The sequence below is a fragment of the Panthera onca genome, chromosome B3, assembly GCF_046562875.1.
Source record: "Panthera onca isolate mPanOnc1 chromosome B3, mPanOnc1 haplotype 2, whole genome shotgun sequence".
Taxonomy (NCBI): domain Eukaryota; kingdom Metazoa; phylum Chordata; class Mammalia; order Carnivora; family Felidae; genus Panthera; species Panthera onca.
In genome coordinates, this window is record NC_138344.1 from 35,396,581 (window position 1) to 35,465,769 (window position 69,189).

General features: G+C 56.0%; 1 protein-coding gene across 8 annotated transcripts; it reads left to right on the forward strand.

Moving 5' to 3' along the window:
* The first annotated feature begins 6,336 nt into the window (after positions 1–6,336).
* TLE3 (TLE family member 3, transcriptional corepressor) lies at positions 6,337–55,156 on the forward strand. Of its 8 annotated transcripts, none has more exons than XM_078448820.2 (20): positions 6,337–7,481; positions 8,058–8,158; positions 8,685–8,748; positions 9,794–9,838; positions 28,531–28,593; positions 30,417–30,521; positions 38,525–38,729; positions 40,303–40,319; positions 43,998–44,117; positions 44,625–44,675; positions 45,332–45,484; positions 45,858–45,999; positions 46,552–46,751; positions 47,461–47,537; positions 48,135–48,384; positions 48,695–48,942; positions 49,752–49,899; positions 50,896–51,046; positions 51,908–51,984; positions 53,095–55,156. In XM_078448820.2, the coding sequence occupies exons 1-20, from the start codon at positions 7,458–7,460 to the stop codon at positions 53,200–53,202; spliced, it is 2,349 nt and encodes a 782-aa protein (XP_078304946.1). In that variant the 5' UTR covers positions 6,337–7,457; the 3' UTR covers positions 53,203–55,156. The 8 variants fall into 8 exon arrangements, with proteins under 8 accessions (XP_078304946.1, XP_078304948.1, XP_078304947.1 ...); XM_078448822.2 differs by having other exon boundaries at positions 46,552–46,736; XM_078448821.2 differs by having other exon boundaries at positions 6,340–7,481; positions 45,858–45,990.
* The last annotated feature ends 14,033 nt before the right edge of the window (positions 55,157–69,189 follow it).

Sequence of the window (69,189 nt, forward strand, 5' to 3'; positions counted from 1 at the left end):
TGCACACCTGCCCCCCCAACAAAGTTCCAGGTGGACATGGGGTGGGGGTGGAGGGACTCATTATAAATCATTGCCTGGCTTCCTCAGCTTTCTGGAGAGAGGTGGTGGCCTCCCCTGCCCCTTGGGCCACCAAGCAAATCAAACCATCCCCCGCATTCTCGAGAGTGTCCTGGCTGAACACCTTTGTCCCTATCTGGAATTGTCCCCCTTCTTCTCCATTTAGCCACACTAAGGGCCATGCTCTACACGCAGCTTCTCTGATGGTCAACTCCATCCTTCCAGCCAATAGTATCTCCCTGTGTAGACTCTATTTGGCTCCTGGGGCCTAGGCCCAGCCTTGGAAGTAAGTGGGAACTCTCTGGTCGTCTCTGTCCCCAAAGCAAGGGCTTCCCTTAGGTTTTGGTATCTCCAAAGGGGTCTTGCATAGGGTAGGCTTTCTGTAAATTCTCGCCACCATCGGGTGCCACTGTTCCCATTTTACAGATGTGATAACTGAGACCCTGAGAGTTTCAGGGTCTTGCCCAAGACCTTGCACATCCTCAGGCCTCCCGTTGCGTTGGCTGGGGCTGCCACACGGGGAGCCTTCAGAGACAGATTTCACTGGAGCCTGAAACAGAAGTGGGGGGTGAAAGCAGAGGTGTTAGGGAAGCAAGTTCTTAGCTCCCTTCTTTAGGGACCAAAACCTCCTCATCAGGTGGCAAAACACAAAAAGGATCCAAGGAAGCAGAAAGCACCCCGGTGCAGGCTGAGGGGGAGGGAAGGGTTTCTGTTAGAACTGTTTGCTCCTCCGGGCCCCCTCTACCCACTGGAACTTCTGTCCATCCTTCTGGACTGAGGTCAGGTTCCACCCTTCCAGGAAGTCCTCTGAGAAGCAACCTCTTCACAACTCCTGTTCTCCCTCAGAGCCAGACTGCATTATACATATACTTCATTGCTGTGGTTTGTCTTCTCAGAAATGCTACAGACTCCCTGGCTGTTATAGTCAGATTTCTCTGCCTGCATTCCCCCCCTCCCGCCCCAGCCCCCTGCACTGCACTCCCCCTCCTCCATCCCGCGCCTCCCCCCCCCCCCACTGCCCCTCCTCCTTCCTCCACATACACACACTTCAGGGGTCCTTGGGTAATAGGGAGATCCAAAGTCACCGGCGGGCTAAGGTAAAGAATGGGATTTCTAGAGAGGGAGGGAACCACCCGATGACCTCAGGAGGGCACTGGGGGAGCTCAGGGGAAGGGAGCTGGGTGTTGCCACCTGGGCGTGGTTACTGCCTGGCTTACTCCCCCCAAAGGGCTGGGATGTTAGCCCTTCCTGTCTCTGCAGCCTCCCAGAAATGAGTGGAATCACTCAAAGGTCCTACATCACCATCACGGCCACCATGGCTAACTGTTATTGATCACTTAATGTGCCAGGTTCGGTACTAAGTACATCGCACGCATTAGCCCCATCGATCCTCAAAATAATCCTCTGAGGCAGACAGGATGGTTATCTCCACTTTACAGATGAGGAAATGGAGGCTTAGCAAGATTAAACAAGTCCCCAAGGTCACAGAACCAGGACCAGCCAGAGAATCGGAAGAGGGGTTGGGAGAGCCTGGGAAGTCCCCTCGAGCTCCCTGAAATAAAATGGCTCCCCGATGAGCTCCATAGGGCCTCCCTCTGGGACTCCCTGGGGCCCTCTAGTTTCCTGTGTTGTGTCCCGAAGCCTGATCCGCATTCCCAGGAAAGCCACGCCAGTAGGGTGTGGTGGTGCATTGCCCAGGCTCAAGTCTGGCAGCCACTGAAGTGACCTTGGACAAGTCACGGTACTACGGTGTGTCAGTTGCCCCCCCTGGAAAATAGGAGGAAGGCTGAGAGCACCCACTTCATTCATTGTGAAAGGATTAAGCGTGTTAATATTTGTCAAGTGCTTAGAATGGTGTCTGGCCCAGCCTAAGCACTATGTAAGAGTTTGTTAAATAAATAAAAATTCTCTTTCCTCTTGCTCTATGGCAAGGTGCTTGCTTGTGGAAGAGGCCTGGGGGTGAGCGGTGGGAGGCTATGGGGGGGCGGGCAGAATTGCCTTAGCCGTGAAGCCACAAGCCAATAATCAGAGGGACCTTACAGAATCAACCAAAGAGATGGGTGAGGGAGATTTCTCTTCTCTTTGGGCAGTCCCAAGGAAAGGTCTCAAAAAAAAAAAAAAAAAAAAAAATCAAAGCCCAAGGAGGCTGTAGGGGAAGGGATTGACAGGGAGAGGTTCAAAACTCCACCCAAGGCACTGGGATCAGTTCCTCAAATGGGAGGCCGCAGCCTGGTGGCGGACCTGAGCCAGACCCTTTAATTTCTGAGAAAGGGAGAAAACATATATTAAAACTCTCCCTGAAGTATTTGACAATCATTTTGAAAGAACCAGAGCGGCGGCTCTTGGAGCTGGCATCCAGCTGCCCACCAACCACCCTGCACCCCAAATGAGGGGTTGAGAAGACTAGGTTCTGCAAATCCAGGCCGGGCTTTCTATCTTACCCGGGTGACTTTTTTTTTTTTTTTTTTTTTTTTTTTTTTTTTAATGTGCCAGGAATTCCTCTCCCACGTGGGGTGGACTCCGAGGTACTCAATTAAGCAGCCAATGAAAAGTCAGCTCTTCGGTAGCAAATGACCCTGACACTTCTTGTAACATAAACAGTTGAAACGTTTCCAATTAGAACTGGAGACAGAGACGTTTGAACTCTTTCTCTCCACTCCCCTCCTTCTTTAAAAATAATTGTCAAGAGCTTTGGACATGGTGTTGTATACGTGTTTTTTATTTTCTTTTCTCTTTCTCGAGCATCAAAGAAATGTATTTTTCTCCTTGTTTTTTTTTTTTTTTTCTAATTTGCGGGTGTCACGTGGGTGGGGGTCGAGCGGGGGTTTGCTTAAAGGGGTGCTGGCCTGGTTAGTTACCTCCCGCCCTTCTCCCAGTTCTGGGCTCCGGAGAGCTGGGCGTGACGCTGGGTGCGCAGCGAGTAGGAGCCGGAGGCGGGCGAGCTGGGCCAGTGACCTTACAGCCTGACCCGCAGAAAGAGCTGGTAATGAATGAAAGAGTGAATGAATAAGGAATGAATCAATGCCTCTCCTTCAGCAACTGCTTGCGCGGATCCTGCTCCCGCAAGCAAAGGAGGAGCTGAGGTTGGCTGTTGAGCTGGCTGTCCTGGATTCGAATGTCGACGCTTCTGCCCAGTTTGGGGCAAATTACCGAGTTTTCGAAGCCTCTCTTTTTTTTTTTTTTTACTCTATAAAATGGGGACTACCGGCCAGGCCGCTTCCCTAGGGCGTGAGGTGAAGAAGAGAATTCTCGCTTGGGTAGCAGTGTTCTGCCTCGTGCATAGTAAGCGCTCCAGCGCCCTAACCATTCTAGACTGCTTGGCGGGCCCTCCAGCTGGGCCCTGCAGAGGAGGCGGCGCTCTGCAAAACCCAGTCCATCAATGCAGCCGCGCGCATCTCCAGCGTGCCCGGCCCCGCGCGGGCGCTGGGGCTCACAGGTGAACCCCACGGGAGTCGGCCCTGTGGGAGCGTCCAGGCTCGCGGGGTCCCCGGGATCGCGGACGGCGGGGCAAGAGCGAAGAGCGATGCCTAGGACGGGGACGGAGCTGCAGTGCTCTACGGTCGCAATCTGTATAGACCTGACCTGGGGGCCCAGGCTAGTAGGTCGACTGCGGGCGGGCGCCGTTGGAGCCAGTCCGGAATGAGATCGGGAAAGGGAGGCCGGACAAGGCGCATCTTGAAGGCATTGTGTTTAATAAATCCGGGCGAGACGCACACCCGCTACTCCCCCACCCCTCCTCTCGGCTCCCAAATCGAGACCTGCTGTGGGATCCCCAGTTTACGGGGTCTTAAAACCCCCTTCACTTTGATTAGCAGCTTCAAAGAGCTCCTTTAAAGTTTGTCCCCCCCCCCCCGCCCCCACCTTCCCTTTTACAGGCCACCCCTCCCCCATCACTCCTAGACTTCTGGACGACAACAACAAAACAAGACGCAGTTTGGGGGCGGGGTGGGGGTGGAGGGAATCTTCAGGTTTCCTTCTAAACGTGGGCCGTAGAAATTACCTGTTTCAGGCGTGCGCAGGAGTCAGAGAACCGTGGAGTTTGGGCTTTTTTTTTTTCTTTCTTTTTCCTTTTTTTCTTTTTTTTCCCCCCTTTTCGGGGTGTGTGTGTGTGTGTGTGTGTGTGTGTGTGTGTGTGTTTTACCTTTTATTATTTAAATTGATACGTTTCATTACTAGGGAGAAAAATAAAATATTCCTTTGATACACAAAATCAAATTGATATTTAGCCTCTGCTTACTTTTTTATGCATGGCTCCTTTATACCACATGGTAGTGACAGATTGTTTGAGCTGGAAGGAAAAGCCATTCAAAGCTAATTAAGCAGCCATTCCAAGCACTATTTGCAAGCGGGAGGCTCAGAAGCCTCGGCATTTGTCAGCGCTCCCCCACCCCTCGTGGTTTTGACTGACAGCTCTGGACGCGGACTGACAGCTCCCGACCGTTTCACCAATCAGTGGCGGAGGGCCTCCTCGGCGGCTTCTGATTGGTTTTCCGGGCCTTGCTAGGGGGCGTGGCCGACGGTTCCCACGTGGGGGGCAGGAGCGATAAAGGGGCGGGGCGGGTTGGAAGCGGGTGCGCCCACCCGTGACGTAAGGGGGAGGGCAGAGAAGGGGGAGGGGAAAAGGAAGCTCCAAAGAGGAGCCATTTTGTGTCTAATGAATGCTGCGGCCAGATGCTCGCATCTGTCGACCCGGGCTTCTCTCTACCCCCCTCTTCGGTGCGCGCCGCACACGATTTATGTTTTTATTTAGGAAAATAAATAAATGAAGAGAGGAGCGCGGTTCAGGGCTGGCGGCCGGAGCGGCGCGGGGAGGTTCAACTCCTAGGCGAGCGCTCACGTGTAACTCCCTGCGCACCGGCCTCCGAGCGCCCGCTCGCTCTCAGCTCCTCATTAAGATGCAAAGAGCAAACTCCAGATCCTAATGAGGGGAAAATATAGATCCGGGGGCGCGCGGCCGGCTCGCGCGCGCCCGCCACCGGCCCCGGGGTGCGTGCGCTTTCGCGGAGATGCCGGGGAGGGACCCGCGGGCGCCCGTTGGGCCGGTCCACCCGGCGGGGCCCGCGGGGGTCCGGGGCGCGGCCGCTCCCCCACTGCCCGTCTGCCCTGACGTAACCCCGAGCAGCAGATCGAGGCTATCCGTTTGCGGGCGGACTGGCCCCGGAGTCGAGTGGCCTGTGCGACCGCGCGGGGAGTCCCGGAGGCGCGGCGGTTGGGGGTGCGCGAGGAGCGCGCGGGGGCAGGCGAGCGTCTGCGCCTCCCGGGGCGTCGAGGCTGGCTGCCGAGACACCCACGGGCCCGCACGCGAGCCCCTCCGCAGGCTTCCGCCGACGCCGCAACACAGCCTCGAGCAGGCCGGGCAAACCGGGTCGGAACGGGGAGCTCCCCGGCCACGGCAGGGCAGGGCCGCCTCCCCATCCCCTCCTCCGCTCCCCTGGCCCCAGCGCGCGGTGAGGAACCTCGGGAACTGGGCCGTTTGTCCGCCGGCAGCCGGCCCTTCCATCTGCGCTGCCCGCCAAGCCAGAGTTCCTCAGACTTCTAGCCGGCAGCCGCCGCACATCAAAGACGCTGTTTATTTGGCTTTCTGAAAAGAAGGACGAATGAACAAAGAAAAAAAAAAAAAAAAGCTGGGGGCCAGTGGAAGGGGGAGGGAGGGCAAGAGAAGGGGTAAAGAGAGGGACACCCTCAGTTCCCAGCAAATTTTTTAAGGTGGGAGGCAACTTTGGGACCCACCATTTTCTCAGTCCTAAATCCTGCGAAGTGAAAACATTAAAGTGACAAAGTGATTCTGTTTGTTTTATAGTATCTAATTGGGCTGCTTTGCAGACCTAATGAGATTCCAGGGAGGAATCGTTCGCCGCCACTGCAGAATAAACTGATACATTACTACCAGCCACAGGTTTCGAGGACCGTACGGCTTGTCTTTTTTTCTTTTGTTGTTATTCCTCGGGTTCCCCTGTTTCCCCCTCCCGCCAAATAATTATTTGCTAGTAGATCGTGGGAAAAAAAAAAAAAGAGGCGGGAGAAAAAAAAGTCTAGCAGCCCAGCACTATAATATATATCTATTTATTATATGTCTTTCGGTTAATTCCTGATCTGAGGAGCGCTGTTTTTCACTCCCATGCGAAAGTCACCAGCGGGTAGGGCCTGATTGCTACTTTTCATGCATAGTTTTAGACACAAGAGGGCATTGTGACGTCGCGCCCGGCGGCGCCCAGTCGCAGGCCGAGTCCGGTAGCCCCACGTGGGGGCCCTGCACTCCCATTGGCCAGCACCGGGCGAAGCTGCCACATTATTTTGTTACTTTTCAGTCCCTATTTGGAACTGCTCTCGCGGCAGTTCAGACCTCGTGCTCGTCCCCCTCGCCTGTCTGTGTGTGGTATCCGCAGGTCCCGGGCACTTTTTTGGGTGTGTGTGCGTGCGTGTGTGTGTGCGTGCGTGTGTGTGTGTGTTTGGGGTGTGTGTTTGGGGGGTTTTTCGGGCGCGGAGAGAAGAGCCAGGCCGAGGGGAAGGAAGGAAGCCGCAGAGCTCCCCGGTCTCGGGCTGCGCTCTCTCCTGCCTGTGCGCTCCGAGGCGGCGGTGGCGGCGCCGAGCGCTCCTCGCTGGGGACGCGGCGCTCAAGCTGGGAGCAGCGAGGACCCCTTTGCGGAGGCTTCCGGTGCCCGCTGGAGTTAGGATGCCAGGGCAGCTGATTTGCACCTACTGAGCCTGGAGTTTCCTCCTCGGCCCTGGGAAGGGCTTGCAGCGGCGGCGGCGGCGGCGGCGGCAGTAGCAGACGGAACAGCAGGCTCTCCTCTCCGAGGGGGGGCGTCTAAGCGCCCGCGCCGGGCTCCCGCCCTCACCCTCCGGCGCTCCTGCGGCCCCCAGCCGCCACCTGGGTGCTAGCCTCCTTCCTCTTCTCCCCGGGAGCCGCCTCTGGGATCGGACCCGCGCGCCCCGGATGCTGGGGCTGCCTCGGCGCGCCCCCCTCACGGCGCGACTCGCCGAGTGATCCGGAGGGGGTCCGCAGTCGCCCCAGGAGGAGACCCCGGCCTCGGGACCCCGCGCCGGAGCCACCGGGAAGACGACGATGTCCGCGCTGTCCCCGGCCCTGACGCGCTCCACGCAGCGGGGGGAAGGCGGCCGGCCGCAGACCGCCGAGCCCTAGGCGCACAAAGCCCGCGTCCGCCGCCCGGCCTCGGCGCCCGCCGACGACTTTGCCGCCTGCTCCGCAGCTCTTTGTCTCCACTTGGGGCGGGCGCCCGACTCTGGGATTTCGCTGCGAGAGCGGGCTGGGGGGGCCGGGGGCGAGCACTCGGTTTCCCGGCCGCCCCCCGCTCGGGCTTGGCTCCCCCCTCCCCCGCACCTCCCCGGCCCGAGCTCTCGGCGCTTCCACGCTCTCGGAATCACGACCCCTCCCTGCCATGTATCCGCAAGGCAGACATCCGGTGAGTAATTGCAACTCGGTTTATTTAAGCATCTATCATGGCAGGGTAAACGAGGCAGTTTATCTGGCACCTCCATTTTGCTTGTTGCTACCTTTATGGTGTGTGCGTGCGTGTGTGTGTGTGTGTGTGTGTGAGAGTGCGCGCGCGCGCGCGCTCACACAAAGGGGATGGGGATGGGGGGGCGCCGTGGAGAGAGGAGGTTAATTCCGCCCGAGTGGCGTTGGGGGGTTGCCTGTGTTCCAGCGGAACTGTTTGTTTTCACGCTGCCCCCCTCCTCCCCCGCTCCCTCTCCCCAATCTCCCAACTCACCCGGCTATGTTCCAGTGCCGGTCTTACTTGGGAAGGGAGCCCCTTCGTGCAAGGGATGAGCCCCGCCGCCAATGGGGAAGGAATGGGGCGCCCCCCCACCCCACCCCGTCGGGCGGCTGAGAAACTTGCTGGGAAGGTTCTGGGCTGTGAGGGTGGCCTCCCGGGTTGGGCGGGGGGAGCCGGGGGAAGCCGCGGAGGGGCTGGGGCTGCCCGGAGCCCAGTCTGACGCCCCCGCCCCCTCCCCTGTCTCGTCTTCGCGGGCTCCAGGCTCCCCATCAACCCGGGCAGCCGGGATTTAAATTCACGGTGGCTGAGTCTTGTGACAGGATCAAAGACGAATTCCAGTTCCTGCAAGCTCAATATCACAGGTAAGGCCGGTGGGGGCCTCCCCGGGGCCGGCGGGAAGGGGCGTCCCCGCCGCGGCTCCTGCCACCCCCCGCGGGGACGGAGGGGGCTCCCGACCCGGGGCGGCGGGGCAGCCGGGGCCTCCGCCTTTTGTTTCCCCTTTCCGAGCGCAGCGCCTTAACCCTTGGCTGCCCGCAGCCTCCCGGCACCCTGGGCAGCGGGCGGGGTGAGGGTCGGGGTCGCGGCGGGCCCGCTCCGGGGGTCGCGAGCCGGGTTCTCCACCCGCCTCCCTCCCCCCGCCCCGGCCCCCGCGGCCCTGAGCAGTCCACGCGCTCGGCCGCGGAAGTTTCAAGTTGTGTCTCTCCCTCCCCCGCGGCGAGGACCCGAACCCCCTCCGCCCCGGGGCTGCGGGGTGACAGGGTCCCCCAAGGGGCGGAGGGGGGGGGGCGTTCAGGAAGTGGCAAAGCGGTTCTCAGAGGCCCTGACGTTGGGGCCTCGGAAGAGGCAGTGCGGGCCCCGGGCCTGAGCCGGCTCCTCCTGCCCTCGCAGCCTCAAAGTGGAGTACGACAAGCTGGCGAACGAGAAGACCGAGATGCAGCGCCATTACGTGATGGTGAGAGGCGGCCGCGGGCCGGGGCCAGGGCGGGCCCGGGGTGGGGGTCTGGGGGACCCTGCAGCCGAGTCCCCGGCCCGCCGCGGCCAGCCGCCGGGCAGCCCTGGGAGCCGGGGTTATCTGAGTGTGCCCCCGACCCGCCACTGCCCCCCCCCCCCCCCTTTAGCCCGGGCCACTTGGAGGAGGGTGGGTGAGAGGAGGGGCCGAAAGGGAAACCCAAATCCAGGCGGGGCGCTTTTGCGCTACCTTCGTGCCCCTTTAGTTTGTTTCCCAGAGGGACTGGTGGCCCCTGTCTTCGCTAGTAAGATAGGACTGGATCAGCTCACGTCTGGGTGGGATAACATCTCTGTTAGGGACCTCCGGGGAGTGTTGGGAAACTTTGCTGCTTTGCAGCCCTGGGATCTAGCCAGAGTGGGACAGGAGCCCTCTCCGCCTATCCCCTGCACGCGCCCCCCCCCCCCCTTCCTTCCCCAGGGTTTTGTGAGAGTGGAGGAGCCTTTCAAAGCTCTCTGCCTCCACTCCTCTGCCTCAGCAGGGATACCCCAGCCTCGTCAGCCTTGGCGCAGTAGGGTAGAGTCTCTTCCCTTTCCCAGTGTCTGTTGCCCTGAGTTTCCATCTTCTGTTTGTTGAGAGGACATGGGAGGCACTTAAGCGCCCTCCCTGCACTGCTTTCCACATAAGAGGCCTTTGACACATTGCTAAATAACTCTCAGAGGACAAGAGGGGCCCAGTATACACACAATTCCCTGTTGAACCCGAACCTTGTATAAACAGGATATGTGGCCCACGAGGTGCTTGTGGAAGGGAGGGAGGGCCCAGCTTCTCTTACTGCTGCATCGATAATGTTCTGTAGAGATGAGAGCCACATTCACCCCTGGTCAGCCCTTCAACCCCCCTATAGCGGGGTTTGGGGTTTGATTTGAACTTCGTTAGCATTTGTATCCTAAAAGTGTGATTTGGCCAGAAACCTGGCCCCAAAGCTGATTTTGGAAAGTGAACAGATGACTGGGGGTTGCCTGTTAACGGCAATTCTTTTTGCTTTTAGTACTATGAGATGTCCTATGGCTTGAACATCGAAATGCACAAGCAGGTAAGTGCTTTTCTTCTCGAAATCTACCTAGCGGTTAAAAACCTAATAAATGGGTTTCTTATGGCCCCTGCCCTTTGAAAAGAAGCCTCGTCTTCTGTTCCCCCTCCTTCTCCTTGAAGAGCAAATGGATCCGGTCTCTGAAATGCAGGGTCTGAGGCGTTGCTGATTTCTTGGGCATGAGTTTTTGGCACCTGAGCTTGTGAAATTAGTCCTGGTCTTGGATCTTGGTATAAAGGAGCAGAGGAAATGTTGTGCCTTCAGGATCTGCTTTACAAACTCCTGAAACCCAGAGGGGGCTAGCTGGCTGCTTTTAAGTGTTTTAATATAAAATTCTCAAGGGGAAATGCAGGAGGGGTGTGTGTGTGTGTGTGTGCGCGCGCGCGCGCGCGCGCGCGCGCATGTGTGCCTGCGCATAACAATTTGATGTTCTGCCTTGATAAGATTAAATTTCAAGAGTCTTTAAAGCCAGGCTGAGCTGTCAAAATTTAAGGGAACAAGCCACTAACTGCTTAAAAATACGAAGCCAGGATGAAATATAGCCCTCATGTCTTACGTTTGCGAGGCAGCTTTCTCCTCTCAATCTTCATTTGAAGGCAGCCCGGGTCCCCATTTTACAGAGAAGGAAGCTGAAGCAGAGAGGTGAAGTAACTTGCCCAGGGCTGCCTCGCCAGGACCTCGGAGGTGGCTGGTAGTTGAGCTCAGCTTTGAAATCCTGAAGTCAAACCAGTTTAGCTAGTGTGGTGGTGTTTAATGGATATGTAAACTACCTCATATTGTCACTCTCCTAATAACAGTATACCTCAAACCGAGCAAATACAAACAGCCTTTATCTCAGTGCATATCAGTAACTAGTCCCGGGTGCTAGGCTGGGCTGTGGGAGAGGCCTGTTTGTGTATTTGTGTTCCAAGGAGAGGCTGTCTGTAATTTGGCTTGGCCAGCGATTAGAAGTGACTTGGCACGAATAAATGGCGCAGGCCGGTTGTTCTTTTTAACAATTGGTGTTCTTGAAATCTCAGAAGACTGTTGACTCATTCTAGCCTTTGGTGACCGTGACTTGAATGGATTTGCTGCCCTAAATTAACAGTCGTTGACGGGGGTTTAAAATCTGCTCTTGAAGGGGGCAGGGTCTGGGGCAGGTGAGAAGGGCAGGTGACCCTGAAATGCCTGTCCCTTGCGGCCTGCTCCGGTGGCTTCCTATAAAGCCTTTTGAATCTGTGGTTTCCTTTCTGTCCTGGAGGAGCCCCAGTGTTGGGTGAAGGGCAGCCGGAAAGGGGCCTGAGTTTACTGGGCCATGTGGGAAGCCAGTTTGTGGCTTCCTGAGGGATTAGCATAGGAAAGCTACCAAGTTTTCACTTCTTAACCCACAGAAATCACAAGCAGCCACGGCTTTGTATATCGAGATGTGCTTTGTATATCGAGATGTTTCTCTTCGGCAGAATGGACTGGAGGCAGGTGCTGCCCAACTTTAGGTGGGACTGAATGCATGGAGTGGACCTCAGGTGTTCAGGGACCCTTGGGCTGTTAGGCAAGGTGCCACCTTCTCCCTTTCTCCACCTCCTCTTTTTTCTTTTTTTTTTTTCTTCCCTCGGTGCTTAGTATCTTGGGTGTGTTTAAAGAGGGTAATTGTACCCAGGTTTAAAATTTATAGCAGCAGTTATTCTAAGAGCTTCATAATTAAGGCATAATATGTCGTTGCATGTTGAGGTCTGCATGGGTGGTGTTCCCCGTGTCTGTGAGTGGTTGGTTCTTTGGCACGAGTCCACCTTGGCTGGTGGAGCAAAGGTGTTCCCGGAGTCCTGGGGAGACTCTGAACTCAGGAAGAGTTAACCGCCTTAACGCATGTGGTGGTGGGGTTTGCACAAAGAGCAGCTGTGTGCATCTGGGGCTTCTGGCCATTCCCCAGACAGGGTTCTCAGGGGGAGAATGCCTGAGGTTTGGCGACACGGTCCCATTTAATCCTCTCAGCTGCTAGAGGCAGGCAGACGGAGCATTTGCACCCTTTGTACAGGCGGGGAAACTGAGGCTTCAGGGAGGCCCGTCGCGCAGGGCTGGGACTCCAGTCCAGGCCTCTGGATTCTCGAAATGGGTGCTTTACCCTGCCTGCCAGTCCCCTCTGCCCTACCACCAGCTCCCCTTTGCTTTCCCAGCACGAATGAGTGGTGCCTTCTGGTGCCTTCGCCGGGTTTATGGCAATCTCTGGAGTTGGGTGAAATCGCCCGGAGGCTGTGGAGGAACAAAGAGGCAGGGAGGTGAAGAAACTAACCTGCAACCCTGACCTAATGGGGCTGGCCACTCCCTAGGCTTGCCGGGGTTCTGCAGAAGAAAACCCAGCCACTAATTGTAGTGTGGGTCTCGGGTGCATTTGGCGGATGGTGGTTAGGCCTGAGCAAACAAGTTTATCAGCTGACCTGTTTAGCGGTTGACTGGTGTTTTATCTGCACACACCATCAAGTGACTGGAGCGCTTGAATTATTCATGCAGTGTCCTGCCCTCTAGACTTGACTGTTCGTGTGATTACATCTGCCTGGAACAAACAGGCTGGATTCTTCGTCTTTAAGCTCAGGGGTGGGGGTGGGGACTGTCTGTACCTTTATGTAATAGGTGATCTCCAGAGCTGGCACTTTGGAAAGCGTGGGGGTCCTCCGCCTGCTCGCTCACATGCACCCCGCCCCCCCTTCACCGCCACCACCACCGCCACCATTGTTTTTTTTTTTTTTTTTAAAAAGGTCTTCTTTGCTGTCTCTGGGGAAATGCCTATTAGTTGGGAACCTCCGGGTCTGCCCGATAGGCCCTGGGTATTGACAGAGGGCAGCTGCCGAGGTGCGTCCAGCCCGTTTTTTATTTTACCGAGAGGTTAAGCTCACTGTGGCTGGCTCCTGCTGGCTGTCTCCCTGTATCCTTCTCGTTCTTCTTTCAAGCTGTCAAATCCCACAGAAGTAATAAATGGTTTCTCCTCCTACGCCTCTGCCTACCTCCCTAATTATGGCAAAGCAAAGATTACAGAATCACGGGCCTGGCCTGAGCTTTCAAGGGGTCACCCACCTCCTCTAAGCCCCTGCTTCCAGGCAGAATGTCAAGGGTGATTCAGGGAGGCGATGATGGCTGGCCAGCTCATTGATTCCTGTCCTGTCCCTGCCGAGGCTCTCCAGTGCCAACAAAGCCAGCTTCGAAAGGAGCGCCCCAGAGCACCTGTTGGCTGTGGGGTTTGAGGCACGAGAAGCTGGGTCAGCCCGTCTTCACCCTCCCCCGGTGAGCACTGAGGTTTCAAAAGAGAACTTGAGACATTTGGACTTTGGGGCAGCGCTATGCCAACCCTTTTTACGGTCACCCTTTTTCTATAAACCCAGAGGAGCAACCCTTCCTCCAAGTTTCTCTTGGCATCCTGGAACGGGGGGGAGCCCTCTGGCTTCTTATGCAAACCATTCCAGATTGCAGATGAGGAAACTGAGGCCAGGGAGGGGAGCTGAGATACCCAGTTACCCAGTCCCGCATTAGTGCTGGGGCTGCTAATGCAACCTTTTGTCCCGAGCCCAGGTCTCTGTTTAGCAAGACTCAAGAGGTGAGGTGTATTTGTTTACTAACTGATAGCACTCTGTGGCTTTAATTGTCATTGCCGCTTTCTGCATTATGTCAAGAGGCTAAGGCAACGCCTGCGAACCTGGCTATACCAAAGTACAAAGTACCCCATTTCGGGTTGTATAACCATATCAGCTGGATGCTTTTTGCCCACCGTCCTCTTCTGAATTGCCAGCTATTTGCACATCTAATGATTTGATGTGCGTAATAATAAACACAGTGCGGAACTAGCGACCCCAGAGGTCAGGTTCATGGGTGAGGTAAAGTGGTAAGGCCTGTGACCTTTTTACCCAAGGATACAGAAAGCCACGGCGGCCGTGGCCGCCGTGAACGCGGGGCTGAAGAAGGATATGGGAGATCTCTGTTTGTCCCCTCCCCTCTCATCACCCAAGTAATTAGGGGCTTGGCTGGAAGATGTCCAGGTACAAGTTGAAGTTTGGGGACCATCAGTGTTGAAGGCCGGGTGGCCAGAGGGAGCCAGCAGGTGGCGAGGTTACAAAGACCCTGCCCAGGAGTGCCTGTTTGTGGGGTGCGTCTGGGTTGAGCTAAGAAGAGTTCCGGAGTAGCGGGGGCGGGGGGGGGGGCAGGGGGGGTGGTTGCTGGCATCCAAGCACTCCTCCTAGGCCCTGGTTTCCACCTCACCTTTCCTGGCTGGTCACTCTTGCTGAGCTTTCTCCAGTCACTTAGCTCCTCTCACTGTGCCGAGGGCCTGCCATGGTCAGCTTTGGGGGTCTGCCAAGCTCAAAGCCCCCTGCCCCCCTGTCCTGTGCACCTGCAAGGAGCTCCCGCCCCAGACTGCCTTCCACCCTAGCCTTCCCTGGACCCCCATTCTTCACTGCTGCTGTTGCTATATGGAGTGAGATTCGTGTGCTCTTTTGCTTCTCATACGCTTGATCATTGGGATGGCCTCGTATCATCCGAGGAAACTGAGCCTGACTCTTCCTTCTTTCCATGAACTCTTCTGGACCAGGGGCCCCCGGAGGGCACAGAGCTCTTTTTCTCCTTGGGTTCCTCCTCCTCCACTTAGTATAGAGAGGATCTGGTCTGTGTCAGAGGCCCTCGGTTTCCGTTCCGCTGTAGGAGTGAGCTCCCTTTTCCCTCCTGCGTGGGAAACTGCTTTCCTATCCCTATCCGTTTGCACAAAATCCTGGGACACTTGGGACCAAAAGGTAGTCAAGGCCAAACCTCAGTGGGGTTTCCCGCCTGCGATCTGGCCTGCATGGCGCCCTTTCTCACACTTCATCATCTCCTTTTTTGGTGGCCACGGAGGAAGCCCCTCTGCTGGGGTCTCTTACGGGCGCTTGGCACGTAACAGGTGCTCAGCAAACACGCTGGTTTTCCTTTACTCAGAATTACTGGGGTCATCAGAGGGTGGGATTCTGGTTCCCTGAGCTCTGGGAGTAGGAAGTGAGGGTTTTAATTGTGGGTTGGCTACCAGCTCTGCAGGCTTCCTCCTACGGCTCTCGGCATCCAGTTTCTTCATCAGTAAAATGAGGGGGTTGGAGCCGTTCCAAAACGGTTATTAGGGGCCTGGGATGTGCTGGGTGTGGGCCGGGGCTGGTTACACAGCCGAATCAGACACCATTCCCTCCGCTGGGGAGTTGGCATCTAAATAAGTCATGGCAGTGCAGTGAGGTAAGTGCTAATACGGCCCCAGTGTCACAGGAGGAGTACCCAGGACAGAACAGCTTATGCTTCCCCGGAAAGGGGGAGGGGAAGGGGGATGGGGGGGCACAGAAGACTACACCGAAGGGCTGTTACCTGAGCCGAGACTTAGAGGGAGGGCAGGGGTTTATGAGGCAGAAGCCAGCAGAAAGCCAGCCTGGGGGGAGGAGGGGGAGGACGCTGCTCCTCAATCTGGGTGGCAACCGCTCTTGGAAAGGCAAACGGAAGCACCATCCACAAGCTGGAATGGTGGGGGCGGGGGCGGGGCTCCACTTGGGGAGCCAGGCGAGGTGGTGACATTTTGCAGCAAAGTGATCTCCAAGGCCTCTCTGCTCTCACACTCCCGACTCCGTGGCTCCCTCTGTCCCCATATGGCTCTGCGGGGCTGGCCCGCGGGGGCCATCCGGGCCCCTGGGCAGCGGTGGGGGGGGTGGGGGTGGGGGATGGGGACGCCCTGCGCTGGCGGAGGGAGCTGGCGGGCCTCCCGGTGCCTGCTTCTCCACCCCCACATGCCGGTTTGAACTTTCTTCCCCAAAGTGGCGTTGCCTCCTTGCTCGTGTTGGTAATTCTGTAATGACTGGTTCTGACCCGCCCCTCCCCCATATTTAATTCTCATCAGCCAGCTCTCTCCACTTTGCTATTAATGATAGCAGCCAGCAAAATAGCTTTCAACATGCCATTGACAGTCTGGTTTAAGAGAGCACTTGAAGCAGTGCTAGACAGCTGAAAGCACCCATAATTGTGTACCAGAGTGAGAACTGCGTGCTCAAGGGCCTTGTTTTTATATGCTTAAAGGGACAATATCTTGTTTTCAACAAATGCTCTCTGCGACTCCCGGGCCAAGATGCTTGCTTTCTCGCTCTCTCTCACTCTCTGCTTTTCTCTCCCGGCTTTTTCTTTTCTGGCTCTCGCCTTAACACGGTAAAGTGTTCCCCCTCCGGTGGGGGCCGGGGAGAAACTTAGGGCAGGGGGGGGATTTCCTGCCTGAGCCTCAGTAAGGACTGTAGGGTGGGCTGGTTGATGTAAGCCCGCATCCAATGCAGACAGGAGCACCCCCTCCCCCCCACCCCAGCGGGGGCAGGCGGGGGAGGGGGCGCTTCTTAGGACTTGGCCTTTCTGGAGTTTCTGGAGGAATGGATGGGAGGGAGGGCTGTTCTCACCCGGTGTTGTTGTGGAGTTCTTTTGTTTGTAGTCAGCCTGAGGGTGGGGCCCAGCTGTCACTGAATGTTTAGCTGAATGTTTAGGCTAAGGCCACCTTTGTGGGGACTGAGGGGGAGGGCTCCACTTACTGGAGAGGCAGATCCCGGACCTGGGACCTCGGACCTTGAAGGCCCTTTCAGCTCAGGTTCCGGAGGCTGTTCACTGTGCGGGGGGGGCCCCCTCTGGAAAGCATGAGGGTGGGGAGGGGAAGGTCTTATTCTCAAGTGGAGGTTCATGCGGGGGTTTAGGGGCTTATGAGCCCGGAGACCCTTTAACTCAGCCCTGGAGATTTGCCTGAGAACAAACACCTCCCTCCCCTTCACCCCAGCCGACTCTGAAGAAGCAACACAACCCTTCGGGAGAGGTTCCCCTGTCCCCGCTCTCACCAAAGCTCCCCTTCACCAATGGCATCCTTTGAAGGGTGACAAGAGAGCTTGGGAACGACCAGGGCTGGGAGCGTGGACGGACTTGGCTTTTGTGTCGAAAGGGGGCCTCTTCCTTTCCACCCACTGAGTGAGGGACACAGACCGGGGTCTGGGGGCCTGGGGCAGCTGCCGCCACCACCACTAAGTATAACCTCAGGAGAAGACCTTTATGGAGGACAGACTTTGAAAATTTTGTTCTTCCACATACATAATTATGATAACATCGACTTCTGGTGTTTCCGTAGCACTTGACTGTTTACAAAGCAGCGAAGACATTTTCATCTTAGGAACCTAAAACGACAGGCATTTGGGCGTCGGACAAACAAACGGCAGGACAGAAGCCTCAGAGTGCGGGGTGTGAAAATGACCTGTATACATCCAGGGCACTAGAGGGCTGTGTTCATAAACTGGACGGGGCGGCAGGGGCAGGGGCTGGCTGTGTGTGGAAGGATGACGCCCAGGAGTCCCCCAAGGGATAGGACCATTTTGTATTCACTGAGGCCCCCTGAGCCCTGCGTGGTGCTGGGCCACGTTTTGGGGGAGGGGAGACTCGCAGAGGGTAACCTTCCAGTTGGGGGTTCTCCCTGACCCTGAGAGCATTATGGACTTTCTGGGAAGGATACAGGGTTTCTCCAGCTTCTGAGAGAGACGTCTTTTGGCTGCAAAGTTGTGATTGGAGGAAGGAACGGAGAAGCGTCCTGAGTTTTTTTTTTTTATCTTAGAGCGTCTTTAATCTAGCTCAAGTTTTTTGTTTTGTTTGTTTTTCACCTTGTACGGTGGACAGTTTAAACGTGAAAAGGGAAGAAGGGAGGTGGTGAGGAAAGAGATAGCTGGGAGGGGAGATGACAGAGCAGAGATACGGGGGAAGGGTGGGTAGGAAGGGGGTAGAGAAGGGAAACCAGGCTGAATTGGGATTATGAGAAGGAAGCGAGGGTCGGTGGCTTGGGGGTGGATGGGCAAGTTAGGCATGCCCTGGCTGTCTCTTTGGGCATGGAATGTTCCAGATGCCAGGACTTTGTCCTGCTGTCCTTTTAAATCCTTGGTAACCATCGTGCGCTGCTTTTCAGCTGTTTGTTGCAGTTGTTGTGGCCCTTGTAATTCCGATTGAAGACTAGACTAGCCCAACAGGGGAAGTTCCTTCTTAGTGTGCCGAGGAAAGCTACCTGTTCCTTCATACGGGAGACTCCAAGGAGCAGGAAGCCTTCTCCCAGTCCTGTAGCACTGGGAATGCCAAGAGCACCTTGGGGGCATGGGAGGGGGACTCCTCCTAAACTAGTCGAGAAGGCTTTGGTGCTAGACTCCTCCACCACCACCCAGCCAGTCTGTGACCCGAAGGCTGGAGGAGGGGGCCTGCTACTCGGTCCCCAGATATGCATCTCGGGAGAGCCCGGAGTCTGAAACTGGGTGTCCCGTCGGGGGGGCGTGCTTTGTGAATCAGTGGCGATCTATGCCGGGAAAAGTGGAGCAGTCTGGTGAGGGGGGGGGGGGCGGGGGCTAGTGGGCGAGGCCAGGGTGGGGGACAGGAACTATCAGACTTCCTGCCCAGGAAGAGGTAGGGCAGACGCAGGGGGCGGCCGAGAAGCCACAAGTGATCCGAGACGGTCTAGACTGAGAGGCTCAGTGGCCCCCCGTGGAAACAGAGCAAGCCTGAGATCCAGTAGGTGGAGGCCGTGAGTCGGCCAGGACTGATGGGTCCAGGAGAGCTCTCCCTTCTCCTTCCACCCTTCTCCATTGCTTTTCCTGGAAGGGGCCCCTTCCTCTGAGCTCCCCCACCCCGGGAGAGGGCTGCCATGTTTCGATCTTACCTGGCTTTGCCTCAGGGCAGACATCCTGGGGGGGGGGGGTGGAGGGGAAGGCTCTGCAGGGGTTGAGGTCGGCAGTTGGGAGTCCTGAGGCCCTCGCACTTCATCCCAGAGGAACAAGGAATCTTCGCGAAGCCAGCCTGAAGTGGGGAGAGAAGCAGCAGCGCCCCCAGAGAGCAGCCCCGCCCCTGCCAGAGTCCTCTCACCGTCGGCGCGATGCTGGCCTCCGTGTCCCCCGATACATGCGATGCTGGCCTCCGTGTCCCCCGATACCTGCGTGCGGTATCCAGCCTGTAGGAACTTACAAAGGGGGCGGGTGGGGGTGCGGTCTAGATAATTCTCCCTTCGTGGCCTGTTGGAGTTTCTCTATTCTCCCACCTGGGTCTGACCTCCCTTCTCAAGGGGCCTCCACGCGGCTCTCCCTCACTCCCCCCCCTGCCCAGCCCCACCAGTGGGCAGCAGGGCAGGTCCCTGATGAGACTTTTTACTGGCCCCTCCGTGCCAGAGGGCTCAGAGTTGCTCCGTCAGAAGCCACTGGTTTTCGGAGGGGCATCCTGGCTGGTCAGGTGCAGAGCATCAGGAGCTGGGAGGGCTAAGTCCTGGTGGCCGAGGGACAGGCTTGGAGGCCAGAGAACCTTGGGTTTGAGTCCCGTGTCGGGACTTAACTGGCTGTGCGACCTGGGGCTGTCTAGGTAGACTTCCTGTGAACTTCAATTGATGCGGGGGAGAATAATAACACCTACCTGCTAGAGCAGACGGCAGAACTTTCTGCAACGGCGGAAAGGTCTAGCTCACCGTCCAGTATGGGTAGCCAGCAGCCGCCCGTGTTTATGGAGCCCTTGAAATGTGGCTACTGTGAGAATTTGAGTTTTACGTTGAGTTTTCATTAACGTTCACTAGCCCCCCGTGGCTCGTGGCTTCATCTGGTGGACCGTGCGGTCATAGGGAGCGTTACAAGGATCACATAAGATGATGCCTCTTGATTGCTTGGTACAGTCTCTTGCACGTAGGAGGGCCTCGGCAATGTAGTCTCCCAATGGGACAGAGTCTCTGGCGTTGCCAAGGCCTCAAAGAGCGAGGACAAGAGTCGTGGGGTTGTGGATGCGGTGGAACATTCCAGGGCCCCTTCCCATTTGCTGCTTGTTGGCCCCACAGGCCCAGCCCCACAGCATAGCAGCGTAGGTGTCCCGAGCACTCCCTGACAGGAGCACTGACTGGAACACTGCCGTCTGGGGAGGTTAAGTGACTGGCTCGTGGTCTCAGGTGGACCAGAGGCAGGTTCAGAACGAGAAACTAAGGTCTGTTTTCAATCAGGAACCAATGACTCGTCCCACAGGCCATATTGAGGCGTGGTCTTCCTGCATGGCCCCCCCCCAAGACCCACCTGTATGTACTTCCAGACTTTGATTCCGGGGCTGGGAAGGCTCCAGACAACGCCTCTGAAGAATCCAGTGAAACGTGTGTCAGCCACGTGTAGATCAGGGTGGCTCGGTCTGGGCATTCTTGACATTTGAGGCTGGATAATTCTTTGGGGTGAGGCTGTCCTGTGTTTCCCAAGATCAGCAGCCTCCCTGGCCCCTACCCACTAGCTGTCAGTAGCGCCTCTCCAGTTGTGACACCCCTGTCCCCAGACATTGCCAGAGGCCCCCCCGGGGAGCACAGTTGCCCCTGGTTGTGAACCCTTGGTGTAGGGGGAAGGATTCTCGATTGCAGAGCAGGGAGAGTTGGTCGCCACCATCTCGCTTTGTGACCCAGGGCGGCTCTTGGCCCTCTCTGGGCCTCATTTTCCTTATCTGTAAAATGAGAGGTTGAACGTGGCGGTGACTTGGGAGGAGGTCTGTTTGAGAGGTAACTGATCCATAAACAAGTTGCTAAATAACCGATCGTGATTTTTATGGCCTATGACATGCCGCCCCTCCTGCCATCCTTGCCTAGGGAGAGAGGACCCTTTGACCCCTTTAATCTAAGAAGGCACCAGCCTGTTGGTGGTGAACTCAGTGGTGGGTGGATAGAATGGGGCTCTGTGTCTGCCCACAGTCAGCCTGTTCCCCCCCCCACCCCCCACACCTCATTTTCCTTTCCTGCCACCCAGATTTGCCAGCCAGCCTGTGTCCTTAAAAAGTCCTAGCCAGTGTTTCATTTGTAGTGCTGACCTTATGGGGAGACCCCCAAAATTTAACGAGCTGCCTCTGCAAGGGTAATGTGACTTTTACAGCCTGTTGAGGGGCAAGGGGAGATTTGCATAATGTTCTAAGGGGGATTAGGTGGCTGGGGGTTGCCATGGCAACCCCACAGGGCTGAATTGAGAATTTTTCCTCCTGGCGGGAGTTGGCCAATGGAGTCTGGGAAGGTGGGGGTGGGAGGCAGAGGGTTATCTGAGGGGAAGGAGGGGATGGAGGGCCCAAGGGATGGGGGGGGGGGGTGGGTAGTGGCGCCTGGGATGAATGGGCAGTGTTGGGGGAAGGTCTAATCTGAAAAGGCTTTCCCTGTTCTGTCTACACAAGCAAGCTCTTTGAGGGCCATCCCCTGGAGTGGGGGTGGGAGGCAGAGTTTAATGTGTTTGGGAACCAAGAAATTAAAGTGAACAAATATTTAAAGATTATTGGATCTTGTTAACAGGAAGCCCGGTGGATGGAGATTGAGAGTCTGAGAAATGAAAGTCATAGAGTCTTAGAGGCGGGGAGGGACTTGGCTGTCACCTAGGCCCAGGTTACTCCCATGGAGTGGCGTCTAACCCTGTGTCCCTGTTGAGTCGCCGTTGAATGCTCCTAAGGACGGGGCGCTCACCCACACGCAGCGCCTGATTCATTTTTGAGAGCTCTCGTTCTTATACCGGGCCCAAATCTGCCTCTTTCATGCAATGGAAACCGAAGCCCGAGTGCAGGACAGGCCTGGGGCTGGAGTGCAAGTCCCTAGGCTTCACCTTGCCAACTCTTCCCGGGGCCAGTAGGCTAGGTGCGTCCTCTCCCCCAGTCCCCACACACACTCTTTCCCCTTCCTCACTCAGCTCACTGTTCCCGATTCACTCACTCCCCAGACTCCCGAAGGAAATGCCGGAGATTTCTAGCAGGCAGAGAAAAGGAAGGCGGGATTCCTTCTCGGGGAGCACGTGGAGGGTCCTGTCACAACCGCGGGCACCCCAGACTCTTCCCTTCCGTGGGGCTTAGCTGGATGAAGGCGAGGGTACTGGATCTTCGCTGCCGTCCTTCTCTGCGTGAAGGACACGGGGACTAGCGCACACAGTGTCTGGCATAAGCTGGCCCCAGCCAGCGTCCTGTTCCCTCCCTCGGGGGACAGATTGTCAGGGTCACACCAGGCTGGGCCTTTTCTTGTACCAAGCCCTCCCGGCATAAAGAATTCAGCAGGCTTCCTCGGAAGGCATAAATATTTAATGGCATTGTAGTTATATATAATTTGATCAATATGTCAGTGCTAAAAGGGCCTTTAAGGAGGCTCACCTATCATTGAGTGATCTGTGATGTAAACCCTGCCAGCCCCTCCAGAAGCAGGGGTCATTATCTCCCTCAGCTGCTAAGTGGATCATTTATTTGCCCCCCTTCTTAAAGGGGGGTGGTGGTGGTGCTGTTTTCCCCTAGAGCCTGTGGGGCTAGGGCTCCCCACGCCGGCTTTTGCTGGAGGTCTCACCCCGCTTCGTGCCTGGACTTCCTTCCCGCTGGTGATAAAACACCCACTTGCTTTATCTGAGTTCTCTCCAAGCTCGATCTGAGCAGAAACTGCCTGGCAAGGAATTTCTTGGTACAGTCCAATAATTGAGGGCCTATCAATTTAGAATTGCCTGGGAAAAGCAATGGGATATTTTGAGTTAAAATTACTCCAGCGCATTGTTCCAGAACCTTCCACCATTTGGTTGCTTAGTGGTTGTGGTGCCCGGCTGCTGCACCCTCCCTCTTCTGCACAGCCCCCAACTTCCCCTTGTGCCCCTCTGATTTTAATTCAAGATGAAGCAGATTCACTTTGAACACCCCGGGACTTGAGTCCAAGAACCAGGTCAAACCCGGCTAAAATTCAAGAACCCCAGAGTGGACCGGGTCCCCACCCCAAACACACACGTTTCTAGAGGAGAAATCTGTGGCCCAGCCACCAGGATGAGCCCTTCCGACAGTAGCTGCTTGACATTGACAGATGGGATGTCACTGCTCTTGAATGGTTTGTGCTGTGAGGACTGCTCCTGGGGACTGAGTCAGCCAGCGGCAGCCCAGCCCCCGCCCCCCCCCAAAGCCCAGCCATGCCTCCAAGTGGCTGGAGGTGGCTTGTCCCTTCTCTCATCATCCTTTAAACTCTTGCCGTGCTCCATTTTACTGAGCTCTATGGAGGAGCGCTATGTCACAGAGCAATTCAGGAATGGTTAGCAGGCTAAAACTAAGTGACCTCGCCTAGATCTTACAAGGTACCACTTGGCCACTGTTGTGTAGACAACCGAATTGAAACCTGGGGGAGAGAAGTGATTTGCCCAAAGCCACACGGCTAGATAGATGGAGGCAGAAGAGCTGGGGGGTGGGGGTGGGGTGGGTAGAACCAGAGCTGCGTGGCTTTGGGTCATAACATGCTCTTTATTTTACCTTTTTTAATGTTTATTTATTTTTAAGAGAGAGAGAGAGCAAGCAGGGAGGAGCAGAGAGAGAGGGAGACGCAGAACCCGAAGCAGGCTCCAGGCTCCAAGCAGCCAGCACAGAGTTGTGGGGCTTGAACGCACAAACCGGGAGATCATGACCTGAGCTGAAGTCGGACGCTTAACCGACCGAGCCACCATGTTATGGCGCCCCCATAACATGTTCTTTAAAGTGGCAGATTTCGGGGCGCCTGGGTGGCTCCGTCGGTTAAGCGTCCGACTTCGGCTCAGGTCATGATCTCGCGGTTCGTGAGTTCGAGCCCCACATCGGGCTCTGCGCTGACAGCTCAGAGCCTGGAACTTGTTTCAGGTTCTGTGTCTCCCTCTCTCTCTGCCCCTCCCCTGCTCGCACTCTGTCTCTCTCTGTCTCTCAACAATAAACAAATGCTAAAAAAAAAATTAAAACAAAAAAGTAAAGTGGCAGATTTCTCCTTCTCCCCGTTCCCATTTGGCTGAGATGAAAATGAAGCACCTGAAAGCCCACGGGTACAGACGACCAGGCGGTTTGAAAATAAATGGCAGGGAGAGGGTCAGGTGGACATGGCTGTGGGCTGTGTTGAGCGGTCAGCCACATTTTCAAAAAAGAAAAAGGGCCAAACGCTGGCTGGATGCTGCAGGCCAGGAGCAGGAAGGCGGTGGGGCGGGGAGCAAGAGCAGGTGCCGGCCCCCCTTGTTCAGCGTGCCGGGAGGGGGGCTGGGGCCCGAGGCTGCTTAAGCAGCAGGGCCATGCATACAGGAGCGCGGTTCGAGACGCAGCCTTCTAGAATGCTCAGGTACCCTCGGTTTACAGCAAGATGTTCGGAGGTCCTGCTTTTAACGAGGAGATGATCATCGCGCAGACGGGAGCCACTAAGGCACGCTGAGCAGCTTGCTCCTTGGGAAATTACCCTTGCCCCCCACTATCTTGTTTTCCGTCGTTTATTAGCGTAACAGTCTCGACGGAGATGCAGGGCAGACGTTACTCCCCGCGCCCAGTCGGGAGCACAGATTCCTCATCTCGCGGGGTCTCTGTGCACCTGTCTCTGAACTGCTTCTGTCTGTGTCTGGTAGATTAGTGCCTTCTGAGGAACAGTGTTTTTCCACCAGCAAAGCTGCCTGCTTTGAACCACACTTGAAAAGCAATGTTCAAAGGCCGCACCAGCCTCCCCAAACACCTTTTTCCAAAGGCGGCCGTCTTCCTGCCGCCGGCACCTACCTGCTCTCGGGTTTGTATCTGAGGATCCGGCTCAAAGAAGGCGGCGACTTTGCGGGACCCGCGCGGAGGGAAGGACCTGGGCCAGCCTCGCGCGGACCACGGCTGCCTTATTGATAACAATTCCCTGGATCGCCGAGAGGAGTTTTCCGACGTGTGATCTAGTTCCAGTTGGTGATTTGTGACCTGTCCCAATTGTTGAGGACACATGTCTGGATTTTTTCTTTTTCCCCCTCCCTTTCTTGGAACTGATGTTCAGGGCTTGTTTGAATTGGACCAAATGCTGTTTTAACAGCTGTTCGAATCGGAAATGCTGTCGATTATTAACCCCGACGGTAGTGTTTCTTTCAAAGAGACTTCTCCAGGCTCTCTCAAAATGTCAAAATTTGGCTTCTTGGTAGGAAGGCGTTTAGTGAAGTTGCTTCGCTGCCGAGCGAGCGTCAGTTTCCCCATCTGAAACATGGAGAGTGTAGTTCTAAGTGCCTTCCCTACAGGGTTACTGCGAGCGAGCTCATGGAACGTGCTTGGGAACAGCTGGGGTGGTGGGTGTTAGCTGTTACTCTTGTTGTTACGAGTGGCTCTGGCCGGCCAGCTTTTATTTCCAGGAGCTTACCCCCCCCTGCGATCCCCGCCCTCAAAAAAAAAAAAAATGTTGAAAACAGTCTTTGAGTGAACTCACCAGTGTGGTGAGCCCACTCCCGGGGTTGGGTGGCCGGCGTAGAGATGGGTGTGGCTCAGTCCCGCTTCTGCTATTGGTGGAGACCAGGGGGGCTGGAAGGAGCGTGCTCTCCTCCCACCCCAGACCCAGCCACGGGGAAGCCCTGTTTTACTATAAATGCTCTCCAAGTATACGGCCACCCCTCCCCTCTCTGCCCTGCTCCCATTCCTACGTAATCCTATCTCGCGCTGCCAGACCTTCATTGGGTTCGGGCGCAGGACAGGGCCTGAATGCCGATGCCCCAGGCCTCCAGAAAGTTCCTTGTCTGTGTGGAGTTGTTCTGATGGCCCCTGGTTGATACCTGCGGTGTTGGGACGTGGGTGAAGGAGGCACGAACTGCTTCCAGTAGGGTGGAAGGGTGAGACTGGGAACTTGTTCTGAGCCGTGGTCACCTGGTGGCCCGGATGCCAAACCTTGAACCGGGCACAGCTATGTGAACTCTCAGCAGGTCCCTTTTCCTCAAAACCAGAGGATGCTGGGCTCCGGACCGAACTCTGCAGGAAGGAAGAGCCCACCTGTGGGGAGGCTGTGGCCGCATGTTTGCTAAAGGGTATCGGGAAGGGGAAGGACAGCTACTTTTCATTTTTTGCCTTGAACTCCCAAGACCCTGATACTTGACCTATTTGCTAGAGGAAGTAGGCAGATGGGAAACCTTTTATAACCACCCGCCCCCGAAAGCTGTAGCTACACGTAGACCACAGTAACTGTGGGGGTTCAGAGCCTGCCCGCCGCCTGCCTTCCTGGCTCAGGGGTGGGGGCAGCGGCCAGAGACCCACCGAGAAGGCTTGCAGTTGGTCTGGCTCGACCGCACTGCCTCATCCTGTTGGCGGAGAGCTTACCCACCTCCCCTCCCAGCTGTACGCCAACATTTCATCCACCGGGCCCGTCCTGCCCGTGTTGATCTGCGGCCACGGGGACCCTGCAATAGGAAGCCTTGAAAAATAAATGCAGGGAGGCTATTTGAGATTCTTCTGGCTGAGTGTTCATTGAGCACTTACTACGTGCCAGGCACTGCTGTGCTAGTCATTTGAGGTAAGAGGCTTTGGACCAATGAGATTCCTAAGCATTGAGCCTGGTTTGTTTAGTTACTCTCTTCCCCCCCCCCCCCAAATATTTTGGGGCACGTGGGTGGCTCAGTTGGTTAAGCGTTTGACTTTGGCTCAGGCCATGATCTCACCGTCTGTGAGTTCGAACCCCACATCGGGCTCTGTGCTGACAGCTCAGAGCCTGGAGCCTGCTTTGGATTCTGTGTCTCCCCCCTTCTCTCACTACACCTCCCCCACTTGCACTCTTTCTCTCTCTCAAGAATAAAATAAAACATAAACAATTTTTTTTAATGTTTTATTTTATTCTTGAGAGAGAGACAGAGTGTGAGCGAGCAAGGGTCAGCGTGAGAGAGGGACACAGAATCTGAAGGAGGCCCCAGGCTCTTAACTGTCGGCACAGATCCTGACACGAGGCTTGAACCCACAAGCCGTGAGATCATGACCTGAGCCGAAGTCGGACGCTCAACCAACTGAGTCACCCGGGCACCCTGTTTAGTTTATTTCTGTTTCTTTTACGTTTTTAATATATCCTTCTATTCTGATTTGTCACATCAGCGTGTGACAGTTAAGTGACCATGTTGATCTATGCAGGTTTGGACTGAGATGCAGACTGATTGTTCTAGAGCTCCCGCCCCATACAGCCCTGATTCCTGTTTCCTTCCCCTTCCCCACGATCAACCGAGGAAAAAATGAACAGAAATGAGAAAGGGTCCTGGTTTGGGGTGGCACTCTTCCCACTTCCTTAGGTTAATAATTTATACAGCAATTACTTCGCAATCTTCCCAGATTCCTTACATTATAAATGATGGACATTTAGCGGGTGAAGCCCAGGGTGGCTGCTAAAAACCCTGCAGTGCACGGAACAAATGTCAAATGGCAATGGCACGGGGGCTGAGAAAGTCTGACATGCAGTGACCTTCACTGGAGTATATACTCAAATGTGCAGATGCAGCAGTGAGGCCCATAGGTCTCAGCCAGGGGAATACAGGATACTGCCTCTCTACCCTGCAGTTTGGAAGCGGGGACCACTATTGACATTCAGTGGGTCTCACATACCGGGGACGGTCCTCTGCAGCAAAGAACTGTTGCGCCCAAATGCCCACAGTGGGAAACGCTGGCCCCGGTTCCTGAGGATCAGAGTGATTGATCGGCAGAGTGTAGCAATCCCTGGTGTAGAAGACAGGCTGTCTGTGTCTGTGGCGGGCGCCCCAGGACGTAGGGCCGCACCGGGCCCCTCGGGTCCCCCGGGGGTGTGGCCTGTCTCCGATTCGCCAATCAGAGACGTCCTCATTAGTGGTGGCGGTGCGAGCTCCGGGAATAGGGGTCTGTTTGCAAGCCTTCAGACAGCGTTGTTTTTATTTTAAGTGCACAAGGATTTCTCGTGGAGAATCGTCTGACATGCAGATGATCACAGATTTTTAAAGGCTGTTGTCATGGTTTGCAGTGTGCTGATGAGAGCTTTGCAGCCCGCCCTGGGCCCCCTCAGTCCTGGCGGCCTCAGGATTCGTTGCGAGCGGAGAAAAGCGATCGCGAGACGTGTGCCTCTATCAGTGGGCCTCGCTCGGCCTTCCTGCCTGGTCACCGTTAACCATGTGACACAAGTTTTTGGTGTTGTTTTTTTTTTTTTTTTTTTTTTGTAAACCACTCTTCATCCGGGGCTGACATAGGGCAGGGTGGCAGAAGTGGTTGATATTCATCTAAATGGGAGCTTTTCTGGAATGTTGGTGGTGGAGCAGAGAACTGGTCAAGCCTTCCTACCAGTGGCCCATGTGCAGGATCAGGGTTCCAACCAGTTACCTCCTGAGCAGTTCTTCGAGAAGGCAGTGCCTTACCCTAAAAAGTGAAGCCTTAATGGTGGGATTTCGGGCCGGACAGCACAACTAGGGGTGGGGGGGGAGGGATCGTTCTGGCTGGGGAGCTGCAAAGTGAAAACCGGAGGGGGGGGGTGAAGCGGGTCCCCTTATCCACATATCCCTTTGGCACATGTGGCCCTGGGGGCTCCCTGTCACCTCCCGCTCTGAGAGCCAGAGAACCTGTCTTGCTCTAGGTTTTAGTGCGGTGGGGGAAGGGGAGGTCCTTGTTTCGTTCTGCTTTAATTAGGGCTTCTATCCAGAGCAGGCAGACTGCGTTCTGACCCAAACACATAGACCACCTCTGATAGGAAATCGGAGCTCTGCAAACTGTAGGCAGCCTGGCCTTTGGGGGGCGGGGGGGCAGTTGGAAGAAGTTTCGTCATGTTGTGTGCTGTAGACTTTTAGCAAGGCCTCCTGGCGGGAGGCCAGCTTGGCGGGGCGGGTGGGGGGGGGGGCGAGGAGAAAGCATGGAGGGTCTGTGGTTTCGGGGAGTGGTGGAGGGGGAGTTTGCGCTTCCCCCCTGTGTGACATTTCAGCGACTTGATCGACCCGCCTGGGCTTCACGCGGTCTCCCTTCTTTTGCAGACAGAGATCGCGAAGAGATTGAACACGATTTTAGCACAGATCATGCCTTTCCTGTCACAAGAGGTAAGACCTCCTTTAACTGTGTCCTCCTTGTGTTTTTAGGGCAGCCCGGCGCCGGCCGGGTCTTACCGGAGCCCCTGCCCCTGTCCGTTCATACTGGCTGTAGTTGGCAACCTGGGGCTTTATGGAAACTTCTCCAGCACATCAGGGGGGGCATTTGCTCGTTCTTGTAGTGGAACGGGTTCTTTGCTGCTGCCTGAGACCAAAGAGGAGGGTCCTGGCCTGTGATGGGGCTAGCAGTGGGTGCCTCTCGGCCCCTCCCCACCTCCCATCCAAACAGACATTCCTAGACACTGCTTCTCTGTGCCCCACCTCCCACTCCTGGAAACATCTAGAAGCAAGAAGCCTGGCCAGATAGTGCTAAGGGGCAGATCCTATAAAGGGAATGAGTTCCCAAGGGGGACCCCAGCCCCTAGGACAGAGTGTCCTCCTTAGAGGCATGGCCAGTCGGTCTATTACCTACCAAGCACACTTTGCAAGGGACCACCCCCTGAGGCCTGGACGGGGTTAGTGGGTGACACAAGGGCAGCGTCTCCAAGGAGACCCCTTGGTGCAGGGCAGACAGGAGAGCTGCCTGAGAGGGGCCTGTTTGCGTCCAGCAGAGCTCCCTCCAGCTGGGGCAGGCCCTGCCTTCTGTTTTTCCCCCCACCGAGGGGCTGGGACCACCTCCGCTCCCCCCTGGACTCCTAGGTCTCTGAATCAGAGTAGCCACTGGTAAACGATTGAATCTACGTGAAAACAGGATAGGGTGACGTCCTCAGAGCTTGCAGCCCAGTGAGGTAGACAGGTGCATACAAAGCAGGTACTACCCCAAGGTGGAAGGGAACGAACGTACCAAGAAAACCTTTTTTAAACTAGGCCCGATTTTATAGAGCGGCTTTAGGTTCATGGCAACCTGTACGTGTGGAAGGCACAGAGATGTCCCGTAGGTTGCCTGTTTTCAGCATCCCGCACCAGAGTGGGGTGTCGGTCATAGCCGGTGAGCCCGCACACCGCTCTCACGTTCCCTTTCTCTCTAGACACGTTTTTGTTCCTCCCTTTACTTGGAGAGGGATTGAGCGTATATAGAGTCACATACTTTTTTCTTTTTTTTTTTTTAATATTTTTTGTTCGGGATTCTCCAAGGTTCTTTTTTTTTTTTTTTTTAATTTTTTTTTAAGCTTTATTTCTTTTTGAGAGAGAGAGAGAGAGCGTGAGTTGGGGGAGGAGCAGAGAAAGGGAGACCCAGAATCCGCAGCAGGCTCCAGGCTCCGAGCTGTCAGCACAGAGCCCGACGCGGAGCTCGAACTCACGAACCGCGAGATCATGACCTGAGCTGAAGTCGGACGCCCAACCGACTGAGCCACCCAGGCGCCCCTCACATACTTGTTTCTGAGCTCCTTGAACACAAGTTGCGCAGACCCTGACAACCCCTCAGTGCCCTAGCTGCGTTGCCTACGAGTGGGAAGGTTCTCCTACACGACAGCCGTTACCCGCACTGAGAAAACTAATCATCGAAGAATATCATCTCCTGTCTAGCTCCTGTTCAAATGCGTGGAAGGGAGTTTTTTTGTATGTGTGGTAGAGGAAGGCAGTTGACCGATGGCCGTCTTTGGGCGCATCCCTATTTTAACTTGAAACAGTTCATGGGACGTTTGCACGAGTAATGCACACTCGCTGGAAAGGGGTGAAAGAAGGTGAAAATGCCCTGCCCCGCCTGTTTAGTGGGCCTCTTCTGCTTTGTGAAGGGGGGGGGGGGGCGCGTCTCCACCTGTCCCGAGCAGCCCTCCCTGTGCCCTTTGTGTCGGGAAGGCAGCCGCATCTCACACACCCCCTGTTCCCCGCAGCACCAGCAGCAGGTGGCACAGGCCGTGGAGCGTGCCAAGCAGGTCACCATGACGGAGCTAAACGCCATCATCGGGGTACGTGGACTCCCCAATCTGCCTCTCACCGTGTGTATAGCCCTTTATTTCCTCTCATTTAACTGTAACCAGAGATGGACCCTGACCTTAGCTGGCCTCAAAGAATGGCGGCCCCAGGGCTCCGGCTTCCCATGGGCTTGGCCCTGTTTGGGGGCTCTCTCCCCATCAGCTCCCCAGTGGCCCCCTACTCCCCACGTTGAGGGAGTGTCCCACATGCCTCCACCTCTAAATTCATCAGCCCCCAGCCTCCCCAGGGGGTGGGGCTCCGAGGTCACCCTCACACCCAGCCTCCTCCTCAAGCCTCCCTGGGTGGGGGGGGCCTGTCCTCCCTGTGTCCCCTCCCTGGCAAAGGTCTGCCCTTCTTTGGCCACCTGGGATCAGAACTGTCTCTGCTGTACTGTTGATGTGAAACGTGCTGTGGAATTTGGGTTTGGGCTTTGTGGTGCTGGGCACTGAGCCGCCTGGTGGGGCGTTGGTCACACACCCTTAGGAATTCTAGTGGGGGGTGTTCTGGAAGTCCTGTCTCCCCAGGAGCAGGGAAAGCATCCAAGAATGCTTTGGGAGGTCTACTTCTGGTGGGACCCCTCAGTGGAGGGAGGAAGCCAGATCCCTCCCCTTTTGCGTCCCTGACTCGCATCTTGGATTCACGAAGCATCTTTCTGCTGCTTTGAGTGAGGCTGAGGACATTTAAGATAAGCAGCTGAGGAAAAACAGCTCTTTTCCCGTGACTTTGGGCAAGGCTCTTAGCCTCAGGCGTACCTGTCCACCTCTGGTCCCTAAAATGAAGGGGGTGGGGGAGATCAATGCTTCCCATCCACGGACAGCTGGCTCATGGTCCCCAAGGGCAGCTTCTGAACAATGTAGATTTCAAGGCAGTCTCCCTGCCGTTCTTTTCCGTAGGTCTGGGGGTGTGGGACTGGGAATCTGTGTTTCTGAAGTTTTTTTAGCTCATTCTGAAAGGTAGTCAGCCTTGGGAAGCAGTGGCCCAAAGGGCTGAGGTCCCGTTGGCCCTGACGTTCTGGGACCCTGCTCGGTCCTCATTTCTCTTTTGTTCTTACGTGAGGCCGTTATTTCAAGGTGGACCCGAAGGCCCCAGGGTGGTCCGCCTGGTGGAATAAATGAGAACTCCTGGGTTTTCAGCCTGGGGCAGAAACCCTGAGACATGCGTTCTAGCCATAGTTCTTCCCCGTGTGACCTCGGCAGGTCCTGCCTCTGCCCAGGCCTCAGTTTCTGCATCCGTTAAAGGAGGGAGTGGACCAGCCCATCTCCCTGGGCCAGAAAGCGCTGGGAGGCTGGGGTCAGAGGGGCAGAAGGATGCTGGTAGCTCCCGACACTCCCGTCCCGCCTCTGGGACCCGTGTCGGTTGTGTCCTGGGGTCAGTCCGTGGCAGTCACGCAATGCTGTTGCGGGAGGGCACCGGCAGAGGCCTGAGCATGGTCTAAACCCTGGCATTGCCAGGGAGGGGCAGAGCAGGGTCCGGAACAGGGACTGTGGGGAAGTGGTCAGTGCCTTCAGCCGTGGAGCTGGGAGGCAGTGCTCCTGAGGGTGAAATCCTAGCACCGTAAAGTGTGCTGTCTTCTCTGAGATCAGCCAGCAGGGGGTTTTTCAGCCCTGACACCTGTGAAGTTTGGGGCCAGACACTTTGTTGGGGGGCCTGCCCTGGGCACTGTAGGTGTTGAGCAGTACGCCTGGCTTCAAACCCACTGGATGCCCATAGCGGCCCCCACACACAGTTGTGACCCCCAAAACTGTCTCCAGACATTGCCGGATGTCCCTGGGGGCGGTGGGATGGCCTCCGGTGGAGAACCACTGGTGTAACCAATGGCCTTGGTTTACAGAGAGGGGAAGTGATTCATGGATGGTCACATAGTGTCCGGGAATGTCACCCTTCCCCCCGCTCAGCCCGTCTGGGGCCTGGGGCCTCTGTCTCAGTGACCCGTTCACGGCTCGGTGGCCGATAGGGGTGGAAGGGGGACGCGGGGACGGGAAGTGCACCGTGAGCTCTGCCCTCTGAAATTTCTCCTCTTCCAGCCCCTCGCGTCCTGTCCCCTCTCCAGGCCGAGCCTTCCCGGCCCGCACCGGGGCCACAGTGGGTCCCCTCCCCCGCTTCCGCCTCCCTCTTTGGCATCGCAAATCCTCTTATGAAAATAACTTTTTTTTTTTTTTTTTTTTTTTTCTAAATTCTAAGAAAAGAGCGAAATTGGGGAAGAAACGCTGCTTGGATTAGCTCCACTTCCTTTAAGTAGTATTTAGGAAGCTACAAGTTAGGTCAAGGCAGCTCGAGGCAGATATTGGAATTCAATTAAAGCCAACGAGTGGGGCCTGTGACCCCCATTTTCCAGGTAATTGCTTCTCGGGCTCTCACTGAATGCAGCCGTCACCCTGTCATTAAGCAGGCGGCCGTCTAATCGCTGCGCCTGACAGAGCGTCACAAGGCAGGCATTACGGACGGCTGAGGACGGCCGCGGCATGCTCGCACTGGGGAGCCGGGCCTGCCTGCACTCCGGCGAAGGGGCGGCTCGTCTCGCCAGGGAGGAGAGGGCAGAGCGGGCTGGTAGCCGAGCACAATGGGGAAGGCGAGGTAGAGGGGGAGGGCAGGGGCGCAGGGGCCGTCAGGGGTCCTGGACCCAGCAGTGAAGGGCAGCTGGTGGCTCTACCCCCGTGGGGCCGTCCGATTTGCCCATCTGGAGGGAGAAGTAGCCCGGCCCCCTGGTCTGGGAATTAGGGGGGCTTTGGGCAAGGTTCCTCCGGGCCTCAGTTACTCCGTTTGTGAAAAGACGGAGGCGGGCTAGGTAAGTGTGCTGTGAGGTGCCTGCTTCAGTGGGGTGTGAGAGGCTCTCTTGGGCATGGAGGAGTTGAAGGATTCTGAGTCCGTGTCTTGGCTTGACAGTTCAATGTGTCTGGCGTGGGTGGGTGTCCGTCGTGGCAGATTTATTGCACGGAGTAGAGTATTTCTAGGTCTCCTGGCGAGAGAGACTCGGATCCAACATCGGGCTGCTGTAAAGGGAGGAGGGGACAGAGGGGCAGAGGAGGGAGCCCAGGCTTGCTGGCTCAGCACATCCCCCTCTCCAGGGAACTCAGATATCCTCGAGGGAAGACGGGCCGGAAGATGTCTCTGTGCCAGCCGGGGCCTGGCAGGACCCAGTTATCGTAGACCCCGTTCCGTTACAGGCCCTTTTTTTCTTGGATCCAAATTGCTGAAAGGGTCAAGATTCCTAAGCATGGGGTGGGGGGGTGGGGAGCGGATTTTGTCCCTTGAGCAGTATCCTGCAGAAGGCATCCCTAGGCAGATTAAAGACCCTGTGAGCTGACCTAGCAACCATTCCCAGACTCCTTTTTTTGCTGGTGGTTCTGTTTTGTGTTTACGTTCTGCGCTGGCCCATGGTAATTGAACCTGACGAGCGGAGGGGGTTCATCTGCACGCTGACAGCGTGGTCTGCATTCCTTTGGAAATGTATTCGTGGGAGGCATGGGATAAAGCGTTGACTTTTTTTATTGTTTTCAGCGGGGCGGGGCGGGGGGGGCGGGGGGGGGGTGGGTGGGCGGTGGGGAGGACGAAGAGGGAGATTGTAGCCTGTCACAAACGACACGGCATTTGGAAGCCATACCTGAGGTTTTTTGCATTCACTCCAGGATGTAGATGTGTAGGATTCAGTTGACTGAATTTTCCACGAGGAAGAAGGTGCAGAGAGCGTGCTTTAGAATACATCAGCTTCTTTCGGCCCGGCAGCACAATGGGGAGAGGGGAGAGGGCACGCTGGCTCGGAGTCCTGGCTCTGCTTGCCTCCCCATCTCTGAAATAGGATAACAAGGGTTGTTGGGGGCTCTGAAAGCTATCACGGAGCACGGAAGCTCAATTCGGCGTGGAGCCCTGGGGCCCACCGGCCGTGTGCGATTAGAAGGAAGGGGGAAGGCCCAGGGCTGCTCTCCCAGCAATGCTGGGAGGGTGCCAAGTGTTCACTGAATGCAGTTCGGCCTCTGTGCTTCCTCTGGTGGGCGTCCTCCGTGGGCCTTGGCTCAGCAGGTGCTTAGACAACTTCACCAAGTTCAACCCAAACCGTGAACCTGAGAAGCGAAGCATTAAATCAGCCAGCAGAGGCATTAAAGCGTGATGTGCATAATCCAATTACGTATCCTCTACAAGGACGAGCTTCCCTGTCAGCCTGTCCTGTAAGTGGCCATACCTTCTGAGCCCAGGGCGCGGGCACGTGACACACGTGTGGAACAAGGGATTCGCTTACAGCCCGCGGGACGCGTTCTGTGACAGGCTCGCGTTCTGGCGTGAACGAGCACCCCTGAGCGGGCTTGGTTCCAGATGCTGAGCCCCTCTTTGGGGCCGGGGGTGGAGGGGGGATTGCTAACTTCCTTTCACATCCCAGATGGAGAAGTCTCGGCATGGGAAGGAATGGTAGACACTGGAGACAGGCTGCAGCAACGCGGTGAGCGCCGTCCCTTCTTGGACGGTGGACTTGATTCCCTTCTGTCCCCAGCTGCCACCCTTCCACTCACAGGGCACAGCATTTCAGCACCTCGTCCTCTGAAGTCAGGGACATGCCACAGGGGCCGGAAGTGTTGCCTGCCGTCCCGCCTGCAGAGGGTCTGGGGCTGCGACACGGGACGGCGAGGCAGGTGGCTCACCGCCAGCCAGCTTCCCCCGCCGTGTTGGGGAGAGAATTTCGTTTCGCTCTCCGTTGCAACCGAGACTGCCATTAGCAGATGCTACGCCCAGCAAGCGCTGACATCTGCCCTCGCCCCACGAGAGAAGCCTTGGAGGTCGGCTCCTTAAGTCCCTGCCTCCCGGAACCTTCTGGACCACTCCTGACCGTGCCTTCAAACCATGCAGGGGAGACCTGGCGCGACTTTCTGGCTGTGCAGGGAGTGCTTTTGTACTCGAAGATGAGAAGTATTATGGAAATCTCCTTTCCTCTGTGGCAGAGAAGACACTGACGCCTGACGTGCTATGGCAGATCGCCAGGCAGCCACCATAGCCTTTGTTTCTGATGCTGGCTCACTGGTTTACGCTTCCAGGAAGCAGGGCACCCCACTGGTGCTCCTTGTCCCCACAGACTGTTCCAGCTGCCTCTCAGTGGGCCTTGGAGAGGAGGCACGGATCTGGGAGGCGGTCACGTTCGGACAGAGCCACTCGGTTGACTTCCTCTGCATGTCTACCCAACATTGTCACTTATTTACCCAGCAACTGTGCACTGAGCCAACCTGCCAGGCACCTTTAGCGGTGCGGGGACGGATAACACCAGGTCCCCGTCTTCCTGGAGCTCCCAAGCTGCCAGGCATCACATAAAGACGAACGAAATGGTTGTATTTGTGATCCATTCGTAGTTCTTGCTAACGTTTCTCGAGGACCTGCTTTGCCTTGACACGTAGTGTAATGCATGGGGTCCTTGCACGATGAGACCACGAACAGAGGCCCAGAGAGGTCCACCGACTCAACCAAGGTCTCATGGCTGATAAGGTGGACGTCCAGCTTCTACCCTTCAGGACGTCCACGCTGGCCCTGGTGTCTGAGCTGTTAGAACTCAGAAGGGAGACATGCGTCCTGACCAGGAGGCTGGGGGAAACTTCCAGAGGAGGTGGTATTTGAACTGGCCGGGCAGCCTAGAAGGTTCGGTAAGAGGGCCGAGCTTACCTGGTAAGGTACGAATCAGGGTGTTTGGAGCTCTTCAACGACGTCTTCTCCCGAGCACAGATCCTTCGTAAGCTCTTATTCCAGAAACCGAATTGTTCATGGCAGGAGCCTGCCTTGTACCCACGCAGCTCCTTCTCTGAAGCCGTTTTCTCTCCTCTCCGCTCCCTCCGGCGATCTTACTGGCCAGGCACTGTAAAAAGTGGATTAAATACCTCACGCCTTGCTTTCTGGGATTTTACTAAATAGTTAACGCTGGCAGAATTAAAGGGCCTGCCAGCAACTGGTCTAAAACCACAGGGCTGCTGGCGCAGACTCCTCTTAAAACTGGGCGTGTAGATACAGTTGGATCGTTGGCCCACACCGGGGAACGGTGGGTAGCCATTGGAAGGGATGTGTTGATTTGTGCCTAACAGTCTTAAATTAAAAATCCAGTTGTCTAGTAGTAAGGTTCGCGAGAGCCTATTTATTTAGGAATATAGTCACAATTTGTAGATCTCCATAAAGGAAAGTCTAAAGCGACTCAGAGTGGAATCTTCTAGAGAGTGGGATTGAAGGGTAATCTTTTAAGAAAAACTTGTAAATCCGTACTCATTTTTAATATGTTCTGACCATGTTTAATTTTTTTCCTCGTAATAAGGCCTAACGATGATATTTCTTTAAAAATGAAAGATAGGGGAGATCAGCTGTGAGCTCCCGTATTTTAAAAGAGCCCGAGCCACCGGGCTGGGCCAGGTTGGGTCTCCGCATGGGGACCCCTGGGCTTTTGTTTCTGCTCTGGCATCTCGGGGCATCTGGGGTTAGGCTGCACTGGGGACCACTGCCCACCAGCAGCTTCCATAAGCCACCTACCAGTAGATGATCCAGCTGATGTGACCACCAGCGGATCCCAGCCTTTCACGCAGAGCTGAGAAACAAACCCTCGGGGGCCACCAGCGTGGTTGCCACCAGGCTCTGGTTGCCATTGACTTTGGGGTGAGCCCGGTTTGCCATTTGCAGCTTCGTTGGGGAAGAGCAGGGCCCCTAAGCCCCGGTTGCTCACGTTTACTGCCTCTTGAGGCCTCCAACCAGAACCATAGACCTTCCCCCTGTGTTCTGTTGACTGCCAGCTGTGGCCCGAAAGCCAAGTTCATACTGATAGGCGAGCTTGTCAGATTTTTGCTCTTTGTCACCCCCACTGGCCCTTCTTGCCTTGAGGGTCTCCCTAGGAACACTCTTTGGATAAGACCGGCCGTTGACAGAGTGGAGTCCAGATCGAACTCTATTGGCTAGAGTTGGCAAGCTACTGGCTGCCCAGTCCAGCCCGCCAAGTATCAGTTTGCCTTCTGTAAAATGGGCCTGACTCTTCCTTTGCCACCTGGTTGGAAGGGTCAGAGATCGTGTTTGGAAAGTGCCAGGCGTTTAGTAAACGTTGGTTCCCTTCTCTTGTGCTTAGTTGAGAAGAGGTGTGCATAGGTGGGCCCCTATGCACAAGGCCCCAGCCACTCTCCAGAAATATTTGGCCGTGGTGTAGCCCGCTCCACAGTTCCTGTGGTTCTCGGCGCAAAGTTTGGAATGATAAGATAAAGGGCATTTTGTAGTGGCTGCTGGGGAGGGAACTAGGCTACCCACACCGGTCCCTTGGGCGTAGGATGCAGACTGGAAAGAGAACACCCTGAGGCTAGTCCGGGCAGGGGACGTCTGGGGTTTCAGGGAGCAGAACCCTTGGCTGGGCATTGTTATCACTGCTGTTGACTATGAGCAGGTGTAGATTTGAGAACAGCGGGGAGCCCCTTGTAAGCCCCCTGGCAAATGATAGCTGGGATTTGAAACCTGGTCTGTCACGTCCCAAAGCCCCAAGTCCTTGTTAACCGTTCTCCACCCTGACGTCCCCGTGCCATTAGCTCTCATTCCACTGGCCCCAAGCTCCCTCCTCTTGATCTCGGGGATTTTCTGCTGTGGCCTGCCCTGGCTCAGTAAGCCAGCCTCGAGTTCCTCAGAAACGAGGGAGGCTTCCCAGGATACGGGCTCGGGGTGGGAGCCACCGGCTGCTCATGTTGAAGGCGTGCAGGCGTGAGCAAACATGACCGCCAGCTTGAAAACGGATCCTTCTCAACAGAGAGGGAGCCCCGAGGGCTGCTTGGTCTTTAAATGCGCGCTTTTTATTGATCCCGGGCTCGCAAATGGACTGTGGGAAATTCTGTCCTGAAACTGGGGGATTGAGGGGGGGGGATGGGCGGGGAGTTTGAAGACCCCAATCTTGGTGCCTCGGTTGTGGGTCCATTAACAAACTGTCTTCATCCGGACAGCGTGTGTGGACCGAGCTGGGGGTAAAGGTTTTGGAGGGCACTCCCCCGCAGCGGCCTCCCCCGCCGTCCACGCTCCCCCGTGCTCACCACCCGCTTCATTACAGCAACAGCAGCTCCAGGCCCAGCACCTCTCCCACGCCACGCACGGCCCCCCGGTCCAGCTGCCACCCCACCCGTCAGGCCTCCAGCCTCCAGGGATCCCCCCGGTGACAGGGAGCAGCTCCGGGCTGCTGGCGCTCGGGGCCCTGGGTGGCCAGGCCCACCTGACGGTGAAGGACGAGAAGAATCACCATGAGCTGGACCACAGAGGTGCGGCCCAGAGCTGGGGCAGGGGGCGGGGCTGGGCTGGGGGCTGGGGGAGGGGGGGTTCCCGCGGGCCCTACTGTGCGTGGACACAGCAAACGTCGTCACCCTGGGGTCAGGAGTTAGCAAAAGCTTTGGTGCCATCTGTTGAATTCCTGGTCTGTGGCAACCAGAGCCCCACCCCGCATGACCCCCCTCCTCAATGCCTGACGTGGATGGCCCCGTCGCGCTCTGCCCTGGGAGGCCTGTCGTGCAGGCACCCTCCCGTTATCCTAGCTACAAGCTGCCCATCCTTCAAGGGTCAGCCCCAGTCCCATTCCTTCAAAAGTGTGCCTTCCAGTCTGGGCTGGGGGCCTTTTTCCAGTTCCCAGGAGAGTTGGAGAGCTGGGGTCCCAAGAAGGAGCCCTTGGTCGCTGTCCTCTTGTAACCTCCCCCTGGAGAATGTTACGTCCTCACCGAGATTGGTAGTCCTTCGAGAACAGGAGCCGGGTTCCCCGGCTTTTAACTTAGCGTGTATGTTTCACCAGCGCACGTGCCTAGGGCAAGGTGCACAGTGGCACCCTAGTAGAGACTGTCTTTAAGCGGAGGTAGCTGTCACACTACTGAGGGAGATGACTGGAAGGACTTGGAACGAGAACACCCCCCCCCCCCCCCTTCACCGGCCCAAACCGTGAGGACCCCGGCAGCTGCACCCAGCCCGGGCTTCATTCAGGAGGGCTTAGTTTGTCAGGAAAGGAAAAGTCGTGGCTCCCTGGCAGACCCTTTTCAAAAACCGCCGCCTCGTGCGCTCTGCCCTTGGATGTTTTTTTCCCGGTTTTATTGAGATGCAATTGACGTACAAAATCGTGTAAGTCGAAGGTATACACATGGTCTGATTTGCTCTTAGCTGTTTACCAGGGCGTATGGCCAGTGCCTTCCCAGCCCTCCCCGGGCGCCACCCCGTCCGGCCCCGGGCCAGGGCGCCAGGGTGGTAGCAGATTGTGGGAAGCGGACGGAGGCACAGTTGTGTGTCCCTGCAGAAGGATGCCCTCCCTGGCAGAGGAGGCGGGTCTCCTCACAGCAGAGAGGAGAATCGGGGAGCTAGTGCCTGGCTGTGCAAAGACACAGAGAGAACGGTGTTAGTTGAAACACAACAAAACCCGCTCCCACAGTTCCTTTATTTACTTGCTTGTTTATTTTAAACAATGATGGTCTCAACGCCCAGATCCGCTAGGTCGCCTGCATAGCAGGATCCTCTTCCAGACCTTGTGACTTTAAAAACTGCTGAGCAGGAATCTTGGTGCCCTCCTTGGCACATCAGGGAGAGCAGGGCCACAGCCCCTGCCCCACCCGGGACCGGTGGCCAGTGGGGAGCATTGGAATCGGGGCGGTTAATTTTCAAAGCAAGAGATGTCACCTCATGGCCCTGCCTTGGCTGACCCACGGTGACTCAGAGAGCCAGGCCTGCTGCCCATTTTAAAACCTGTGAACTAGCAAAGCTTAAAAACCAGCTACAGGAGACTGACCCTTCTCCCTTTTTTTTGTCTTTTTGTCTTGGGGGGCCTGACCCTCCTCCCGTCTGGCTCTTCCGTCCCTGAAGAAAGAGAATCCAGCGCGGTAAGTGTCAGCACGCTGGAATCTGGGCTGTGGGGGGTAGGGGGGGGGGTAATGCGGGAGGAGGAGGGGACCACGTGGGATCCTGGTGGGGGTTGTTGTTACGAAACAGAAGTTGCACCTGTTGAGAGTGACCTTCGGTTGGGGAAGCTGTCATCTCTCCAGCCTTCCTGTCCATCATTTGGCAGATGAATAGTTTTCAGTGAGCTTTAACTCTCTTTTTTATGAGAGGTGATTAACCAGAGAGGTCAGCTGGCCAGCCCATGGAGTTACTGGGCCCCCCACAGGCAACCCCGGCGGGGGGGGGGTGGTCCTGCGTCCTGGGCTGGGCTGCTTCCCTCCTCCCAGGTTGGTTGCCCCCCGCCCCCCCCCCCCCCCCCGCCACCTGATCCTGTATTCTCCTTGCTTCCACCGAACGCCTGAGGTTTCTCCTTGTTCTGGGCTTTAACTCGGTTTAAGAAAGTGCTAGCCAGCAGGCATCAGGGCCAGGCTGTCTGCGTGTCTGCCAGCTCTGAGATTTGCTGTAAATCTTTCTGATCACACTGAGGCTCAGAGGTTCTGTTTCAAGTGAATAAGCCTTCTGAATAAGCGCGGTGGAGTCTGGATAAAAAAAATCCTGCAGCGATTAGCAAAGCTATTTTATTCCTCATCGCTGTCCTTGTATCTGGGGCCATCTAATCTGTTAGGATGGCTTTGGTTATTACCTCGTGTTAAGTAGGACTTGGAAGGTCAGGCAGTTAACTAACCATCTAGACGGCAGCTTCCTCGGGCAGCCCCTCCATTCCGACCCCCTTCCCTCCCGGCCCTCCTCCCGGCTGACTTTATAAACCATCCAATTAGCCACGGTGCTCTCGGCCCCCCGCGACTGGCCCGTGTGCTCTGGGTCCACATTTGGGCCCAGTGACGGCTGGCTACCTCAGAAAGGAACAACTAAAGCTGAAAATCCGTCTCGATTGCTTTAGTGTTGATCCTCCAAAAGGTGGCCATTTTTGCAGAGGTGGTCTGTCTAGATAGGACTGGACCCCTCAGGGCTCGGGGCTGGTCCTGGCTTCACGCAACACCGGGGAGCTCTCTTGGCCTCTCCGGGCGCCAGTTTCTATACCTGTGACACGGGCATATTCCCGCCCAGCCAGCCTCTCAGCCTGGTTAGGAAGCCCCCTCGGCACAGAACGTGGCATCGAGGAGATGACCCGGTTAACAAGGCACCTGCCGTGGGGTGAACCGAGGGTTTGAAGCCCGACGCCCTCTGTCCTCCTCCCCATTGCTGTTTGCGTTTGGCTTTGTGCCCCCATCTGTGAAAGCTTTCTGCCCAAAGAAGCTCCCCGGGGGGACCCCCAAGAGCTGAGCTCTTCACCCTGCAGCACCCACACGCATGCACGGCAGACTCCGAGCAGAGGGGGCACGCTCCGGCCCCGGGAGAGTCCGGTGGGAACAAATCGAGACGCCATCCGGCCCGGGGCCCGGGCGCCCGGCTCAGGGCAAGCGAGGCCGTAGGGCCGTGTGCCTGTGGCCGCGGCGTCGGAGGAAGTGTGCGGCCCCTCATGGACCAGGTTGTCAACAGATGAGGCCCCCGCAGGAAGGACAGGGCCACGGCCGGGTGGGAGGGGGCCGGCTGGACGGGCTGGAAGCTGTCCCAGAGGGCTTAGTCTGGAGTCCAATTAGAGGTAGCTTCATTCATATTTCCTTGCCTCGCCGAAGCAATAAAAAATACTTAGTTTTTTGGCCGCCTGCCAGCCAGAGGCGGGCTGGATCGATGCCGCTAAATGCCTGACATGACTCTCTCCGGTAGCAGCGAGGGTTTTCAGCCTGACTGCATGAGAAGAAAGAGCTCGCTGTTCTCCGAGCCACGTACTGGGTCGCAAGGAGAAACACGAGCCGCCGCACGCCCCCCTCGGCTCCGCTCCCCGCCCGCCCCGAGAGAGGAGAGGGGCTGGAAGCGATTCTGCTTAGCACGGGGTGGCCGCCGTCGGAGGAAATGAAATGAAATGGTGGTGATTTTCCTGCCGGCGCTCGCAGCGGCTAATTGAATTGCGGCCGTGTGCGCCTCGCCGCCGCTCCTGCACGGCTGTGGGGAAGGCTGAGCTGCAGTCCCATTATAACCTCCATTTTTTCTTCCAAGGCTTGATAACTCTGCCATTTTAATTTGCTTCAGGCAGAAACTTGGCAGGGAAGGGCTGCCCAGAAACCGGCTTAGGAAAAGGAAATTAACTTCTGTGGCTTGTCCCCACGCCGTGCCCCGCGCCCCCCGCCCCCCCTGCCATCACCCCCCCCTGCAACCCAAACGCCGGCACTGGCCTCCAGGAAAGTGGGGAGACGTGAGGTAGAGGCTCACCCCGGCCTCCGCCTTGGGATACCCTTCCCTGCCGAGCGGGGGTCCCTCCATGGCCCTGCGTGGCCTGCACGTCTGTGATGCATGGGGCTGTGGATGGGTCAGCCTGTAGCTGGACTGAGTCTTGCTCCTTCCTCCAAGCCCCAGGCCTGATCCAGGGTGGGTGCTCAGAAAAGCATGGGTGAGTGGTGAGTGAAGGAGGGTCTCTCGGAAAGGAGTGAACTCGGCAGCCCCCTCGAGGGACATTGAATCTGTCCCGGCCCCCCCCCCAGGGCAAGGGCACAGGTTTGCTGGCCGGTACCCCTGCTGGTTAGCTCCTCCCTCCCTGCTTCCCAGCCTGGTGCTGACAGCCACAGAACCGGTTCCACTCGTGGCCACAGGCAGCATCCCGAGCCCGCCCGCCCGCCCTCGGGATCCCTTCCTCTGCGGGACGCCCTCCCGTCCCTGGGACAGTTCCGTTCCCAGGCCTGTCTGCCTGTGCTGTTCCCGCTTTGCCGATTGGCCCTCTTCCCAGGCCTGGAATTTCAAGCTATAGCTGTGCTTTCTCACCTTGGAGTTTGAAGGGAGAACTCATCAGGCCCTTCCAAGCTTGAGAAACCTCGGTTTCCTTTATGTTGCCTCCAGTGGGGGACCTCGGGCACGTTTCCCAACCCCTTGGGGCCCCTGCATTCCCACCGTTACAGAAAGGATGATTCCACCTGCCCTCCTACCTTTTCCCACCTTTCAGAGGGAAAGGCTTCCCGATGTTGCGATTTTTGTTTCTTTAAAACACTGCTCTTCCTCAGAAGTTGCTGGAGGCCCTGCAGTGGAGGAGTAGGGTGTTCACACAAAATGCCAGGTTGCCCACGTAGCCTTAGAAGGCCTGTCGGCAGCCCAACGTTCTCCTTCCGGGTCAGTCTCCCCATTCCAGTGGGGTTCAGCTGATGACGTATTGCACACAGCCCCTGTGTGTCGGCTGAGACCCGTCTTTCCAGACTCAGGGCAGACTTGGCTTATCCCTTCTTTGAGCAAATGTACGTGGCCGGCCCAGGATGGGTGTGGACGGAGAGAGGTGTGATCCGGCCCTCATGGAACGCACAGTCTCGAAGGCCAGAACGCAGACAGCTCTGTGCGAGCCTGTTTACTTACTAGCAGTGTCACGGCTCCAAAAGGGAATTGTGCTCCCCGGGCCTCTCCCGGGGGGGGGGACCCAGTCTGGAGAGCTGGGAGGCTTCCCTGGCAAGGCCCCGATGGAACAGAGCTGACCTCGAGGGCCTGGCCATTGGTGCAGGACATTGTCCTCTTGAACCACCTGCCCTTAGCTAATGTCTTGGTGTGCACGAAACGTTCACGCTGAATCTCCTCATTCCCAGAATAACTCGGTGTCGCCCTCGGAAAGCCTCCGGGCCAGTGAGAAGCACCGGGGCTCCGCAGACTACAGCATGGAATCCAAGAAGCGGAAAGCAGAGGAGAAGGACAGTCTGAGCCGATACGTACGTCTAAGGGCCTAGTGGGCACCACTGGGTCTGTGCTGGGAGCTGGGGTGTGGGAGAACACACAGGCCTGACTTGTGGGTGACTCAGAGGCACAGGTGGGGACAGGCTGGGTTGTCTGGTGTATGTGTGTGGGGGGTGGAGACCATACACACACACACACACACACACACAACAGCAGAAATGATACAATGAGCCTAGCATACTTCCTTGTCCGCAATGGTGGGTATAAAGCCGGCTGCAAGGAGCTGTGTGGCTCCAGAGAGACAAGTTGGAGGGGGGCTCAGAAACACCATAACAGGTATCGGCAGGTATCGGTCAGGCTGCCAGTGGGCACGGAGCAGAGTGACCCGGAGCAGGGCTGGGGGACTGGGCTGGGAGACAAGAGCATGGGCTTTGGGGTTTGGCCCAGGTTCAGATTCCGGATGGTGGAAGCCGGTGGTGGTTCACACCCCAACTGGGGTGTGGCGGGGGTGGCCTCCTTACTGGCTTGTCTCTTGCTTGCAGGACAGTGACGGGGACAAGAGTGATGATCTGGTGGTGGATGTTTCCAATGAGGTGAGCACAGGCCCGTGGCAGCGTGCTCGGCTTGGGGTGGTTTGAGGTTGCCCTTTGCCTGCCTAGGAGCTGCTGTGTCTCAGCTGCTGCACAGACATTACTGACATGCCCCGAGCAGGGCACCGAGGCCTCCGGGGCTGGGGCACCAGGCTGGTCAGGAGGAGGAGGACAGGGCTTTGCTGCCAGGTGGCTGGGGTTCCTTAGGATGGGAACCTCGGTTGGACAGTGCAGGTGCACCCCAAGGATCCCAGGGGAGGGCCAGGTCCTCGAGGTCAGATCTGTTATCCCCACCACCCCTGGGATCTCGAGAGTAGGGGGTCGTGAGCCCCTCGGGATCAGTTTTGGCAGGGGACGAGGACTGGAGCGATCTACCTGAGGCCAGGAGACCCCACCGCCCAAATATGAGTCCTGAACTTGTGTTCGATCTTGGGCCGGTCACCACCCCCCACCCCCGCGCAGGCCCCTGTCTCCCCATCTGTGAGATGAAGGGGTGAGACCAGATCGTTAAGAACGAGTCGCCCCCACTTTGAGGCCCCCAGTCTCTTCCAGCCAAGCTCCTCTCCCCAACAGCTGGCGCACTCCCTTCCCATTCCCAGAGCAGGGAGGACTCCAGGCTGCTTGTTGATTTCCATGCATCTCTGTGCTTGTGCTTTTAGGACCCAGCGACGCCGCGGGTCAGCCCGGCACACTCCCCTCCTGAGAATGGGCTGGACAAGGCCCGAGGCCTGAAGAAGGATGCCCCCACCAGCCCCGCCTCAGTGGCCTCGTCCAGCAGCACACCCTCCTCCAAGACCAAAGACCTTGGTCATGTATGTGGGGCCTGCCACTGGCACCCCAGAAACAGGGGGCTGGGGCAGGTGGGGGTGGGGGCAAAAGGCTCTGGAAAAGAGGCCGGAGCGGTGATCACTGGAGGGCAGAGGGGTGGAGTACGAAGACCATGGATTGGGGTTTGGCCCCGGTGCCAGTCCTGGCTTTACCACTTACCGGCTGGGCCTCGGGCTGCCAGTTAATGTTTCTGAGCCTTGGTTGCCCCGTCTATACGATGGGAGCAGTCAGTCACCTCAAGTCCTTGCCGCACAAGGTGGGGCAAGAATTGAGGGGCTGTTGGGCAGCTGGGTGTCGTGGCCAGCTCCAAGGGCCCGGCTCTGGGGAGAAAGGAATCTTCGTGTCTTCCCTATTCAGAATGACAAATCCTCTACCCCTGGGCTCAAGTCCAACACGCCTACTCCGAGGAACGATGCCCCGACTCCAGGAACCAGCACCACCCCAGGGCTCCGGTCGATGCCGGGCAAACCTCCAGGCATGGACCCGATAGGTATAATGGGTAGGCACGATGAGGCTGGGTCGACTGTGTTTGAGGGGAGGGGTGTGCCCCGGGGCGGGACTGGAGCCAGAGCACCAGGGAGCGTGGGGGAGTTGGGGCTCTCCTGGGGCCTCCAGGGGGACTTCGCGGTCAGGTCAGAGGAGGACACGGATGCCGGCTGTGTCCACACTGACGGCAGGGCTTACTGGGAGGGCTCCTGTTGGAGGGCACGTGGGAGGAGCTTCAGACAGGTCGGGTTACCTGTGGCCCGTCCCCACCTCTGTCATTAGTTCTGTGAGACTCTCAACAAACTTCCTTCTCTGGGCCTCTTGAGTCCTGCCTTATAAAAAGAGGTGGGCACATCTCTCAGCTTGAACCTTCTTGGGCCGTGAAGACCAGGATCCCAGTTAGGTGGGGGTTCAGTCCCCGAGGATTGCCTGGAGCCGGCAGCTTTCCAATGCAGGAAATGCAGGAAGCAAGGCGGCCTGGTGGCCTGAGCTTTGTCCTGGAGGGGGCGAGGGGGGGCCCCCTCCCCCTGAGGGTCTCCCCCAGCTGACTTCCTCCTCCTTGCAGCCTCAGCCCTGCGCACTCCAATCTCCATCACCAGCTCCTACGCGGCGCCCTTTGCCATGATGAGCCACCACGAGATGAACGGCTCGCTCACCAGCCCCAGCGCCTACGCCGGCCTCCACAACATCCCACCCCAGATGAGTGCCGCCGCGGCCGCGGCCGCCGCCGCCTATGGCCGATCGCCAATGGTGAGCTTTGGAGCTGTACGTAGACCTTTTGGCTCCTTTTGGGGGGTGGAAGTGGGCCAGGAGTGGGGAGCTGGTGGGGTTGTTTCTTAGAAAGAGAAAGGAACATACGCTTTGAGGTCAGCAGACGTGGTTCCCACCTCCTTTTGCCCATTAGTCATCACGTGATCTTGTGCAGCTCAGCCTCCGAGGGCCGTCTTTTTCCATCTGGGAAGTGGGGCGAGTAGGTCTTTTTCTGGGCCCTAGAGGGATGGGAATCCCCCAAGGAGGCCAGTGGCTTCCGCGTGGCATGGGTTTGGTAAATGAGGCTGTTTCCTGTACCGAGGATGGGTTCAGATTGGGGCCAGCAGAGAGGGGTGCTTTTTCAGGGGACAGTGCGTCTCTGGGATGGCCTCCTGTCCTCATGACGGGCCCGTCGGACACCAGGGGAGGGAATGGAGTGGGACTGTGCCTCATGGAGCCGGGAGAGCGGGGGGGGGGGGGTCCAGAACACTGGCTCGGAGTTGGTGGGCCTGGACTGTCACCCTGTCCCTGCCACTGTCCTGGACAAGACACTTGGCCCTGCTGGGCCCGTGTTTCCTCTGAAAGCGCGGGCTCTGCGTGGCTGGCTTCCGGGTCGGGAAGGGGCGGTGCTGTGTGGGCAGGACGTCAGAAGTGGTGAAGGAAGAGGCCAGGGGGATGGGTGGTGGCGCCCCTCACTAAGAACTGGCCTCGTCTTGCCTTTCAGGTTGGCTTTGACCCTCACCCTCCCATGCGGGCTACGGGCCTGCCCTCAAGCCTGGCCTCCATTCCTGGTGGAAAACCGTACGCTCTGGCTATGTGTGTCGCATGCTTCTTGGGGAAAGCACGCTGTCCCCCACCCCTATCCCCTGTCCTGGCAGACGTTCCCTTGGGAAGGGTCTCCCCTCTAGAGGCACTCATAGACCAGGTTGCAGCCCGGGAGACGGCTCCTGCTCAGCCCGGGGGCTCCCACTGCATGGGGAGCACTTGAGCCCAGGGGGCCTCCATAACCAAATGAGGGGAGCTACATCAGCAGGGGGGCAGACCTATCCCCCCCCCGCCCCATTACCCCGGGGCTTCTAAAGGAGGAGGTAACATCCAAGCTGGTAAATGGTAGGAGAGGGCATTCTGAGCCACAGGGAGGGCCGGGGTGGGGGGCTGGGGTGCTGGTGACCTGGCTTGGAGCTGAGGGTATGTGACCAGGAGCGGAAGCCAAGGTTGGGATACTGAGTAAATCCCCTACCCTGGTAGAGCCAAAGCAAGGAGGTTGGGGGGTGTTACTGGGTTCCCTGAGAGCTGGGGAGCGTGTGCGGGCTGGTGCCGTCCGGCCCGGGCAGGACTCGGGGGAACAGAGAGAGGATGGGGGGGGGGGTTGACGGAAGGGCCGCGTCTCCCTTTCAGAGCCTACTCGTTCCACGTGAGCGCCGATGGGCAGATGCAGCCTGTGCCCTTCCCCCACGACGCCCTGGCGGGCCCCGGCATCCCACGGCACGCCCGGCAGATCAACACGCTGAGCCACGGGGAGGTGGTGTGCGCCGTGACCATCAGCAACCCCACGCGGCACGTCTACACAGGCGGCAAGGGCTGCGTGAAGATCTGGGACATAAGCCAGCCGGGCAGCAAGAGCCCCATCTCCCAGCTGGACTGCCTGGTGAGGACCCTGGGCCGTAGGCCTCTCCGCCAGCGGGTGGAAGGGCAGCCTGGCGCGGCCCTCTACTGGCCGGGCCACCGAGCGAGCTGGCTGACGTCCCCGAGCCCCGGTTTTAACGTCCCGACGTGCCGATGATCCCGGGCTTCCTGGGGTTCGTGAGGAGGTGCATGAAAGATGGAAGGGTGGTGAACGAGTGAGGGCGGGACGTGAGCAGGGGTGGCGAAGGGCGCTCAACGTCGCTGAACGGGACCCCTCTGGTCCCTGGCGAGGGGAGGCGGACGGAGCTCGACACTGTCCCTTCTCTGCCCAGAACAGGGACAACTACATCCGCTCCTGTAAGCTGCTTCCCGACGGGCGCACGCTCATCGTGGGCGGGGAGGCCAGCACGCTCACCATCTGGGACCTGGCCTCGCCCACACCCCGCATCAAGGCCGAGCTGACCTCCTCGGCTCCCGCCTGCTACGCCCTGGCCATCAGCCCCGATGCCAAAGTCTGCTTCTCCTGCTGCAGCGACGGGAACATTGCCGTGTGGGACCTGCACAACCAGACCCTGGTCAGGTGAGGCCGCGGGACGGACCAGCGGAGCCTCGTCCTCCGGAAGCTTTGCGCCGGTCGTAACCGGGCTCGTCGGAGGTGCTATGAGGCTCCGTGGGGTGGCCACGGCAGAGCGGGTGAGGGGACAGCCTTGTGCCAGAGGATAGAGGATCCCCCCCACCCCCCACAGAAGGCTCCGGGGAGCGGGGAGCTGGAGCAGGTCAGGGAACGGGGGATTCAGAGCGGCAGAGGTGAGCGGAGGGCGAGAACTGAGGAAGGAGGAGGCCTCAGGACCAGAAGGTCAGAGCAGTGTCACTTGGTGGTTCTTATGGGGCCTCGGGAGCCGCTGCCGGGTATGAATCCTGCCCCTGCTATGACCTTGTGCAAGCCACTCAACCCCTGTGCCTCAGTTTCCCCTGTGTGAAGCGGGCATGGTGAAGCCCGTCCTCGGAGATAAGAGTGCAGTGCAGGACTGGGTGTGTCTGTTGGGCCTGAGAGCTTGCAGCTTGTTGATGGCCTCAGCCCCATAGCTCAGGCAGGGGGAGGAGGATGTGGATAAAGAACGCAGCAGGAGCCTCTCCCCCTGCCCCCCCCCTCCCCCCCCCCCCCCCCCCCCCCGCCATTATGCACCTGTCTCCAGGACCCACCTGTAGGGGAGACTCTTGGGTAGGCGGAAGCCCAGCCCGGCGGCTCAGCGAAGGACCATGCGTGCGTGGTAGACCCCCTTCTGGGCCTCAGTTTCCCCTTCTGCACAGACAGCCGGCCTGCCTCCTCGGATAGCTGCCCGCTCAGCACTCAGTGGCTCTCCCCTTCTCCCCGCTTGGCTTTCATAGGCAGTTCCAAGGCCACACGGACGGGGCCAGCTGCATAGACATCTCCCACGATGGCACCAAGCTGTGGACCGGAGGCCTGGACAACACTGTGCGCTCCTGGGACCTCCGGGAGGGCCGCCAGCTGCAGCAGCACGACTTCACCTCCCAGGTGTGTGCTCTCCTCCCCCTCGCCCAGGACAGCACGCTCCCTTCCCTCCCGGGCTCCGAATGGCTGGGTCAGGGGACAAGGGAGCCCTCACAGGCAACCGTTGCAAATGGACCTGAGACCAACCTGAGCCGCCTTGGAAGGCTTCCTGGAGGAAGCAGCAATAAAATAGAATCGACAGAGCCTCGGAGTTGGACGTCCTTGACCCAGCTGCTCAGATCTGGTTCTCACTTGAGCACTTTGTTGAGCAGCTTGGCCTTGGTCTTATCCCTTAAGGGATGAGCACAGCAGTAGCAACCTCATAGGTCTGATGTGGGCAGCGAAAGTGGTCCCTCTTCTGAAAGCCTAGCCACAGCCTGGCTCCTAGAAGATTCTCTATAAATGCCAGGTATCCTAATTTCCCATTGTTACTTGTATTACTTATTTTAATATTTCAACCATATATATTTACTATTTTAGTGTTTTATTTCAATTTTTAAATTTTACTTGTTGATGCTTGTTTATTTTTTCTTTTTTTGAGAGAGAGAGAGAGAGCGCACGAGCAGGGGAGGGGCAGGGAGAGGGGGAGAGAGAATCCCAAGCTGGGCGTGGAGCCCCACGTGGGGCTCGATCCTATGACCCTGGGATCATGACCTGAGCCGAAATCAAGAGTCAGACGCCCAAACCGACTGAGCCACCCTGTGTATTCACTTTCTTTCTCAAGGCAAGGCAGGAATCCCAGAGACAGAGTCCCTTTGAACGTGAAATTCGGAGCTGGAATGCTGGCTGTACCACTTTGTGGAGTCAGCAGCCTCTCTGAGCCTCAACTTCCTCGCCTATAAAGGGACTCCGGGGCCGAGGGAGGGGGGCTCCGCCTCGCAAATAAGTCGCAAGTGGGGAGGCGATGGGAGCAGGAGTGCTGGGCTCCTGCCCTCGGGGTCCCCGAGCCTGCGTCCGGGGAGCCCCCTGGGGCCCCGAGGGCAGAGGAGCTGAACCTAGTCTGGCCCCTCCCCCCCGCAGATCTTCTCCCTGGGCTACTGCCCCACCGGGGAGTGGCTGGCCGTGGGCATGGAGAGTAGCAACGTAGAGGTGCTGCACCACACCAAGCCCGACAAGTACCAGCTGCACCTGCACGAGAGCTGCGTGCTCTCCCTCAAGTTCGCCTACTGCGGTGAGCCTCGGGGAGCCGGGAGCCCGGCGCAGAGGAGGGCCCCTAACGCTTATAGAAAGTCAGAGCCCTGGAGTGAGCCACGTCCTGGAATCGGACCTCCTGATCGCCACCACTGTCCCTCCCCCGCCTCCCATCCTTATCCCGGGGATGCAGATACTGCCACAGGGTGCCAAGCTCTCATGGCGCCCGGCCAGAGCCAGTCCCTGCAGGTCTGGGCCAGAGGAACAATGCTCACAGCCTCGTAAGCCTTTCCTCCAGGCGGCTGAGACCGCGGGCTGCGATGGCCGATGGCCCCGGACTGGGACATCTGCTTCCCCCGCGCCCACCTAGCTTTGCTGCCTTGGACACCTCTCATCCTCTCTGAACCCCAGTGGGTCTTTCTCTGGGGCCCCTGCATGGCTTTGGCATTAGCACGGGCAGGACCCTGGCAGGGCGGCCTGCAGAGGAAGAGTGCCCGCTGACCACTGGCTTCAGCTGGGTCTCCAGACCTCAGGGCCTCGCCATTTCTGGTACTTCCTGCCGCCTTCCCGTAGTAAAAATGAGAAAGGGTCAGCCGACTACTGGCTTTAAAAAGAATCTTTTGGGGGAAGTGTGATATCTGGAGTTAACTGCAAATCCTACCTTTGCCCATCCAGCTGCTCCCCCCGCCCGCCCTTGACCGCGGAGAAAGGTGTTCTGTGGGTGTGAGCCGGTGACGGGTCTCACTGACCGAATGCCCCCCACCGGCCGAGGGTCTAACCACGCACGGGTTGGCCGCTCACGCCGCGTTCCCATGGCAGCCAGCCTTGTCTGGGGTGGGTCCTGCCTTCCATCCGGGGCAGCGAGCCACAAGCTGACGCCCCCTTTGCCTCCCTCCCGTAGGCAAGTGGTTCGTGAGCACTGGGAAGGACAACCTCCTCAACGCCTGGAGGACCCCGTACGGAGCCAGCATATTCCAGGTACTGCCCGCCATCCGAGCACCCGGAATTCTGCCCAGAGTTGGGGCCCACCCACGGGGATGGGGCTGGTGGGAGGCAACGCAGGACTTGCCCCGACCCCTTCCAGCCCCCACCGGATGGGGGTCCAGGATGGGTTCCCCGGAGGCAAGGCCTGGGACACGTCAGCGGGACATACCCTGCAGGGCGAGGGCTTTTAGGCAGGGGTTCTCGTAGGATCTCTAGAGCCAGGGGGAGTCCCGTCATGCTCTTGGCTCTGGCCTTTGGCTGGGCGGTCACAGGATGTGCACCGGGCAGTGGAGCAAACTGGACAGCTCTTTCCAGAGCAGCGTTAGCCAGCGTTCAAGTGACTTTGTCCTTTATGTCGACACCTCGGTATAAGGAGAGTGGTGCGGCAGGAAGAAGGGTCTGCAAAGACACGAGCGGGGGAAGGGACTTTTCCTGGTTTCTGAAGATCTGGGTTCCAGCGCACTGCCCTCTCAATTATACACACTCTTGCCCCCACACACAGCACACACACACGCACACTCATACGTAGCACACATTTCACTCACACTTTCACACGCACAGCATGCACACTCTTATACACACACACACAGCACACACATACAATGTGCTCCCGTGCTCCCAGCTGTCAAGCCGCCTCCAGGATCCGTGCTGGGGAAGGTCTGGTGTCCGGCATAACGTTCAGAGTCTCCCCAGTCACGCTGGACGCTTCAGGTTGGGTGTGGACCCCTCCCCAGCTCAGCAGGCTGAGGCTCTGGCCCGCCGATGCCCACACCCTGCTCAGAAGTGCTCCTTCCTGTCTGTAACCTCCGAGGAGAAGCTCACGCTCCAGCGTTCTCTTTCGAGCCATTCCACTTCGAGATCGTGCTGGACCCTGTTAATGAGCTTTTCCTGGGGGACGGCGGGGTGGGGGGAAGGGGCACCTGTCCCCGGAAGTGCCTCTCCGGGCTACGCTGGGAGGGCCCGTGGGGTGCGCCCAGGTTGGAGCTCCAGGGCCGTGGAGAGGGGGTGCCGCGCAGATAGCCCTGCGGTCGTGCTGAGTACCAAGAAAGTGAATTTCTGCCTTTTTTTTCCTCCCTCCCGCCTGTCCTTGCCTTCCTCCTCCAGTCCAAGGAATCCTCGTCTGTCTTGAGTTGTGACATTTCGGCGGATGACAAATATATTGTAACGGGCTCTGGTGACAAGAAGGCCACGGTTTATGAGGTCATCTACTAAACAAGGACTCTAACAGGGCTGTCAGACTCTGGGAGAAACGGACTCGGCGGTGACAGGGCGACCCCGCGAGGGGCCCCGAGGCTGGCGGAGGCTGGCGGCGGGCAGCCGAGCGGTTCAGGGCTGCGCTCCGGCAGGCCGAGAGGGCGCGCCCGCCACGGTCTGGACTCCTGGGCACGGGCTCCCGTGTCTCACGGACTCCGATGGATGTCCCTCCTCCTCCCCCTCCGCGACCCTGGCAGACGCTACAAGTAGATTGATTTGGAGCCTTGGGGCCCCAGCGCCCCGCCCCCCCACCCCCCCACCCCTGCGGACACCCTTGTGAATCTCCATCTTTCCTTTCCCTTTCTTTTGCTCGGTCCCCCTGCCCTGGGTCGGGGACACTGGAGCGGACCACGTGTTTATGCTGGGGGAGGGAGGGAATCTCCTGTTCCCGATTGTGCAGCGCACAACCTTTGTGAAAAATGTAAATAACAGACTCCTCTATCTTGGACTGGTCAGTGGGGGAGGGGGCCCCTTCCCACCAAAAACGCTAGCCGTGTACTTCGCCTGCTGTATTTGTAACCCACTCGTGGTGGTGGCTTTTTTTTTTTTTTTTTTTTTTAAAGGGACATCCCCATTTGGGAAGGGGAGGCCGGGAGGGGGAGCCAAACGGAGAGGGAGTGGAGGGGGTAGAGGAAGGGAACCACAGCCGGTGACCAGACTGACCGGAAGGGCCCCCCCCCCCCCCCCCGCCCCCGGGCCGAGCGCACCTCCCCGTGGACTTGGGAGCTGCCCGAGGCCGGCAGGACCCACCGGCGGTGGCCGGGCCGCGCGCGCTTGGTGGCAGCCTGGGCCGACAAAGGTCTGATTCTCTGTGGCCTCCTGCGCTCGCCTCCCTCTCTCTCAGGGGTCCGACTCTTGCTCTGTCTTTCCCTCTCGCCTCGCTCTCTCTCTTTGGTGCACACTTGGTTACGGTGAGGAGAAATGGAGGTTCAAAAGGAGCCCCATCCCTGGTCCTTGATCTTCGGACACGACCTAAAAAGGACAAAAAGCGGAAAGCATATGGCAACTCAGCTCAGGGAGCTACCAGAGAAAAATAGCGACTGATGTGGGTGCTTTTTTTTTTTTTTTATTTGAATAAAAAGAATTAGAATTGACGTCCTTTATAAAACGCCTTCTCCCCCTTTTCCTGCCTCTGACCCCTTCCTCTCTCCCTAGAGGGGCAAAGTGTAATCCACCTGCAGGGTTGGGAGCCCGAAGGGATCGTCTCTCCCAGCCCCACCCTGGGTAGCACAGCAGGGCTGGGGGACCAGGGCCCGGGTGGGGACCCTGATCCCGACACTGTGGCGACTTCTTGCGGTTGTAGTCTCTCTCTCTTTTGAGCCCCAACAGAAGACAGGTAGCAAGTGGTCTCCTGCAGGTACCACATGTTGGTACCAGAATGTTCTGAGGTATTAGGATTTGGGTTTGTTGGTTTGTTTTGTTTTGGTTTTTTCCCTCCCTCCCTTGGTCTTTTTTTTTCGTCGTCGTCTTTTAAGGAAAAGGTAAAGGCCGATGTGAGCCCTGATGGTGGGCTCTCCATGGATGTAGCATATGGAAGATAATTTTGATATTGCATTTTTATGGATTATTTTATAATGTGTGATTCTGTCTGGTGAGAAGGAAGGAGGGGCTCCAGTGGAAACTTCTGGTCTTCAGTGATCTTGCTCTGGGCGAACAGCTCCCCTGACGGGGGTGGGGGGGCCCAGGGGCCTTGGAGACTGGTGAGGCCCCCCCTGTACCTTTCTGAGGGTGGGGGAGGGGCCGTCTACAGAATTTCTCTCTCTTTCTCTGGTTCATCTGCCGTCTTGTGAAGGCTCCAGCCGCAAGGGAGGGCGAGGGTAGAAAAAGCTGATTTCCTGAAGAAAAAAAAGAAAATGAAAAGTCATTGTAATGAGCTGTTTTTATATTTTTAAAAGTTGCTATTTAAAGGTTGGCTTGATTGTTGTGTTTTAATTGCCTCCTCCCCCCACCCCCTACCCACCCGTTTGTCAGTCCTCCCCAAGAAGAGCCACTGGGGGCCACTGTCCCTCCTCATGCCCTGGGTTCTGGGTGATGCCCTTTGTCCTCCCTGAACACAGGCTCGTCTCATTTTGAGCAGTTCACATGCTGTTCCCAACCCCTGAAAGTCCGATCTTGCAGGACAGTGAAGGGGCGTGTGCTCCATACCTCCCGGGTCTCAGCACCAGGGAGTCGTGGATGGGAGCTGGGATTTCTTCTGCACACAGGGGCGGGACGGAGTTCCTCAGGGGAGGATTACAGATCTGTATCAAAGTCTTAGCAGTGAGTGCAAAAGTTTGGGGCAAAAAATGCAACGTGAACTTCACGTGCAAAGTTCTAGGACCATCTGGACACTGAAAGCCTCCACCGTCCTTTTTAAGCTTCAAGTTAGATGTTATGGGCGGTGAACTTGAAGTCTGGTTCACAGAGGTGTTTGAAGGCTTTAGAGGAAGGGTTTGCAGAAGGGCCGGGGTAGGAAATGCAGGCCAGTGCCCCCAGGGAGGCGGGACTGGGTGAGGGTGCTTCCTGGGCTCTGGGATTTCCTCCTCAAGCTGGGGACTAGCATGGTTTCCAACCCTGTACTTGGTCACAATCGTCCCATCACTGTTGTCCCAAATAAATCACAACGGCCCGCTGTCACTGCACACAAAAAAAGGAAGAATAACTTAACGGTTTTTAAAAGGAGTTTACAATTAGAATACACAGTCTTTATTAGCCTAGAAAGGACAACCGGACCGCAGGCACAGAAGGGTGGGCCAGCTGGAGAGGGATGTCCTCGGGCTTCTAGAGGAGAAGCTTCCAGCAGGTAGGAGGAATGTTCATCGGAGCTGCATGGACTTTAGTAAAAGCTCACCCACCTTGTTCGTCCAGGTCTGTGCATTGAAGCCAAGGGCTATCTGGCCAGAACATTCTGCGTGTGCCCCGGACCCGCCTGGGGACTGCAGGCCCCATGAGACACGCCTATTGGAGAATGCTCACCTCCCGTCTTGCCCTGGCAGAGGTGGTTACTACCGTTCCTGAAAAGGAACAAGACTGAAAGACTGCCCTACCCAGATGTCCTGGGCACAGCCTAGGATGGAGAGCCGACCAAGATTTAGTCTCAGCCACGGACGCTCACAGTTGAGGTCGGGGGACAGCACAGCCCCTCATTTGTGTGAGCCCTGCTGGCGACACATCCCTGGGCACCAGCCGCTGGCGACTTGTTTCCTGCCTATGGTCACCGCCGCTGTCCCTTCTACCAGCTCTCCAAGCTTTTCCCTGACGACTGTCACACTGCATGCTGCCTCACCGGCCGCTCCCCTCTGCTTTCCACCCAGCTTGTTGGAAACCCAGCATCTCAGGCCAGCAGCAGCTGAATCTGCATTTTTTTTTTTTTTTTAATTTTATTTTTGAGAGAAAGAGACTGAGTGCGAGTGGGGGAGGGGTGCAGGGAGAGGGAGACACGGGGTCCGAAGCAGACTCCAGGCTGTTGGCATAGAGCCCGACGCTCTGTGGGCTCGAACTCACGGACCGTGAGGTCGTGACCTGAGCCAAAGTCCGCTTGACCGACTGAGCCACCCAGGGGCCCCTGAAACTGCATTTTGAGGGCCCCTCTGCTGCTGGCACCTTTGTGAGGTGCTCAGATTCTAGTCTGTGCAGAGGGGCCTGCTTGCAGCAAATAATCCGCCTCCCTTCCTCAATACCCCCAGGTTGCCCCTGTCCCCTCTCCAACAGGGCGGCAGAAGGTCTCCATGCCATTTTCCATGCCTTTTCCAAGTCACCCGAACTGTTCTTTTCCTGCAAAGACGCAGGCCCATGCAGTCTTAACGTTGGCCACACCTCACCACACCTGTCCGGCTTGACCGGCTTCCCTGGAGGGCAGCACTCAGGGCTTCAGGGGCCCAGGGCAGCCCCGGTGAGTAAATGGGGAGCTCTTAACCTGCTGGAGGGGACCCTAGTTCTCTGTGAGCTGGGCATCTAGATGCTCAGAACTGAAGCCAAGACGTGAACTGACTTCTGGGGTTCTTTACGCTCTGCTGTTGCTTGAAGCAAGGGAGGTGCATTTAATTTTTTTTTTTTAATGTTTACTTATTTTTGAAAGAGAGAGTGTGAGTAGGGGAGGGGCAGAGAGAGAGGGAGACACGGAATCCGAAGCAGGTTGCAGGCTCTTAGCTGTCGGCACAGAGCCCGACGCGGGGCTCAAACTCACGAACCACGAGATCATGACCTGAGCCGAAGTTGGACGCTTAACCGACTAAACCCCCCCAGGCGCCCGAAGGAGAGCCGTATTTAAAAGCGGGGAGACGGGGCGCCTGGGTGGCGCAGTCGGTTAAGCGTCCGACTTCAGCCAGGTCACGATCTCACGGTCCGTGAGTTCGAGCCCCGCGTCAGGCTCTGGGCTGATGGCTCGGAGCCTGGAGCCTGTTTCCGATTCTGTGTCTCCCTCTCTCTCTGCCCCTCCCCCGTTCATGCTCTGTCTCTCTCTGTCCCAAAAATAAATAAAAAACGTTGAAAAAAAAAAATTAAAAAAAAAAAAAATAAAAAAATAAAAGCGGGGAGAGTATGGTTGTCAGAAGGCCACTTTGATGATTTTAGGCCGTGGGCCCAGGCCATTCCAAGCCACAGCTGACCAGGCCAGCCCTTCTGGTGTCCCTCTGAGCCACTGCCCACCCCGGTTCCCCACCCCCAAGGTGCTCAACCCCAGCATGGGCAGTGAGTCTCTGAATTTGAGCATCCATGAGAAGGCACAGAGATACGGACCTCTGGATACTGCAGCTGGGAAGATCCTTAGCAAGACTGTTAAATATTAGAAACTGGCCATCAAATGTTTCACGATGACAAAGCGTATTTTTTTTTTCTCAAGAACACGGTACTTGAAAAGGAACATTATTTTTAACGTGAAGTATGCAAACAAACCTGATGAACCCTTTGAAAACTTGCACAGTTATGCACCGCTTTATTTTTCTTATGCTAATATAAACTGTGCTCTGTTCCAGTACCCATGAAGCATTTTTAAACATTACACTAAAATTGGACCCTTTGTATTTGAAGAGGTATCTATACTGAGCCCTTGATTAAGTGGAACCGTGAAGGCCCAGAAAGGGCAAGTAAGTCACACAGCCTGAACTGGATTACAAATCACATCTCCCTCCCCCTTAAATCACTAGCATACTCTCAAGGAGGGCAGGACTGAACGACGTTTCGAATCCAGAGGATGAGGGCTCCTGCCCCTTCAACAGTACTGGTGAAAACAAAATTGCTCATGGAAAGAGATGGCCAAGAAAATCATGGAAACCAGACTCCTGCCTTGAGAACCTAGAACTCACCAATCCACCCATCTGTCAAGCCATCCATCCAACCAACATTTACGGAGTGCAAATCTAATATGCCAGGCATAGTTCTAAGTGCCGAAGTACAAAGCTCAAACCAATAAGACATAGTGCTTGTCCTCCCAGAACTTTCTCAGCCAGAGATGGGAAGGAATGGGTCCCACGGGCAGAGGCGGAGATCCGTGATCTCAAAGGGAAGAGCCCAGGAGAGAAAGGAAAGGAAAAGAAACCCCCTCCCAACTCCACCCCCGCCCAGCTCAGGCCTTCTTCACGTCCATTAGGGCACCTCAGTCAGTGCCCAGAAAAATCTACGGTGTGCTCACCCTGACCGACTCAGCTCTCTCCCAGGCAGCTGAGACAGGGCAGGTGATGGCTCAGAAGTGGGCTCCTGGGACCTCCTGGACTGCAGAGGCCAGATGAAAGTCAGATGGGGCTGGGACCTTGTCTCTCCTTGGTATTATAGCGGTCCTGTGCAAGGGTTTGATTCCCTTTAACCATGTGGACACAGAGACGTCTTGGACAAGATGAAACTAAAACAATTTTATAAGCTTAAGGAAAGAAGGAAGGAAGGGAAATACTTTAATGTCATAAATTTAAAAACTTTAAAGGTTTAGGAGTACTGGTTTAAAGTCAGCCAACAAAACCCCCAAGAATAATCATTATTATTGCTGCTTTTCAACATAGCTCTGGAGGCTCTGGCCAATGCAATAAGACAAAATAAAAAATCAACAAGGTACAACGATCGCAGTGAGAAAAAGCAAAGTTGTAATTATTTGCAGATAACATGGCTATATACATTAGAAAACGTACAAACAACGCAAATATGAGAGTTCAGTCAAGGGGCTGGATCCGAGATCGACATTCATTAATCAATAGCATTCCTATTCATAAGCAGCGACCAATCAGGAAAATGTAATATGAAGAAAAAAAATGCATTTACCATAGCAACAAAGACTACCCACGAATAGATCTGAGTGAAGCCACACGAGACCTTTATGGAGAAAAATATAAAGTTTCATTGAAGGAAATGTTTTTGAAAAATACCTAAATGGATCATAAGTTATACCACATTCATTGGTGAGAAAATCCAATTGTATTTCAAATGCTGTCTTTCCCAGAAACCTGTAATACCGTGTTAAGCAAAATCCAATGAGGGTATTTTCTATATAGGTTGAGACACCAACACTAAAATTTATCTGAAGGGTTAAGGACCAAAAGTAACAAGTATAAATTTGAAAAGGAATAAGAAAGGAGACCTTGCCCTCCAGATATCAAGACTTAAGTAAAAGCTACAGTCAGCAGTCGGTGCGTGAATAGACAGACCAATGGAGCAGAATGAAGTCCGTACACAGACCCTCATATAAATAATGATCCAACTATGACCCATGTGGCATTCTGTATCAGTGGAGAAAACGATTCAGCAGGTAGTGCTAGGAATGGGCCTTCTTCATAGAGGGAAGATGGCTGTCTACCTCACACACTACCCAAAACTAAATTCTAGGGGGGGGTTAAAGTCTTTAAACTTGTAGGATAAAATAGTAGAGGGGAGGAGGGCGAGGAGGGAAAGGATGATTGAACAGGATGCAGAAAGTAAAGGCTATGATGAAGAAAAAGAAAGATCAACAAGGGGCGCCTGGGTGGCTCAGTCTGTTGAACGTCCGACTCTTGACCCTGGCTCAGGTTGTGATTTCACGGTTCGTGGGTTCGAGCCCCACACTGGGCTCTACATTGACAGCATGGAGCCTGCTTGAGATTCTCTCTCTCCCTCTCTCTCTCTCTCTCTCTCTCTCCCCTCATATGCTCCGTCTCTAAATAAATAAATAAATATCAACTTGATCACATTAAAGCTTTAAACAGAGCAACAGGCAACTTGCGGGAAAGAAAGAAAATGAATGGCCGGGAAACCTGTGAAAACTTCTCTAGCTATCAAACGACGCAAATGCAAAGAGCAAAGTGACACAGAGGAATTCGTCCCCAAGGGATCAGCAAGTCTTTGAGTCTGATAACACTCATGAGGAATGACTGGCAACGTCAAACACCGCTTGTGGGGGCACCACCGGGTCACCCACTTTGCCGAGCCTTTGGCGATAGTAAAATGGGAGCATCTCGCCCCTACGACCTGGTGATTCGACTTCCAGGTATATACCCTAGGGAAACTCTTACGCAAGTACATAAAGAGATGTACATGGAAATTTTCATTGCCCCGTTATTTGAAGTAGCAGGAGTAGCTGAAAATAACCTGTCCTTTACTGGGGGGGGGGGGGGGGGGGAATGCATAAAGAAAAAAATCTATGCATTTTCCTATGATGAAATTTTATGTGGGCATTAAAATACATGAGCTAGATCTTTATGTATCAACTTGGCTAGATCTCAGAAACACAAAGTCGTGTGAAAAGAGCAAGTCGCAGGAGGAAATATATGATATGATACTACTCATGGCAACTATCAATATAAAATTCTAAATTTGAGTAGATAAATCCAGGAATAAAAGCATGAGTGGAAAGCACACACCGGGCCTGCCAGCACAGTGATTACCTGTGGGGCAGGACAGAAGGGAAATGGGGGTCAGGTGGGAGTTCAGTTACACCTATCGCGTTTTATTACCTTTAAAGAAATCTGAAGAAAATGTTAAAATGTTCCCATTTTAAAAATCTGCGTGGCGGGGCGCCTGGGTGGCTCAGTCGGTTAAGCGTCCGGGCTTCGGCTCAGGTCGTGATCTCACAGTTTGTGGGTTCGAGCCCCGCATCGGGTTCTGTGCTGACGGCTCAGAGCCTGGAGCCTGTTTCAGATTCTGTGTCTCCCTCTCTCTCTGCCCCTCCCCCGCTCATGCTCTGTCTCTCTCTCTCTCCTTCAAAAATAAATAAAAACATTTTTAAAAAGTTAAAAAAAAAAAAAAGAAACCACCTTGCATTGGGGGCGGTGGGGGCCGGGGCCCAGGTCGGCGTACCCATGCCCGGTGGCATGGGAGCAAAGTCCCAAGCTCACCACGTCATCTTAGCCATGTCACTGGGCCTCTCCAGACCTCGGTCTTCTCATCTATGGACCGATGCTCGGAGGCGGGATAAGCAATCCTTGGCCCCTCTCCAGCCTGGATGTTTGTGATTCTAATGATTTTGTAGGGGCGTAAGGGCAACTATCTCATGCAGAGACAACAGGAGTTAAATTAGTTTGGCTTTTCATTATGAGATATGCCAAACAGATACCAACTAGAGAGAACAGTACGGCGAATCTCCATGTGCTCATTGTCAAGCTTCAGCATTTACCAACTCAGGGCTTATCCTGTTTCACCTTTCAGTGCCCATTTCTACCCGGCCACCGCCACCCGTGGGGTGTTAATGCAGCAAATCCCAGAGATCTCATCATTTAATTAGTAACGATTTCAGTATCTCCACCGGCTAAGATCTATTTTAAAAATATAACCAATTCTGCTAACCCACCAAAAACATGAACAATAATGTCCAATGTCATCAAATACCTAATCTGTACTCAAATTTCCTCAAGTGTTTCATAATTTAAAAAAAAAATTGTTTATTTGAATTAGAATCCAAGTAAGGTCCGTTCAAAGCAACTGTAATTGATAGGTCTTTTAGGTTTCTCTTTTATGTCTCATTCTCTCTCTCCCTCTCTCTCTCTCTCTCTCTCTCACACACACACACACACACACACACACATTTATTTAGAAACAAAATTATTTGTCCTTAGAGCTTCTCACAGTCTGAATTTTGCTGATTGCTAAATTGTTAGATCTTGGAGCTTGATTAACCCATGGCTTCATTTTTGGGGGTTCAAGAATACTTCATTAGGAAGCACATCCTATCTAGATGTTCCCTCTTTTATATGTTAGCAGCCACTGATGATCATTGTTCAGATTCATGAATTCACTAGGGGCTGCAAAATGGTGATATTTTAATTCTGTCACTCCTTCATCTATTTGCTCGAATGCTAGTATAAGGAGAAACTGCCCCTCATCAACCAGGTGATTATCCTGAAATAGAGCTTAAATGCAGGATAAATGTTCGATTCATTTGCTTTATCTGCCAGTTTTTAAAGTACTAAACTAGTATCCTCAACAGCTGACGTTTTTAAAAAATATCATTATGAACTTGTAGATTTAAACATGTTTGATATGCTTCAGTCACGTGGAATTAGCCTTACTGTTTCTTAAATGATCCTGTTTTAGAAAACCTCTTCAAGATGCCTCCTAAGTCTTTTTGACATGACTTTGGTAGGTTTTGATAACTTCGTTGCTTTCTGACATAAGATCATGTTCCTGACTCATCTGGTTCCTTTTCTGTCCTAGATCTGGAGTCGGCCATTTCTCCAAGGAGTTCCTTTTAGTGGGAAGTGGTATTTAGAGACCATAATCTGTGGGCTAGGGGTGCTTGGTGCTAATGGATTGGTCACTCATTGTTTTTAGATCCCTTCAGTAGCAGAACGAAGATATGTGTGTGTGTGTGTGTGTGTGTGTGTGTGTGTGTGTGTGTGTGTGTTCGTATTTGTTAAAGATGAACTACATCATGAAATCTACTGATACTTTTTTTTAACTTTATTTATTTTGAGGGAGAGAGAGCACGCACACGCATGAGCATATGGGGGAGGGGGCAGAGAGAAAGGGAGAGAGAGAATCCCAAGTAGGCTCCCCACTGTCTGTGCAGAGCTCACCGCGGGGCTTGATCTCAAAACCCATGAGATCATGACCTGAGCTGATACCAAGAGTCGGATGCTTAACCGACTGAGCCATCCAGGCGCTCTCCAGTATTTCTAATTCAAATTCGGAGTTCCAGGTTTTTACTTAACCTCATTGATCTTCTATCTGAATTTTCTCACAAAGTTGATTAAATTCTGAATGGTTTATCTCTAAGTGACAATGAAGTTCCAAACCTCCTCTTGTTGTTACCATTTGCTGTTTGCTTCATTCTCCAACCTGACTGTGAACTTCCTGAGGGCAGAGATCAAGTTTGATTCATTCCGCGCTCCTGGCTCCTAACGGAATAACTGTCCCATGCTAGGTGCTTAATGAACAGCTACTGAATGCCCAAGTGATGCTTTCGATGAAAACTTTCCTTAAAGAGAAGAGTAGAGTGAATGGAATCTGAAAACTAGCTCTGAAATTTGAGCCAAGGCTATTCACCCATCCATTAATTCAATAGAAGCAGACAGCTCAGACCCAGTGTTGAAGGCTGGGGACGAGGGATATAGAGATAAATGGTTCATGCCCTCAAGCAATGCACTCAAGTAGGGAAAACAAACTCAAATTAGTAGAACAGCTATAAAACAATGTTATTAATAAATAGTGTGCTGGAGAGCGTGTTGTGGGGGTTGTGAAAAGGGAGGATCCGGTAACTTTTACAAGCGGCAGAAAGAGAGGTATCTGAAGCGCCTGTTTGTCTCCGTGCGTTAAGCATCTGACTTTGGCTCAGGTCATGATCTCACGGTTCATGAGTTCGAGCCCCCATCGGGCTCTGTGTTGACAGTTGCAGAGCCTGCTGCGGATCCTCTGTTACCCTGTCTCTGGCCCTCCCCAGCTCCTGTGCGCGCGCTCTCTCTCTCTCTCTCTCCTCTCTCTCTCAAAAATAAGTAAGCATTAAAAAAAAAGAAAGAAAGAAAGAGAGGTATTCATGAAGGCTTTGCAGAAATCTTGTTTGTCCTGGGTGTTTAAGGATGCATCGCAGTTGTAGATTGAGAAAAGGAAAGGCATTTTAGTTTAAAAAAATTTTTTTTAATACTTATTTAATTTTTGAGAGACAGAGCGTGAATGGGGAGGAGGAGAGAGAGAGAGAGGGAGACACAGAATCGGAAGCAGGCTCCAGGCTCCAAGCTGTCAGCACAGAGCCCGAATGCAGGGCTTGAACCCAGGAACCACGAGATCGTGACCTGAGCCGAAGTCTGTAGTGCTGAGCTAGTTTGCGCCTGGATGGCTGAAGATTTTGCAAATCCTTTATGCTGGGGCTGGAGGCTGCTTCTTGGAGAACCCCTGGTGTCTCCCCTGAAGGGTGTGCAAGATAATAGGCAGGGACAGTGAGAGAGGAAGGGAGGAGTCGAGCCCCAGGGCCTGAGTCACTTTTCAGAACGCAGAGAGGCTGCCCCTCTGTTTGGAAACTGCTGTCGACTGCTGCGTGCCCACCACATACATCAGCTTGTCAATGACAGTCATTTGCATTCAGGCTTGTTTGGAGACCTACTCCCTAGTCCCTGGGAAGCCCCAAGCGTCCACACGTTACCTAAGCCTCTACTAGTTGACTCACCGTCGTCACCTTTTCATCAGGGTGGGACACCTTCCCCTGGGCCTGCTGGCCCAGTTCCAGGAGTCACTTGGCTGTCAGGTCTGAGTCCTGTCCCCTAACACAAACAGCGAACAGCACTACCCTCCAAAAGCAGTGGTCCCTGAACCCAAGGATCAAAGGAATTCAGTTCTTTGTAAGTCATCACCTAGGGCTATTTGCCTTGGTTTATTAAAACCCACCTGCCTGTTGAGTTAATTCGTAGTTTCTGTTTAAATAAATTCACGTTTTAAGCCTAAAGATAAGTACTTTAAAAGGGAACTCTGGGGGCGCCTGGGTGGCTCAGTCGGTTAAGCGTCCGGCTTCGGCTCAGGTCATGATCTCACAGCTCGGGAGTTCGAGCCCCGCATCGGGCTCTGTGGTGATGGCTCAGAGCCTGGAGCCTGCTTCGGATTCTGTGTCTCCCTCCCTCTCTGCCCCTCCCCTGCTCACGCTCTGTCTCTGCCTCTTTCAAAAATAAATAAATGTTAAAAAAAATAAAATAAAAATCTCCATACGAGTACGTGCAACAAGAACAAATCTTGCTGGCTGTGTCTCCCGTCCTCCTTACTCCCTCTTTGTTACACAAGGGAGTATTTGAGAGGTGTGAGGGCCCCTCAGCGCCCACATGACACTCGCTTCCGGGTCTGATCAGCGTATTTGGTGGAAAACAGGAAACAGAACAGCTTTCCTGCTGTGAGTCAATGATTTTTAATGACTCCTTGACTTACTTACAAAATCCTCCCCACCCCATCTTTGGGAATCCAGAGCTAATGTAACACACCCAATGCAAATGGGGAAACTGAGACCTGGCCGGCACAAGCGACTTGTGATAGAAGTCAGTGGAGGCAGGACCGCCGCCAACCTTGGGCTCCCTGTGTCCTTAGCTCTGTTCGCTGAATGAACGAATGAATAACCTCCCACAGCCCTGAGTCGGGATTGAAACTAAAACCCAGGGTTGGGCCTCGAGTAAGAGGCCCCACCGGGCCAGACTCCCCCACCGGGCCTCAACTTCCCCTTTCGGTTCTTCACGGGGGAATTCTAAGGACCGTGCTTCGAGGGCAGAGCACCCTCTTGTACTGTGTCGCCACGTGTTCTGGGGTTGGCTAGACCCCCACCCCCACCCCCACCCTGGAGGTGTCCTGGTACATGATGTGCAGGAGACGGGAAGGCAGCAGCCCCACCCTCCCTGTCCCTGGCCTCAGTGGTCAGCATCTCCAAGGACGACCCTGGGCCATCAGCCCTGCCACATCTGACCGGGCTGGGAGCCAGAGCCGGGGAGTGGGTAGGGGGCTTGTCAGGCCTGGACTCGGGGAGGGACCTCCAAGGGATATAGGAAAGGCCTTGGCTGGGGGTACAGCTCGCGTCTCCTCATCTTCCCTCCCTTGCCGTCCACTTTGAGGACACTGATCTCTGGCCCACCTGTGGCTGGGCTCTGTGCTCTCCTGAGCCAGACCTCACGAAGCAGCTCACTTTAGCAGCTCACGCCCGGGCCATGCATCCACGATCCACATGCGGCATCTATCCAAGGCAGCCCCAAGATTTCAGAGAGGAAGAGGGCCCAACCCTTGCCCCCAAGTGGCTGCCAGGGCTGAAGGTAGGGCATGGGCCTGTCCCCAGAGGACCCCGATATTCCACGGCCAGGGCTCCAAGGGCACGCGCGTGGGGGTATGGGAGCCCAGAGGAGGGGTGTCCGCCTGGCCTCGAGGTCAGGATGGCTTCGTGGAGGAGGGGATGTTTCAGCTGGGCTCTGAAGGACAAGAGGGATGAGGAAGGCCAAAGGAAGAGGGGCGGTACATCTGTGGACTAGCAGGCACAAAGGCCCTGGGGTGCGTGTGACAGATGAGGCCCGAGGGAGAGCCCCCGAGGGGTCAAGAAGTGTCCTGGGGAAGCCAGAGAGCCACTGGCACTTTATAGCAAGGACACTTCCGGTGGGATTGGAGCCTCAGGAGATGAGCTCTAATTGTAGCCCTGGACAGGGCGTCAGGGAGGGAATGGCAGGCAGCAAGCAGGGACGCTATCATGGTGACTGTGGCCTCAGCGGTGGGCACCGCCAGAAAAACACGTTGGATGAGAGCGTGAGGAATAACCAGGGGAAGAGAGACCTACCTCCACACCCTCCTCGTTCCCTTCCCCCCACCGCCAGTCAACGGAGGCTCAGAAGGGAGACTCTCCCGGATCTGGGACGCACGCACGTGACCCGCGTGCCCGTCCCGCGCACAGGTGTCCTGGTTCTTCCGGCCGACAAGGCTGGGGGCGTGGTGTTCTGGGATGGCTGGTGCCACCGCTGTCGCTTGAAAGGCTCTGTCCTCGCCACCCCTCTGCCTCACGGTGGCACGGACCGCAGCCATGGGCTTCCGTCTCCCTCTTCCTTCTTGTCCCTCTCGGTCACCTCACCCAGAGCTGACCTTGTCTGGATCTGCTGATCAGTGACCGTCTCCTGCCCCTCGCATCCCCCCAGCAGCTCTGCCCTGGGCTGAGTGTCCCCTGCCTTGCCCCCTCCTCGACTCACTCCGGGCCCCCCAGGGTCTCAGCGCTCCGCCTGGCCCCTGCCATCTGCCAGGCTTACTGTGTGGGATCCCTCCCTCATCCGTGCCTCAGTTTCTCATCCGGAACACAGGGCACAACCCACACGACCCCAGAACCGCGGGCACCGTTGCCTCCCCCTGCCCCTTCCGGATAGAGGTGGGGTTTCCGATGGCAGGGAGGGCCCAGGCGACCCCCTCCCCCACTGTCCCCCCTCCCCCCAGTGCCGCCGGGTCGCGCGGGTCGCGCTCCCGGCCTGGGCATCCGGGCATCGTGGGTCGTGGCCGCTCAGTGGCGCGCCACCGCCATTCGCGCGCGGCCCTCGGCCCTCGGCGGCCACGCGCTGAGCAGATGGCAGGGGAGGCGAGCGGCCGCGTCAGCTGCTGTTATCTCTCGCTGATGACACGGAGTGTAAATTTTGTTGGCAACACTCCCTCCTGCCTCTGCATGCCACCAGCTTTAATCACTGTAATTGAGTTATAATGAATGATTGTGTGTTCGCATTGTCTGAGCCCGGCGTGAGCGGAGCGAGCTGGGCCCGCCCTGCGGGGGTGGGGGGTCCTCGCCACCGAGGAGGGGACGTCGCCCCCCGCCGCGCCTGGGGCTCCTGGGTGGGGGTGGGGGGGGCGTGCGGCTCCCGGGGCGGCCCCGGTGCTTCTCGGCTTTATCACCATTTTCAAAGGACAATGAGTTCAGGAGCATTGTGGTGTCTGTGGAAAAGGCAGATAAGCAAAAAGAAAGGGAAAAGAACCGAGATCCGAGTGGCAGAAATCCTGCCCCTCGGCGATAACCGCCCCCCTCCCACGCCCGCTTACATTGTGGCCAATAGTCTGGCCAATAGGCACCAGGCAAATCGCGGCACCTGCCACCCGCCAGCCGTCACTGTGCCTGGGAGTCTGTGCTAAGGGCATGGTCGAAGCTTCTCCTCACCTCTACAGGAGTGGTGTCGGTCACCCCATTGTCCAGAGGGGACAACTGAGGCTCCCAGAGCTTACAGGACCTCTCAAGCTCAAGCGGCCAGTACGTGGGCCACCCTGCTTCCAACCCGAGTCTGTCTGAGTCTGTCGGCCCCCTGCTAGGGACCCAGATAAAACCGATTTTCAACACCCCTCTGTCCTACGCTTTCCGCAGGCCCCCTCATGCCCCAGAGAAAAGTCAGACTGGCCCCGGAATTTTAATTATTTCTCATCCTCTGAGGCCCTGTTCTCACATCCAAAATGAGTAGCTTGGTCGGCACCCGATTGTTTCTTCCATTCTTCTGGGGAGCATCATTTTTATTGCACGGTAATAGTATTATAAATAAGTATTACTTGTATTTATATATTTATAAATCAGTAATACTTATAATAGGGGCCCCTGGTGGCTCAGTCAGTTAAGAGTCTGACTCTCGGTTTCGGCTCAGGTCACGATCTCTCAGTCTGTGAGTTCGAGCCCCCACGTTGGGCTCTGTCCTGACAGCGCGGAGCCTGCTTGAGATTCTCTCTCTCTCCCACTCTCTCTGCCCCACCCCCCCCCAAAATAAATAAATAGCCTTTTTAAAAATCTTTAAAAAAAGAAGTATAAAACACATAAATAATAGTTACTATTATTCTTATAGCTGACATCTGTTGAGATTTAGTATATGTTAAGCACCAGGCTTCTGTGCTGTTTCTTTCCTTCCGTGATGAAGGAGGGTATTTTCTACCCCCACGTGTTAGAATCCGTTCACAAAGAGAAGGTTCGGTGCTTTGAAGCCTGTGTGTTGAAGCTGAGCTCTCTGGGAAGAGTTGGCCCCGTGCTTGGCCTGGACCCACATTCACCTCTCCAGATCTCGATGGGGCGAGGTTTGTGAGTCCCCTTGTCTGAGACAGCCCTCAAAGCCAAGTCCGGGTGAT

Bases quoted from the DNA above. Each gene is read 5' to 3' on its own strand.
- TLE3 (XM_078448820.2), top strand. From the start codon at position 7,458: ATGTATCCGCAAGGCAGACATCCG. The intron at 30,522-38,524 runs GTGTGTATAGCC...GCTTCATTACAG, and splicing joins TCCCCAATCTGCCTCTCACC to CAACAGCAGCTCCAGGCCCA. The intron at 46,752-47,460 runs GTACGTAGACCT...CTTGCCTTTCAG, and splicing joins CAATGGTGAGCTTTGGAGCT to GTTGGCTTTGACCCTCACCC.